The sequence below is a fragment of the Eulemur rufifrons genome, chromosome 15, assembly GCF_041146395.1.
Source record: "Eulemur rufifrons isolate Redbay chromosome 15, OSU_ERuf_1, whole genome shotgun sequence".
Taxonomy (NCBI): Eukaryota; Metazoa; Chordata; class Mammalia; order Primates; family Lemuridae; genus Eulemur; species Eulemur rufifrons.
Genome location: NC_090997.1, coordinates 52,039,285 through 52,111,373, shown reverse-complemented (window position 1 = coordinate 52,111,373; position 72,089 = coordinate 52,039,285). Strand labels below are relative to the sequence as shown.

The window sequence follows — 72,089 nt, the reverse complement described above, 5'->3', positions numbered from 1 at the left end:
ATAAGCAATGATATCAGCCATTTAGTCCATCCCTAAAGAAATGAAAGTCCTTGGAATTTAATCATGTCAATGCATGTCTTTTTTTACATAATTAGCTGAAGACAATTGGATGACCTTTAAAGATATTTTTAAGATTAGAAAACAATAAGAAGTCAGAAGGAGCCAAATCAAGACCGTAAGGGGGATGCCTACGGATTTCCCATTGAAACTGTCACAAAATCATCTTTGTTTGATTACAGGAATAAGCAGGAGTATTGTTGTGGTGGAGAAGGACTCTCTGGTGAAGCTTTCCCAGATATTTTTCTGCTAAAGCTTTTGCTAACTTTCTCAAAACACTCTCATGATGAGCAGATGTAATCATTCTTTGGCCCTGCAGAAGGTCAATAAGCAAAATATCTTGAGCATCCCAAAAAACTCTTGCCATGACCTTTGCTCTTGACAAATATGTTTTTGCTTTGGCTGGACTACTGCCACCACTTGGTACCCACTGCTTTGATTGTGCTTTGTCTTCAGGATTGCACTGTTAAGCCATGTTTCATCTTCTGTTACAATTCTCTGAAGAAATGCTTGAGGATCTTGATCTCACTTCTTTAAAATTTTCATTGAAAGCTCTGCTCTTGTCTGCAGCTGAGCTGGGTGGAACAGTTTGGGCATCCATTGAGTGGAACGTTTGCTTACCTTTAATTTTTCAGTCAGAATTGTGTAAACTGAACCAATTCAGATGTCTATGGTGTTGACTATTGTTTCTGCTATTAATTGTTGGTCCTATTTAATTAAAGCATGAACAAAATTAATTGTTTTCTCAAAAATTTATGTGGATGGTTTGCCATTAGAGGCTTCATCTAGAACATGATTTCATCCCTTCTTAAAACCAGTTATTCGTTTGTAAGCTGCTGATTTCTTTGGGACATTATCCCATTCTTCCCCTCAAGTTTCACTATAAATTTGATGGTTTGCTCTTGCTTCAATTTTAGCCCAATTCATGTTTCTCTGATAGGAGCTCTTTTCAAACTGATGTCTTCTCCTTCTTAGTGCCTCAAACTAGATCCTATTCAGATATGTTATAACAAGTTAGTACAAGTTTATTTTTGTTCAAAATTTTTTTGAAATCCTTGCAGATTTTTCATAATAAGCATTTTCCATGAACATTTTTAAAATCCCTTGTATATGTTTGGAAAATTTCTCTTCAATCCCTCAGAAATCGATAATCTTTTCCCCTCACATTTATTGCCTCTAATCAACTACACCTATATAAAGTAAATTAACCTATATGAAACTAGAGTTTGTCTTCCCTTTTTAATTCTTTTGAAATTGCTTTGAGAATTTGTGAAAATTATAATCTAGGATAAACATTATATTTTAATTTATATATAAAAACATTACATATGAAGTATGTTATTGAGGAGTTTTTCTCTCCCAATATCTAAAAGATTAAATTTTCTTGAATATTACTGAATACTTGAGGTACATTTGATAGCAGTTTCATGATAAGTAACCTGAAATTTAGATATACATTTAAATCATATTCCATCAGAAGCAACTCAGAATATTCAGCTAAAACAAAAAAAGAACTTTATCTAGAGATTGATTTCTAAAATAGGAACATAGGCATTTTCACTTGTCAATTCTATGTCTTTGGTTTGAGTGTTCATCATAAAACACCTATTTCTGATAAATCTATGATTAGCACATAAAACTAGAGATTTTCTAGCATACTCCTAACTTTATATAGGTCAAGAAAGAGATTATTGGATGTGGAGAGACAGGAACACTCATACACTGCTGGTGGGACTGCAAACTAGTGCAACCCCTGTGGAAAGCATTATGGAGGTATCTTAAACAGATTCAAGTAGACCTGCCATTCGATCCAGCAACCCCATTATTGGGCATATACCCAAAGGAAAAAAGATCATTCTGTAACAAAGACACATGTACCCGAATGTTTATAGCAGCACAATTCACAATAGCAAAGATGTGGAAACAACCCAAATGCCCATCAATACATGATTGGATTAGTAAGCTGTGGTATATGTATACCATGGAATATTACTCAGCTATAAGAAATAATGAAGATACGACATCTTTATGGTTCTCCTGGAGAGAGTTGGAACCCATTATATTAAGTGAAGTATCCCAAGAATGGAAAAACAAGCATCACATGTACTCACCAGAAAATTGGTTTCCCTGAACATCACCTAAATACACATCTGGGAACGACACCAATCGGATATCAGACTGAGGTGGGGGGTGGGGGAGAGGATGGGGGTATGCCTACACAATGAGTGCATTGTGCACCGTTTGGGGAATGGTAACGCTTGAAGGTGCTGACTCGGGAAGGGGGGTGTGGGGAAGGGAGGGATACATACCTACATGATGGGTGCAACGTGCACTATCTGGGGAACAGACATGCCTGGAGCTCTGACTTGGAGGGAAAGGCGGTACATGGGCAACATATGTAACCTGCAATTCTATATCCCCCATAACAATAAGATGAAATAAAAAAAAAAGAAAGAGATTATTCAATTTTATTGTGCTAAAAAATATGGATTTCTAGAAAATGTTCATTTAAAAAATAACAACAGTGTCAATTGAATATAAACTATTAAAAATAACTGTCTAAACTAGGACTGACTTTTTCCCTAGGAATTTCTGACATTCTGGCTTTCCCAGAATTCAGTAGAAGTCCCATTTCTGGGTTACCTCCTTGTGATGGACACTATTTCAGTAAACAACCTCTACAAGTATCTTGGCCATTTCTCTTAAAGTCCAGATCCAAAAGTGTGAAGCCCATAAATTAAATCCAGAGTATATTTATAAAATATATGGAGGAATTCAAAAATAACATACAGTGAGCATTCATAGACCTGTCTATTCCTTTGCACCCTGCTATCTCTCTGTATCCTTGCTCAGACCTATGTCTAGTCAAAGGCATTTTCACCCATAATAAATCTCTCCTTCCTGTTTCAGCATTAGCTCCCTCATGAGAATATGACTAAACGCCATTGCCTACTTCTGTACAAGCTTAGCAAACTAATGTGAATTGGACTCCAGTTTGAATATTAATTAATTTTAAGGCTTTCATTTATGAAAAAGTGAACCTGTGCTCCTCTCTGAGGCTTTGCCCTATCTAAGTCACCATATAACCACCATAATGAATTTTGGATTTATTATTCTCTTGTTTTTCTATATAGATTTTATGTTTATATCCTAAACAACATATTATTTAGATTAACAGTTTGTTGAATTATATATGATTGTATTGAATTGAAGAATACATATATTCTTCTACAATTATTTTGCTACTTAAAATTGTTTTCCTAAGATCCATTCATGTTGTACTCAGTTGCAATTCATCTATTTTTTCTGCAGATTTCCCTATCAGATTCCATTTGCAAACATTTGCAACCATTTATTTGCAAATTCAACTATTGATAGATGCATGGTATTTTGACAAGGTAATTTTGTTGTGTCCACTTTCATGCTTAGGACATTTTTTCATTTTCATTTATTTCATGTCTCCAAACATTAAGTCATTGAATTTTGAGCATTTTCAAAATTTCCATTTAATTGCTCTCTCTGATTTCACACCTTCCCTGATTCCCTTCTGTCTTGAGATTTTTTCTCTTCCAGGCATACACTTTTCCTCACCGTGCTATATATTGCTGAGAGCAATGATACATGAGAAAATTGAGGCTAACGAAAAGATTGCTAGTAGGGAATGAGTTTGGACAATCAGTTGATAATAACTTTTAAAAGAGGGAAATTTCATCTTTATCAAAATGCTCTGCTTTTTCAATTTTGCCACTTAGTATTTTTAAATAAATATATTGCCTTGGTGATAAGCCATTTCAACTCACTTAGGCTGATGTACTTTCCATATATAAACACACAAAGCTTAGATGTTACTATATAATTTACTATATAATTTCCTGTGGGTTGATTTGTCTGGCGAGCAGTACCTGAATTTTGTTCTTTGTATCACTCCTATTTAATGGGGAAAAATTGCTACTGCCACCAAAAGAGAAGGACAATCAACATCCTTTTTCTTCTCTATTTTCAATGATTTTCTGAGAGGAGAGTTAATTCCCTTGGGATGATAATACTTTATAAAATGTGTAAGAGCTTATTGTGGTTCAGGAAAATGTAATGCTGTCTTGGGGAGAAAGTGAAGGAAATTTATATGGCAGATTAGAAAAGGGGCTGAGATTTCAGCCCAAAAGCAAAGTAATTAACTTCACAGGAGAGAGAGCCTGGCTCATACCATGAAGCCTTACTGGGAATTTATTATTTCTCCTCATTGGTTAATTTAATGCATTTTTTAGGTCAGAAATAAAAACAACAAAGCTTAAAATGAAAATTTCTCACTCGATTACATGTGGAGTAATTTTAATTAACACGTATTTACTACTTACATTTTAAAAGCACAAGTAAATGCTATGATAGGGAGTTAAAGGCTGACAAATCCTACTATATGAATCTGCACCATGTAGGCTTCACTTTTGCAGATACTGACATCTCATTGTGTGAAAATGAGCAAGGCAGCATTCTGATGATTTTCAGGAGAAACACTAGCTTGCCTTCTCCACCCACTTCTGGTATCTTCCTATTATAGAATTGCCTCTGCTAAATTTTAACACCTTATAATGAAAAACAGGACTTTTCTTCCTATCCTTGTTCCTGACATACTGGCCAATTTCTCTCTTTGTAAATAAACTTAGAATGTGGTATTGAGAAAGTATAGACTTGAAAATATAGTTAATGTATCACTTTTTCATGAATGAAGGCCTTAAAATTGATGACTATTCAAACTGGAGTACAAGTCACATGAGTTTGCTAAGTTTGTACGGAAGTAGGCAATAGAGCTTAGTCACATTCTCAGAAGGGAGCTAATGCTGAAACAGAAAGGAGACATTTATTATGGGCGAAAATGTCTTTGACTGGACACAGGCCTGAGCAAGGATGCAGGGAGACAACAAGGCACATACCAGATTGATAAGACATGTGGCTATGGAAATGTCCCGACCCCACAGCTGTGCAACTCTACCAGCTCAGTTACGTTGACATTAGATTACTAACAACCTCTTTCTTTTGTTTCCTCACCTGAAAAATGCTGAAAGCAATACCTAACTTACCTACTTCACAGGATTATTATAATTATTGAATAGAAAAGTGTATATGAAAGATATGTGAACTTTTAAATGCTATCCTCATTTTAAAAATAATAATATTGTTTGTGTTCACTTGATCTGCACAATGGAAGAAAGTACGGTCCAGATGTTTTTAAAATGAAAGTGAAGCTCAGAAAGGCTATGACTTGTCAAATGTCACTGTACTAACACTATTAATATATTTGGGGTTTCATTCTAGCATCCTTTTTTGTGGCCTCTATTTTAAAGGTCTTTAAGAATAGAGCAGGTTTTTTTGTTTTGCTTTGTTTTGTTTTTTAGGTAGAAGCTTGGTTGGTGATTATATATTAAGTTAAACTTTATTTTGGCTTCCAGTGACAGAAACCCAAAACAAATTACCTTAGGAAAAGAAATAAAAAGGAATGTATATGTGTTCATTCAACTGTAATAGTCAGCTTCAACAATGGCCCCAACGGCCCCCACCTCCTGATATTCAAACACTTTGTGTAATCCCCTCGCACATAGTGTCAGGGTTGGTCTGTGTGAATAACAGATTACAGCAGAATAGCGGTATGTGACTTCTGAGGCTAAATAATAAAGGACATTGTAGCTTCTACCTTGCTGTCTCTTGGATTGGTCACTCTAGGGTGAGTGAGCTCTCTCCTGTGTCCTGAGGACACTCGAGCAGCTCTGTGGAGAAATCCATGTGATGAGAATGAGCCCTCCTGATAAAAGTCAGTGAGGAAATGAGGCATCCAGCTCACAGCCATATGAGCAAGTCATTATGGACAGGTCCTCCATCCCCAGTCAAGCCTTCAGATGATGGTCTCCCCAGCTGACATCTCTTCTTCAAACTCTTGAGAGATTCTAAGTCAGAGCTGTCCATCTGGTTCATTCCTGTATTCCTGATTCTCAAAAACTCTGAAAGATAATACATGGTTGTTATCTTAAGATGCATTGTTTTGGACTAATTTGTTATAGAGAAATAAATACCTAATACAACAACTGAGAAATCCCATGGTAAAACTTGTTGAGATATGTATGCATTCAGATATTCAAAGCTGTGGTCAGATCTATATTTTACATCATCTCTTGGCTCTGCATTTCTCCATGACTCTTTTTTTCCTTCTGTGTGGTAGAAATGATGACTGCCAGGAGATTCCAGTTCATATTAAATTTACAACACTCTGAATAGTGCTATTTGGGACACATGTCATCTTTCAGACCAATCACCTTGGGACAGAGATTCATTCTAGGCTGCTCTGTATGACCTTTATTTTACCATGGGTGCCATGCCAAGCCTATGTCATGGGTCAGATCTACTGTGATGGAGGAAAAGAGGTCTGTCATGGACAGTGCCATGAGAATCGTATTGAATGAGGATGGGACTATTCTCCAAAGAATGGGGTATTGAAGAGTCAAACAATACACATTCATCACAGTATGGGTATCGCCCACAGGAAAGAAAGAGTAGTTATTCTGCTGCCTGTTACACTTTCATTAAGATAAGGAAAATCTCAGATGGGATAGCAATCTGTGAGGCTGCAGAGACTGAGGGGTCGTATTGTTTTCTCTAAAGATTGGCCTAGGATGTGCTACTAGGGGGAAAAAGGTAATACAATTTTTATTTTGTTGAAGACATCTGAAATGTTTTCTTTGTTAGAGTGTGGAAAATTAGCTTTAAAACCAAAATTTAACAAGTTGGTAGACATTGAATTGACTCTATGTTGGAAACAAAACAGCAAAATATATTATTTGGATATAAAGGTGGCCCACGGAGCTCCTTAAACCTCTTGTACTACACCTCTCCCTTGGCCTCAATCCAACCCAGGGCAGAGTTTCAGAAATCCTGGAGCTTCGTGTACTCTGGGTGACATCAGCTCTGCCCCTGCCACAATGTTGTCGGAATTATTATGACACAATTGCTTAAGCAGATCAGTCTCTCAGAGAAGAGGCTGTCATTAGAACTCATTATCCCACCCCCACCCTATATATGCCCATTAAGTCAAGTGCATTGATAATGATTTTTTAAATCTTCTGAAGTCTTTTTTATTTTGTCTACTTACTCTATCAGTTATTGACAGAAATGTGCACATCTTTCTCACCTTGGCACATTCATCAATTTCTGCTTGAAGTTTATAAATATTTGCTTTACGCATTTTGAGTCATTGTTAGGTTCGCAAAGATTTAGAATTTTATCTTCATGTGAATTGAAACATTACAATATAACTCTATCTTTAATAAAGCCTTTTTGCCATGGTCAATTTTGTCCACAGGTTTCTGAGGTTAGTATGTACAGCATATACATGTTTTTTCCTTACATTTCATATTTATCTTCTTTTTTTCTTTTATTATTATTTCAAAATGTTACAGGGGTACAAATGTATTGGTTACAAGGTTTGCTTTTGTTATGCTTGAATCAGGGTTACAAGTGCACCCATCACCCAGCTAGTGTTCATTGTATCTGTTAGGTAGGTTTTCGCCCATCCCCTCTTCCTCTCTTCCCTCTACCTGATTTCCACTGAGTTTTAATTCCCTCTGTGCACATGTGTGCTCATTGGTTAGTTCCAATTTAATAGCAGGGACCTGTGGTGTTTGCTTTTCCATTCTTTAGATACTTCACTTAGGATAATGGTCTCCAGTTCCATCCAAATTGTTGCAAAAGGCATTAATTCATCCTTCTTCAAACTTTTATTTAAACGTTTAAAAAAATAGTTGCTGGTGTGGATGCAGAGGGAAAGGAACTCTTCTACACTATTGGTGGGACTGCAAATTAGTACAACCTCTATGGACAACAGTACAGAGATTCCTTAAAGAATTAAAAGCAGACCTACCATTCCATCCAGCAATCCCATTACTGGGTATTTACCCAAAGGAAAAGAAGTTGTTTTATGAAAAAGACACCTGTATTTGAATATTTATTGCAGCACAATTCACAATTGCAAAGATATGAAATCAACCCAAGTGCCCATCGATTCATGAGTGGATTAAGAAAATGTGGTATATGCATATCATGGAATATATTTATATTCTGTATAGCAACGGTATTATAACTTTTATAATGTCGTCAATACTTGTATAGCTTTATTACCCAATTTCCCATTTTTTTACTCATCATTTTTTAAAATCCCTGACATTTTCTCTTGATCCTTTTTATTATTTAAGTATATCCCTTAGAAATCATTTCTGTAAACCAATTGTAGTAAATTCCCTTTTTTGTAAGTCTGAAAATATTTATATTTTAAACTTGCTGTTGAGAGATTATTTGCTAGTGCAAAATTTTAGTTTGACAATTTATTTTTCTCATATCTGAAAACAGCATTCTTCCATTTTCTATTATAGATATTGAGAAATTGGTTTTCAGTATAATTCTATTTAGTTTGTATTAACTTTGTATCAATTAAAAAATTGATAGCTGCTTGTAATACCTTCTTTTTGTCTTTTGTGTTCTGTATTTTTACTATGATATTTCTTGGTATAGATTTCTTTTTAATTTCTCCTGCTGAGATTTCATTGGAGTGTCTGAATTTGCAAATTGCACTCTCTGTTTAATTCTGGAAAATTCTCAACCATTATCTCTTACTATTTTTTTCCTTCCAGTACTCCAGTTAGTCTTATATTAGACTTCTTGCTCTCCTTCCATAATTCCTGTCTTATCTTTGTCTTTGTGTTGCCTGCTTTGTAATATTGTTAGATGCATTTTCCAGTTTACTTCCAGAACTTTCTAGTTTGCTGTTAATCCATGACCGTGTTTGTATATTTTTGTCTTATATTTCTGTTTTGTTATGTTTTTCTCAAATCTACCTGTCAATTTTGATTCTCTTCTTCCTTCATCATGCTTGTACTTCTCTCCTTTATTTGTACATATTAAAATATTTATTTTACATTTACAACTGGATAATTCTAACATATTCTTTCTTCTTTCTCTCATATTTTTTGTTGATGATCGTAATATTGACTTATCTCTTTACCTCTTGGTAAATTTTTATTATGAGTTCACAGTCCTTGAAAACCTTATGGGGATTATTTTAATCCTGAGTTCTATGTATCTTCACTCATTTGCTTCTGCCTGGTACATGGAAAACTAGAAACATGGGTGATAAACTTTTCATTTGTACATTTTTTGGGGGCCATTTGTCTAGCATGGAACCAGAGTCAAACCTGGTGGATGTGAGCTTGTAATCTTAATGAGTAATTTTTTTTTGTTATTGTTGCTGCCACAATACCCAGAGTCAAATGCAAATGTTGGTCTTGCCTCAGTAGTCTCCTCTTCTGAGACTTTATTTTGTTTATTGAATGTGCTACACTCTTGGGCCTCCAATGTTCTTGTTTATCTTCAATCAGACTTGCCCAATTTTTTGTCCTGTCCTTAGTGCACTCAGCTTACTAAAACCCTGCTCTAACCTACCAGAGATGGGCAGACAATTACAGGGTAAGTGTAGCTCCAAAGTTCAAAGTATGGATCTTTATTATTTCTGACATTTGTGGATTTCCTTTACTTTGCATCTAGGTTAAAAATCATAGTTTGTTGTACCTAGAAACATTTCTCTTTATATCTCTTCTGCTATTGTGTTGGCAATGAAAGACATGGGTTATCCTTTAAAACATAAATCGGGTCATGTCACTCTCCTGCTGAAACAATCCATTGTGACTCATTGTACTTAGAATAAAATTTAAAATCTTTCCAGTGTCTGCACAACTTTACACAGATAGGCCTCTTGTTACTTCTCCGTCTCATTTCCTATGACTGTTTCTTTTGTTTTCTCTACTTCAGCTCTGCAGGACTCCTTGATTTTGCTCTAAACATACTAAACTCACCAGCCTTCAGGCATTTTTATGTGCTTTTTATCTTTAATTTGAATGCTTTCACCTAAACCATAACTTGCTTCCTTAATTCATTCAGACAGATATTTAGTGTGCAAATGTCACCACATGTAAGTTTTCCTTATCTATCTAATGTAACATAGCATCATCTACCACTGTCTCCTTAACCTGCTTGCTTTATTTTTTCTTCATTGTACTCATCACCACCTGCTCCCCCACACATAAAGTATATTTTCTGTTTCATATCAGCATGTAAGTTTTGTAGAGGCAATACTGAATCCCTACCACCAATTGCTGGCACAAAGTGTCATTTAATAAATATTTGTCTAATGAATGAATGAGTGCCTTCAATTCTATTAGTTTTATATTTTGTGGGTTCTTAGTGTCTCATGTCAAGTTTTTATAGTCTACTGTATTTTCTCCTTATTTTAGGATTTTATTTAGCTATCATTTATTGAATTCTTGCTATAAGTTAAACATGCATACACATATTATCTCATTAATCTGAACACCAACTCTGAGTTTTGGATTATCATCTTTACTTCACAGATGAGGAATCTAAAGTTCATGGGAGTTAATAAAGTCCCTAAGGTCACGCACAGCCACTGTAAGTTACAATAAGAATTAATTTTAGTTCAAATTACATTTGTCTGACTCCATGACTATACTCTTTACTAAAACAGTGCAGTTTGTTTATCCTCCCAATTGATCATTACAGTGATCTGCTGATTTTATTCTTTTTAGTTTCCCATGTCAATAGAGATAGGCAAGAAGATCAGTTGATTGTAATGGAAAAACTTATGAAATCCAAGTAAAGTCTAGACTTTTGCTAATTAAAAAATGAACTATTGATATAAGCAACAACATGAATGAATCTCAAAACATATCCTAGGTGAAAAGAGCTAGACAAGGAGTACATACCAAATGATTCTATTTATAGGAAACTCTGAAACGAGTAAAACTATTTTACAGTGGCAGAAGGCAAATGAGCAGTCACTTGGGCCCAGTATGTGGAGTGGGTAGTGAGGGCAAAGGGGCCTGAGGAAACGTTTCAGTGAGTGGGAAATACTCTAATCCTCTTTACAGTGGCTGTACATATGTCCACATTTTCAAAACTCATAGAAATGTATGATTAAAATAGATATAAGTTATGGCTCATAAACTATACCTCAATAAAGCTGATTTTAACAAAAAAAGTACTTAAAACAAATATCTCAGAATTGTGGAACTATCTTCTTGAGTTATTGACGCCAACATTTTATATTTTATAAATATCAGATCTTTGAGAGCAGCAAACTGGGAGTCAAAAGTCTGTCCTGACCTCGTCATTGAATAACTGTTTCCAAGTCTCTGAGTTCTTCTGGCTTCAATTTTATCATCTACAGGCCGGGCACGGTGGCTCATGCCTGTAATCCTAGCACTCTGGGAGGCCGAGGTGGGAGAATCACTTGAGATCAGGAGTTCCAGAGCAGCCTGAGCAAGAGAGACCCTGTCTCTACCAAAAATAGAAAAAATTAGCCAGGTATGGTGGGGTGCACTGTAGTCCCAGCTACTTGGGAGGCTGAGGCAGGGGGATCTCTTGAGCCCAGGAGTTTGAGGTTGCAGTGAGCTATGATAATGCCACTGCACTGTAGCCATGGTGACAGTGCAAGACTCTGTCTCAAAAAAAAAAAAAAAAAATTCAACGTCTATAAAGCAAAGACGATATCCCACCATTTCCAAGGTTTCTATCAGTTCTGAATTATTTGGATGCAACTTCATTAGAGATTATTTTGTTTTGTGTTCCAAGTGCTTCTGGAGAATTTTTAGTTTTCTGATTTTTTTAGCTCACAATTAGTCAAGCAACATTAGTCAGTCAACAGTTCAGAGAGAGGGATAAAAGAATTCACATGTGTGGGTGCCCATAATCTAGAGAGTAATCTAATGTGACTAGAGTTGAGTATTTTACATGCTTTGTGTGTGGATATATTCAGAATTTGGATGGGCTAAATGCATTATGGTAAGCACTATGTGAAGACAATAAAGAATTTGGCTATCATTAAGATAACTATTAACATGCTATAATTTTCATTTATAGGACATATCTCCAAAAGTCATCTACATAAGACAAAAGTTATAAACAAGAAAGTAAATGTGTGGCCAAAAGTATTAGATCCTTAAAATAAGGAGAGCCTACCAGTCAACAAATACAGTCTTAGCGCACTATCCTGTGTTGGGGGAGGGTAGGTAAAGTCCCTTTTGTGACCTTCTGGTATTTTCCATATAGTGAGTAGAGGAGATAGGGGACACATTTCTAATATGTCACATTGGAATAAGTATAATAGTTGAGGTAGAAAAAAGCCTCATGGGAATGTGGAGAGGAAAAAATAATTCTGACTAGAACATGTGGGAAGCTTCCTAAAATACTCATTATTTACACTGGACCTTGAGGAATGAGAAAGACTTTTAGAAATGACTATAGGAAAGGTCACTGCAGCAAAAGCACTAATCTGAAGGCTTAGAGGTCAGTAGAGGAATCTCCAGAGGGGTAAAACAAGGAGTCTGAAGCAGCTTAGGCCGTGATCCCAACAGTCCTGTGCTGTGCTTAGAAGATATTTTGCACAAAGAAACATAGGATTTCTGACAAGGAATTTTTACACAAGTTTAGGATGTGGGTCTCGTATAAACACTTTCATTTTAGTTTTGTGATATTTTGGAAATCTCCATGAAAGTGAGCCACATTTCCTAGCTCAAACTTCTTTCTTTTGCAAGCAGAAATGAATCTATTTCAGGAGCTGCACAGTGGCACTATCTCACCTGGAGACATTTGCAGCTATATTCATTCTTATGGACACAGTGACTTTGTATTTGTTTGAGTTCTAGTCTGCAGCAATTTGGGAGAATCCTGATGAAACTGTCAGCATTCCCTGGGACTGACTTGATTACAACGGATCCTTTCAAAGGTGTGTATTGAGTTGGAGTTGAGAATGAAAAAAAGCGGAGGTGAGGATTGATATGTTTCTTGTACTTTGTATTCAAGCATTATTTTGTGTCAGCGATCATTTTGAAAACATGATTTGCACTTTTGGTAGTCCTCTCCTCCTTTGGCTCCTGTCATTTCAAGAGGTTTTTCAATGGAGTCCTGTCACAAAGCAGTTCTTAATCGGCTTTGAATAGTCTTAGCTGATGGTCACCTGTGTGTGTTTTTCTAAAGCAGCCTGCCTAGTAGGCAAGTTCCCAGGCAGTGCAATGTGGTGACACCGTGCCAGCTTTCAGATGGGGCAGCCCTGAATTCCACTCTCAGCCCTTCTGTTACCTGGCGCTGGGCCCAGGTTGTCATTATAATTTCTATTTCCACATGGGTAAGATGAGGCTAATAATTTATCCTTCTAAACACAGTTGTGAGGGTTAAGTGGGCTGGTTAATGTCAGCAGCCTGAGAGCTTCTGATCCATAGCAGGACAGTTTCCTCCCTGTGGTTCTTCTCTTTACCTGCCCATACACGTGCCCACACACAGCCTCATCTCGTCCCAGCCTAGCCCTGGTCAGTGGGCCTTTTTCCATTCCTTAAAAATGGCTTTTTCCCCACTTCCCCCAGGGATGTTGCAAATACCTGTCTTCCTGAAAGATACCCACTCTTTCTTCACTGCACTTGTCACGGCTGGCAAGTTCCATTTATTTGCGTAATTATGGGTTTGTAAATTCTGTGAGAGTAGGAATCAGGTCTGTTTTCCTCTTGATTGTGTCACCAGTCTCTTCTCTAGCCTGGCACTTAGAAGTCTCAGAAAATACTTGTTGAATTTATAATGGGATGAAGTGGAAAAAAAAAAATAGAGCCCTTATATCCTAATATAAGATACTTCAAAAGTCTTGTGGATTGGGTAAGCATTGCTGATTAGGTAGAATGCTGTCTTTGGAGTTCGATAAATCTGGGTTTACATCTACATCTAAAATATGCACACAGGACTTTTTTTTTGAGTATTAAGTCGGATAACATAAATGAAAGGCCCATTATAGTGTAGGGATGTGGTATTCACATAATAAATGGTAGTTGTAAATACAAGCAGTAATAATCATAGTCATAGTAATAATACCATACTTTAAATAATATTCTATATTAAGTATAAAATCCCCATTCTGTATTAAAGCTAAATGAAATATGCTAATAATCACTAACATTTAACATAGGGCAACAGTATTTTTATCGGAATAATTCAAGAGAATGCAGTCCTAGAGTATCCTTTGAACAAGTTACTGGTAGAGCCAATAATTAAAACACTTCAGTGTTCACAGAATATGATATGTTGAGCATTTTGGAGTAAAGGTATTTGAAGAAAAGAATCAAGTTATTAATTTATGGTGACACACACAAGTATTAATTCCATTTTACTAAAGATGCCTGAGAGAAATGGAAAGGCAGATTGCAAATGCATTTGAGAGCTGAAGACCTGCTCTTTTTCCATATGACTCTACTTTTTGCAGGTTTATAAGGCTTCATGTGCTTAGAAAGGATTAATATACGGAATGCTTTTGCCAGTATATTGGTGTCTCTTGTACAAAGAGGAACCATTGATCAATTTTCGCCTTCTGCTGACTTCTATCATCATCTCTGTCAGGTGGACTGCTGAGTCTGACAAAGAAGTCCTTTGAGAGACAGCTTATAAATAAGTCCATGAGAATTTTAAATCACAGAACGGCTTATGGGCTAAGCAAGATGTCACTAGCAGAAGACATTAAAAGTTATGTGGGAAATCTTTGGTCATGTTGTGGCTTTGGGTTAGCCACGCGGTACGGGGAACATGCATGGAACACAAGTTAGTTATTAACACCCTAATGAAGAAAAATTACCCCTTGTGGAAAAGCTGTAGACCAGAGATCACTTTGCTACTACTTGGTATGCAGCATGCCTTACAGTCTTCCAATGGTGGAGGAGCCACTTTAGAATTATTATATACATTAATTTGATTGCACAGTGATATATTTGTTAGACAAATTACCACAGGTCTAATTAAAGAAGGTCTTAAAATCACCTGATTACTGATTTACATTACGTTTATTCGATTCCAATGTATTTGTGGAGATAAATTCGATGTAATTTCCAGGTAATAAAACTTAAGTGGCGTAAAATCTCAAGGTTACTAGATCAAAAATGAATGGAGAAACTCAACCCCGTTGCTGACTAATGTGAGCCGTTGAATGAAGTATTGTGTATCAGTACTTCCATGAGCAATGTAGGGGAGTCAGGAGACTTTTCCCCCCTTTTATTTTTAGTTGACATATAATAATTGTACATATTTATGGGATTTTTTATATATTTTCAAAATGCTAGAAAAGAGGATTTTGAATGTTCATAACACAAAGAGGACTGTTTTTAATTGCTTTTTTGTTGTTGATTTGTGGGATCCACACACATCCTCCAATTAGAGGCTTCAGTTGCTTCGCCTGAAAATGAGTTGTTTGTATTTATTCTTCATGGTCGTTTGTAAGAAAACTAATAATATGGGGAGACAATCTGAATTTATAGTGGTATACAATGATAGATGATGAAAGCTATTTCTTCTGATGATATGTACTGTAGGCCATCCTGAGCCAAAGAAGGTCTGTTTTCCTTATTCTAGAACAATCCATGACATCAGAACGTGGGTATGTCTGTATCGTTTGTCCTGTTGCCTGTATATGAAGACAATCTGTAAGTACATGAATTATAATTTTCCATAATATCAATGAACATCTGGCCCAAATACATATTTATTAATTTGAAGCAAATGATTAAACTTAGTATGAAAATAACCCACTATTTATGTATCTGAAAAATTAACTCTTTTCTAGTTATTCCAAATTTAGTAATCTTTGAATTCTGGTATTAACTTTTTTTTTTTTTAGGTTAGAAAGACAGCTTTGGTGGACAGATGGATATCTGTCAGAGTTTGATTCCTTTCCTTCATTCTGGCTCGTTATGAAGCTTACTGCTTTTAAGGCTGTGACACTGACAGGTTTTAAACTAGTCTACTGGAACATGGACAAATTTTTAGAGTCTTGAACCACTAGTCCGTGATGGGGTAGACTGAAATGGAATTGGGCAGGGACCTGAATTAGAAGAAGGTAGACTGCTGGAAGCTCTGTAACAAGAGACCATCCTAGGCAACTGCTTCTTTGTTAGGAAAGGGAATGTTTGCAATGTCTGTCTCTCCACTTACCTCCTCTGCCCCCTGAATCTGTGTGTGTTTATGTTTCTAATTTGGGGCACTTGTAGAGGACTTTTTTCCTCATCTTATTCTACCTAAGGTGCTTGGAGTCCTAGGTGTATGGGGAGCCCCATGCTTACTGATTTTTGCCATCTGGTATTTGAGCAAAAAGTGACATTCCGTATCTTTTATGAAAAATGTCATTTTATTCTCATTTCTCTTACCCACTAGAACCTTCAGGCTAATTACATGCATGAGAGAAGATTCTCTCTCTGCCTGTGGTTAAATATGCCTTGTTTTTTTTGTTTCTAGTAAATTATGCTCCTTGAGTTTCTCTTTAATCCACTGCAACTACCTACCTTCATAATATATTTATTTCTTTTCAAAAAATGGCACTTCTAATTTTTACACATCAAACCTTCTTATAAAAGATTTATTTCTATCTATTCTCCCATTTTTATTATTATTCTGTTTTATTTCAATCATCAGGTTTGTTGTATCTTCTAGAATAGGACCCTGCTTGTAACATATATTAGTAAATTCAATAAATGTAGTTGAAGGTGGGAAGATGAGATAAGCTCTAATGCAAGTATCTGACATCCTACTTTATTTATTATACTTTCTAAAATGAGATTAAAATGTTTTCCTTTGGAAAACATTATCAATATAATCATTCAAGGTTTATAGTTATGCAGTTATCAGCTTAAGAACCCAATCCTGGGGCTTTAAATTTTCAGATACATATGTTAAAATATATTCATCTCTGAAAAGAATAAGTAAGAATTGCATTTCTGTTCTTGCTGTAATATCCCTACTGTTGTGAATAATTTCTGGGTTGTAGTTTCTTCATTAATAAATTGATACTTAAACTCAATAATTTCTATTAATAAAACCTCTTCTAGCTCTTAAGAAAAAATATCAATAGTTGGATTAATGCTTTGGGCTTATCACTTTATTTTTTCCTTCCTACTGAAGGTGTTTTTGTGGTGAAGAATTAAATAAATATTTCCTATTAAATAAAAGTGTAATTTTACCAATACTCCCATATATTATATATATATAGTACAAATGGAAGACTTAATGCTAATTAATAACCAAAACATGAAAGAGTAATGAAGATAAATTATTTCATCATTTTGATTGAAGTCACAACATTTTAAAAATAATTATTTAAGGATTTTTCTAATCACAACTACATTTACATGGAAATTTTGACTGAAACTTTGGCTTGAAGGACAAAAAGAATAATGGTAGTCAACATGTAATACATGAGATATTTTAATTTGCCATTGGCTACTCATGAATATAATTGATTTTCTAACTAAGAAAGAAAAGAAAAACTGTACTGAACTATCTTTTGTGCTTTGGTTTACAAATAATATTTTAGTCTTGACTATTGCATATACATCAGTAGTGTGCTCCCTTTTGTGCTTTCTCTTATTTGACATGATACAGAAGATGAATGGGGCTGGGTGCAGTGGCTCACGTCTGTCATCCCAAAATTTGGGAGGCCAAGGTGGGAGGATGGTTTGGGGCCAGGAGTTTGAGACCAACCTGGGCAACACAGTGAGGTCCTTGTCTCTATAAAAAATAATTTTATTAAAAAAAAATTAGTCAGGTGTGGTGGCCAGTGCCTGTAGTCACAGCTACTTGGGAGGCTGAACCAGGGGATCACTTGAGCTTGGGAGTTGTAGGTTGCAGTGAGCTATGATGACACCACTGCACTCCAGTCTGGGTGGTCTAGGTGACAGAGCAAGACTATATTACACACACACACACACACACACACACACACACACGAAGGTGATGAATGGTCACAACACTAGGATTTAAATTATGCCAACCATGAAAGTGTAACTTTGAGAGTTATTTGACTTCCCTGAACTCCAGTTTATTTATGAAATGAAGGAATTAGGCCAAATGATGGCTGAAATTATTTCTAGCTTTGTGAAGCAGTGAGTCTATTTGTTTTAATGTAACCAATTGATATTTTATGTTATTTATTCACTTTTGTATCTGCTTGTATGTTTGTTCCATGATAACTTTTGAGGGAGATGACTTAGTGGACATCAAAATATTCCTTACGTGTGCCAAGAATTTTCCCAGATTCCGCTGTAGTATATACCCTATTCTTGACTCTAAATTGGAATTGATCAATGTTTTTTAAAGTTTTTTGTATTCTTAATTTAGCTTTTAGCTCATTTTAATAATGATTTTGAATGATAACTGTGTGAGGCATTAATAAATAGGTACTAATGTTATTATGAGTTTAGAATCAACACATTCCCTTCAAAAGTCAACTTCTTCCAAATACTGAAAAAAAAAAAGAAAACAATTTTGGGTTAATTGTATTTCTGACAAAGGCAGGTTTAATAATGTTAATAACCAAAATGTAAATTCACAATATGGTGTTTTCCATCATGTTTCCACATGCAACATGGTAGTGTTTAAAATAGCTACCTAGCTCTGATAGCTTTGGTTTATTAGAAATACATTTTCTACTACAGAAAATGATAAAGATAATAAATATTTTACTGTGCTAAATATTATAAACACATTCTCAGTTCTCATAGCAATTCTATTAGGTAGTTTCTAAAAGTTTTCTAAATTTACAAATGGTGCGATTTAAGAAATTTGTATAAAGTCTGCAAAAAAAAGCCATGGACCTACAATGCATTACAGTATAGTATGTTGAGATAAATAACCCAATAGAATAGCTGAAGTGATGTGAACATGTGTTCTGTAATGTAAATTAGGTTATAGGTAATGAGAATATAGGGAAATGATGCCAATATAAAAATAGGCAAGTAGAGTTGGTTCCTAAGTGATTTTCCTTAGTGTAGAAAAATATTTTGATGCATGCAGAAATAAGCTTTTATACAGTTAAAGAAAAAAGTTTAGCAATATGCAGAAGTACTGAATATTTTGTGGTTTCCAGAACCACTAAGTTTTCTCCAAAGTTAAGCTGTGCCATGAAGCTGCTGTAAGTGCAGATAAAGAAACATTGAAGATATTTCCTTCATTTTGAGAGAAATGGAAAAAAAAAAAAAGCTGCATCTTGAGACCTATTTTTACTTTTAGTAAAACAGGATTCTATCTGAAGCAAATACGTTCAAGGATCTGCACTGCCAGGAAGGATCAACTGACCAAGATGCAGGATGCAAATTTCTGTGGATATTTTTGCAAAGATTTTTATTAGTATTGTTATTGTTTTTGTTAGTTTTCTCATGAACATTACTATTCTTAGTGCACAACACAGAATGCAATCATCACAGCAGATTTCCTCATTCACAGTCTCTCTCTTGCTTTCTTGTTCATGGACTCTTAGCTGATAAATGTCATGTTAATGAGGTTATGGTCTGCTTTAGGGCTGCACACTGTTCTATGCTTGTAGTCCTTACTTCAGCTCTCTGATGATAGTAAGAGAAAAAAGAATATAGATAAAACTGAAAATTACTCAGCACTAATAGAAAATTATTTCAACAATTAATAACTTGAAATAGAGAAAATCTACATTGCAAGAAACATTTAGATCAAGTGCCCTTTTTTTCTATTCAAACAAATGTTAACAATGACATCAACATTTAAAATCACCAGTATTGTCCCCATCATAACAAAACTATTTTTGAAATGTTATATCCAGACTTTGTTGTCTCACTTATTCATAAATATAAACTTAAAAATAGTTGTAATTTTATCATATGCATAATATTGACATCTGTGTTTTCACTTGTTCAATCATTTACTTTTCTTTGACTTACAAGGAATTTCATAATGTATCAGCAGCATGATTTATAAAACCTCTCCTACTATTTAGTATTTAAAATGTTTTCATTTTTCCATTCTGCATAATAAAGTAAACATCTTGATCCAGTCAAAATCATTTTCTTAAGACATATGTTAAAAGAAATTTTATTGGAAAAATGAGTATTAAATTATTCATGACAGCTCACACACACACACACACACACACACACACATATATATCATGCATTACCATAATACAGTAAGTCTTCACTTAACATTGGTCCACAGGTTCTTGAAAACTGCAACTTTAGGAGAAACAATGTACAGCAGGTCCTTCTCAACATTGTTTCATTATAATAGAAATGAGAAAAAAATTGGTTTGGTTATATATCATTTCATTTAAAGTAGCAATTTCTAAGAACTATCGATGACACATATTACCATATTGTTTTCCATATGAGCAAAAAAGTTTATAATTCCCCCAGTTTATATGTAAATACACCAGTCTTACCACAGCTTTGTCAGCATTCATTTGATCTTTTTATTTTTAAAATTGATAAGAACCATACAATAATATTTCAATATTTTTTCTTGTCATTCTCTTATAAAATGTTGGACATATTCCTATGAAAATTGTTCATTGCCTATTTACTGTGAACATAATTTTTAAAACATTTTAAAATAAATTATTGATGTATAATTGACATATATTTACAGGGTACAATTTCACAAATTTTGACATATACATTTGTGAAACTATCACTACAGTCAAGACAATAAACATATCCTCTTGAATTTTTGAAAGAGTTTACGTAGAGTTTTCCAGTAAGCAATCTAGGTCTGAAAACTTTTGGGGGAAGGTTTTTAACTACAAATTCAAGTTTTCAAAATAGATATTGGGTTATTCAGATTATTTTTTTCTTATTGAATGAGCTTTGGTAGTTTGTGTCTTTCAACTACATCTAAGTTGTCAAATTTATTGGTAGAGTTGTTCATAATATTCCTTCACTAGCACTTTAATACTTCTAGAATCTGTTCTATTGTCCTGTGACTTCTCTCATTTCTGGTTTTGGCAATTTATGTCTTCTTTCTTTTTTTCCATGGTCAGTCCTGCCAGAGATTTATCAATTTTGTTAATCATCTCTAAGAATCAGTTTTTGGTTTCATTGATTTTCTTTATAAATCTTCCATTTTCTGTTTCTTTAATATCTGTTCTCATCTTTATTATTTACTTTCTCCTGCTTAATTTGGATTTAACTTTTGACTTGATGCCAGACATTATGTATTTTATCTGGTTAGATAATAGATATTTTCAATTCCTGTAAATATTCTTCAGCTTTGTTTTGGACACTTAATTAATTGGAAATGGTTTGACTCTGTTAAGACTTTCTTTTAAGCTTTGTCAGGCAGAATCATAGCAGCCTTTACTCTGAATTAATACTTTCTCCTACTGAGACAGTATGTCCTGAGCCCTCTACAGGAAGTCCTGTAAATTTCAAGGGTTTTCTTTCTCACTAGTAGGAACACAGGCTAGTCCCAGCCTTGCATTATTTCCAAGGATTGTACCCACTAATCCTTTCAGGTTGTTTTTTCCTGGCCTCAGGTAATTTCCTCACATATACATTTTGATCAGCACTCAGCAGATTACTCAGCTGAGCCCAGGGGATCCTCTGCGAATCCTCAGAACTGTCCCCTCTTTCTCTCTCTCCTACTATTTATTTATTTGGTACTCCGCCCTGCAAATACAGCTGGCTGCCTTTGGCTCTCAAGACTACCAACTGTGTTTCCTCACCTCAGTGATCTTTTCTATTTGTTTCTGTGGACTTTTTGGAAGTGATTTTGCTCGCTTTTCATTCATGATTAGTGTCCTCATTTGTTTGTGTGTAATTGACATTGTATCAGGAAGATAATTTATAGAAATAATTGATAGCTCAGGATGGTTTATCTTCCTTTAGAAAAGATCTTTATGGCTTCTCCTGGGTCTCTGGGGTCACAATTAGGCTGCATAACTTGAAACTGTGCTTTGGATAGGAAGTTTTCTGGTTTATTCAGATGATCTGGCTGCAGTCTGGCAAAGTTAGTTCCTTCTCTCTTACAACTGGCATTTGGTCCTTTGGTTCCCAGCTGAAAGCAGTCAGTGAAGTTCATTGGTCTTAGATGCTGATTTTTGTAACCCAAGACTTGTGATGATGTTCAAAATGCATCAAATAAAAAGCAGCTTAGCTTTTGGTGGTACCAATTTATGATTGGATAATGCCCCAGAGCAAAGTTTTCCCAGTTGTCTTGTTAAAATCACTGAATTCACATCCTTTCCAGTGTCTTGACCTTTTAATTCTTTATCAACCAGCTATTTGGTGATTTTCAGAAGATGATCTTTATAGTTCATCCAACTTCTTAGTCATGTTCAAAAGAAGTTTTTCTGAAACATTTAGTCCATTGATTTCAGAAATGAAAGTCATGATATTTTCCCCTTAAATGTCAATAAGCAGTGTGTTGAAGCTATTTAATATAATGTCACTGTTTTAAATGTTAAATGTAGTGTTAGTTTGAATCTTTTAAATTATTACAACACTAAATATTAAGTAGTACATTAAAATAATTATGACAACTAAAAATGTCTCCAGAATTTGCCAAATGTTCCCTGGGGAGAAAAATCACCCCTAGTGAGAACCATGGCTCCTGGAAGCAAGACGACACTTTTCAGTCTTCACAGCCGGTGCTCATGACCATCATGCTGTGCTGGCTACCTGGTCTCTTCTGCCCTAGAGAGCACACTAGTTTCCACTAGCCCTCTGTGTTTCACTACGTATTCCTCATTTCACAGACACAGGCTACGATTAAACTGAATTATTTTTTCTTCTTCTTCGTACTTCCCCTTTTCTACACTTAAGTCATGATGTTCCCTTTTCTTAGAATTCATTTCTTTCTTGTTCTAATACCTCTCCTGTCCACTTTAAATGCCTTGTCCTTTCTGTAGCCTTTTCTTATCTTGTCATGTGCATGTCTCCCTCCTCTGAATGTGGTTTCTCCCCTGATTGTTGCAGTTATCTGTCTGAGGATAAGTCAGGAAAGGTATGGAGACAGAATTTACACCTGATTTATCTATTGTCTTCTAAAAATACAGGACAGTTTTGTGCATCCAGTAGAGACTACATTAATGTTTGTTAAGTGAGCAAATTGTTGTTTCATGAGAAGGGATACTGATCACCTTTCATAAAAAGTACTTCTAGAATGGAACTGCTTCTTTAGATTTCATTTTGAATTTGTTATCAATTTATCACCCAAGAGTTTAACTAAATTATAAACCCCCTAGGTTACTATTTCTTTGTACTACAAATTCTTGAAGAATTATGTCACATATATGGATCAGTTAACATTTTGTTTCCAGTTATTTGTCTGAAAATGAGCTACTTTCTTTTTCTTTCTGTTGATTTTTAAAAATAATTTAAGAAGTTGGGTTGTTTGCACAAATTTGATTTTGTCTACCAATGTTGACACATTCATTAAATTTGAATCTACATGAAGAGAATCCTGTAACTAATTAAAATTAAAGCCAAAAATAAATATACTTAATTTTTGTTCAGTTTTACTTATGACTCAATAATTTGTATGTATTATTCTATTAACCAAGAAAGAAAAGAAAGTTATAGCAATATTTCCCAAAGAATGTTTCTAGAAATAAAAATGATTTTTAAAATGACTAAGTTTTAGAGAGTTTACAGTAAATCCTGCTCTAGGAAAGTCATAATTCACAATAACATATTAAAAATAGTAAGGAATTCTATAGCAAAAATCAATTCAGTCAATCATCAACCAATTAATTATTGGTTCAGCCTCATTTAACCCAATGATTTCAAACAGTAGAGTTTATTGGTTGAGCATTGAGGCCCTGGAGTTTGATGACCTGCTCTCAAATTGCGGCTCTACCACTTTCTAGCTGTATAAACTTAGATGAATTTCCTAACTTGTTGGTTGGGAAATATAGAGGTAATGGTAGAACTGTAGTGTTGTGAGCATTAAATGAAATAATATATACAAAGTACTTAGAATACTGCCTGGTTCATTGAAAACCCTCAGTGTACATTTACTATTATAATCATGTGCATTTGACCAGGATTTATTATTTATTTATTTTGGAGAAGAACTATTGGGATCACTGTGGGATACAAATTTTGGGAAGGCTGTCATAGAAATTTAGCTGCAGTAGTCATTAGAGGGAAGTCTGCCCAGATTAATTACGTCTTATCTCTGAGTACTCACCTAGAGGAAGGATAGCAGGAAACGTTCAGTGCCTGTGTGTGGCTGGATCCACGCTGTAACCTCAGGATTGAGGAGCTGTCAACTCCCTCCATCTATATTAAGAAGTATGATGATTTTATGTCCAGTGAGAAGAATAAAGCATGAAGCTGAGAAAAGAAAAGAACCCCTAATCCCCCACCCCCACACAACACAGATACATACATATACACATGAGCACACACACAAAAACAGACCCATGCATCAACACATGCACAGACATCCATGCTTACTTGAGTCTTACCCACATCCATAGAACACTACTAAGATACCTACAGGCTTTCCCGTTCCTAATCCAGAACTCTCAAGAGGACTGGCACCTTGAGTTCCCTAACCATTTAAGAATACTTTCATTAATTTTCATTTCCCTGATGATTAGAGATGATGAGCATTTTTTTCATGTGTTTTCTTTTGCTATTAGTCTATCTTCTTTTGAAAAGTTTCTGTTCATGTCCTTTGCCCATTTTTTAATGGAGTTGTTTGATTTTTTCTTGCTGATTTTTTTGAGTTCTATATAGATTCTAGTTATCAGCCCTTTATTAGATGTATAGCTTGCAAATATTTTCTCCCATTCTGTAGGTTATATATTCTAATGATAGTTTTCTTGGATGTGCAGAAGCTTTTTAATTTGATAATGTCTTATTTATTTATTTTTGTTCTTTCTGTGATTGCTTTTGGGGTCTTTTTCATAAATCCAGTGAGAATGGCTTTTATCGAAAAGTCCCAAAACAACAAATGTTGGCATGGATGCAGAGAGATAGGACCACTAATACACTGCTGGTAAGAGTGCAAGCTAGTACAACTTCTATAGAAAGTAGTATGGAGATACCTCAAAGAACTAAAAGTAGACCTGTCATTTGATTCAGCAATCCCAATACTGGGTATTTGCCCAAAGGAAAAAAAGAATTCTATAAAAAAGACATCTGCACTCAAATGTTTATAGCAGCACAATTCACAATTGCAAAGATGTGGAAACAACCCAAATGCCCATCAGTACATGAGTGGATTAATAAAATGTAGTATACGTATACCGTGGAGTACTACTTAGCCATAAAAAAATGGTGAACTACCTCTTGTAGTATTATCCTGGATAGAGCTGGGGCCCCTTCTTCTAAGTGAAGTATCACAAGAATGGAAATGTACTCATCATTAAATGTAATGGATATACTCATCATTAAATTGGTACTAATTGATCAACACTTATGTGTACATATGGAAATAATATTCATTGGGTGTTGGGCAGGTGGGAGGGGAGAGCAGAGGGTGAGTAAACTTATACCTAACGGGTGCAGTACACACTGTCTGGGGGATGGGTACACTTGTAGCTCTGACTTGGGTAGTGCAAAGGAAATTTATGTAACCAAAATGTTTGCATCCCTGTAATATTTTGGAAAAAAAGAGAATACATTCATTAAGTTCTCTTTTTGGCTTATTTTAGCTATGTTGTTTTATCTTATTAGCATTTTTTTTCTAGAAATACCTCAATCACAAATTTTATTGCAAGAAAAAACTTGGTAAAGCATCAAATTCTTCACAGATTTTGAAAGTGTAGATCAAAAAAATCAATATGAACTTGGGATTTATTTTAACTCAGTTGGACAAATGGTTATTACTTTTAAAAAATTTACCCTTTATCTAGAGGCTTAGATAGAAACATGATACACTTATGCACCACGTTTAAAAGTTGGAATTTAGAAAATAGCTTTAATAAGAAAACTAAAGATAGTGTCAACAGAAATTATTAACATACTTCTTTAACCTGCTTTAATGAAATGGTGAATTTTGTATTTTCCTTTAAAATTTTATTAATAAACAAGTTAATGATATGGCTCATGAGGACTTGATTAGAAAATTTTACTTGTTTGAAACTAATTAAGTGTGAGGAGGTGTCTATGGTAAAATTTTCTGAGTTAAGAAAATCACATGAATTAGGGCGAAACTGGAAATGACTTTGCCATCAAATTAAATGACTATAAAGAAAGTATCTTTTTGAAAGTATCTAGTATTTATGAATCCACAGTTGATTAATTACAAAAAACTATATAAAGTTTTCTGAATAATGCAGATAAAATACTGCAACATAAAATCAATATCTGCTCCTAGTTTTTAGATAGAATAAAGATTTTCATATGTATATATCCCACTATCAAGTAGCTATTGGGGATTTAGGGTGCCAAAATGGGAAGATTTTAAATATCAGATTTATTGAAAATTATCTCATTGCGACTTCATTCACTGGAAACTTTATACAGTGATTCTACAGTTTTCTAAAATGCTGGGTGAAAATTATATTAACATTCTAATTTCTAGATCTGATTGAAGATATAATTTGACTATTTTAGAAAGTAGATTTGGATGACCACCTTACATGCTGTAAAAATCCTTACAATTTACATGTGGAAATACAATTCTTAAAGGCTGAATTAAGAAATCAACATCCCCCTGTGTCAGTTTGGTTTCTGCACTGACACGCACACACACACAGACATGCAGAAAAGATAGTTTGATTTTATAGTTATGGTTGATTTTACATTAAAATTATCATTATTATTTTGATGCTGTTTACTTTTTCCTACTCATGAAATGAGGAAAACAATTATCTTCTGAATTTATCCTTCTTGCTTAGTTTGAAGAGAAAGGTCTTTTAAAAATACTAAATATCCTAACATTTATTTAGTGTAGAGCATAAAAATTTTATGTCCGTAGAATCCACGTCTGCTCTTGGCGATTCTTCTCTTGGGTGAATTGGATCCCAGCTACTGGGATCCTGCCTTCAATGCCACGTTCTGCCTCCCTCCGTTTCACGGATATAGATGTATTTGCTCCTCCTTTCTGCCTTATGCCAATCCCTTGCTTGTCCCTGGAATATCATTTATTGTCTATTGTCCTAACTTGGAGAAATTGTATAATGCAATACTTTCTGGAATAAACTTTCTTTAGGCATCTAAAATTTTCTTCTACCTCTCTGGTACCTGCTTTGCTTCAGTTGGTGGAACTAATTTTAGGTCTCAGGTTTTCCTAGTTTTCCCTGTATCACTACAGTGAACAAGACCATATCTAAAGGACATTTGAGGCCGTAGATGATTAGGGTGGGGACAGGGAGAAAGAAGTAGGATCAAGAGCTTTGTTCAGTAGAATTCACTATTATATGATATGTTTTGTACTGAATTCAGGATTAGTATATTTTTATTCCCAACAGCCACAAATGCCAAGATATAAGATGGGCTTTTAATTTCCTTGGTCGTTTGTATAGTGTGCCAGGGAAACAGTTCTGCTGTAGTCTAAGGAGGGAACTGGATGGTCTCGGGTGTTTTGGTGAATAACTAATGGAACTACTATTAAGATTTTTGGTTGATCCGAACTGAGAATCTAGACTAGAAATCCTGAAGCAGATCAGATGTCTATCCATATAGGCTGCTGGAGTTTCATCTCAAGAGGACTGTTGATTTCCAGGATGGGCATAGAATATGAATCTGAACAGTCATTTCGTTTTCTTAGGTCCAGGCCAGACTAGGGTGCATCACAATCCAATAGGAAAGCTGGCATCAGGAAGGACTGGTCAGGCTCAACTGTCTTATGATATTGAACCCAGGTTATATTGAATATTAAAGCAAAAAGCAACTGGTCTTACTTGGACCAATACTTGTCTGGGATGTAAATTAACATTACAGAAAAACAGAGCTTCCATGACAAAATATATTTGAGAAATGCCAGGTTAAATAAAAAGTAAACAAAGTCCTTTATTGAAGGACATCTCAGGGACTTTAATATATGAAAGGGCATTGTGAATCTCTTAGAAAGAAATATTTTGTGGAGCATTTTTCAAGTGTTTCTGACCAGTGATTCAATTTTCATTCAGTTAGCACTGCGAAGAATGAATGTTTGGCACTAGCATAATTTGGGACTTAGATTTAAGGGACACCATTTGATGCAGTGTTCAGTCTGAATGATCATTTGCAAACATGGTCATTTACTAAAATAAATAACATATGTTCACAAATTTAAAAAATGGCCAAATGTCCATACAAATGTTTTCTTATGATTCTAAACTCATGGACTAAAAATAGCATTTCTGCTGAAGTAATTATGCTTCGAATAATTAAAATTCTGAGATTTAGGTCTGCCTATAGCTTTTGGGCTTAATATTTAATGTCACGGTAGACTCTGGCAATCATAGAGGGACACTGAACCTTCAGGGATAATCTATTTGGTCTCTTTTACTAGATTGTGTGTTGTCGGTATTTGCGTCCTTGTTGGCTTCTGGGAATTGGGCTTATTTTCTTGCTGACTTGTGGCAACATATCTATTATTAAAGGAATTTTTTTTAAATGTCCTTTTTACAATGTAAGAGAGAGAGGAAATAAAAGACAAGGAGGACAAAACACTAAAACTCTCTGGAAAGGGTTTTCAATTTTTACCAAGCCGGTTCTATGCTGAAAAATGCTATCGGACTGCTTGCAATATGATAAATTCGGAGTTACCACTATCACCAGCTCACTTCAGATATAATAATTCCCAGAGTAGAGTCTGCTCTTTATGGAATTTTTTGTTTCAGGCTACATGACCACTGAATATAGCTTATCAAAAATGCAATATTCTTCCTGTTTCTAGGAGACATCCAGTTATGCTCTTAGATTCTTCTCTGTGTTGAAAACCGCTTTCTCTATCTACCCAAACATAGAGCAGTAATTTGGAGATCTAAGTTTTTAAGGAAACAATGTATGTTTAGATGGTTTAAGAATGACTGGAGAAACTGAAGGAAAGATGCATTGTGAAAATACCTTTTTAAATTAGAGCTGATATTGAGTGCTTACTGTGTCAGATACTTTTGTAAATCATTTATGTGTATTAACTCATTTAATCTTTACAACGATTTTATATAAGGAAAGTGTCATTATTATTCCTGCTTTCCATACAAGAAAACTGAGGTGAAGAGAGGTGAACTAACCTTTCCAAGGCCACACAATTGTAAATAAAGGAGCTGAGAGTTGAATGTGAGCAGTCCAGCCTCAGAACCTAGACAATTTGAGAATCACACTGCTTCTCTCAGCAAAGGAGAGATACTGTTCATTAAAACACACTGGAATGGACCACAAGGGTGACTAAGATATTATGATGCTAGTTTACATTTTTTAATGATTTGGAGTTTTAACAAGATGTGTTTTGTGGCTTTGCACACACTGTACATCTGCTCATAAATTTTCAATAATTTTATGTCATGCTGCAGTATAAATCAAATCAAACTGAATTGAAATGAACCAACCTAGTCTAAATTTATCAATTAGTGTGTCAAACTCCCCATATTTTGACCTTTTTTATTAAACTAACTTATGCATTATGTAATGCTATTTTTCATGAATGTACCACTAAAATCAGCCAGATTTATTCAATGTAACCTGTTTCCATGACTTTGTTCATATCCCCATTGGAAAGTCTGCTCACAATGTTTTGTCTGCTTGTCTAACTAAATTCTTCCTTGCAGGACTATTCCACAACTTCCTTCTTCCATGAAAATTCTAATCACCTTACATGTTTTCTTAGCCTTTGAACACCTCTGAAATGTTTTACATTTGGAATATATTTTGCATCATACTGAATATGACCCTTGAGTGTAATCTTAAGGAAGTTGAGAGTTCATTGGGCAGAAAAGCTGCCTGAGCTCTGGGTGATGTGGGAGGTATCATGGGTGAGTAAATACAATAGGGTAATACGAGGAAGGAGCAAAGTAGGCTTAGAAAATGTGATAGAATTCAAATGTTAAAGAACACTATATAACCTGCTACCAAATAAAGAATTGATGCTAAAAATAAGAACCAATGAAAGATCCTCATAAATGTGTGACTTTTTGGAAAAATTACTGGCTAATCAACACTACAGCTGTTGACTGAATGGAGCAATGGCAGTGGACTAGAAGAAAAGGGACATGTTTAAGAAACATTTTATGGTCGATTCAATGTGGGAAAAAAGAAAAGAGAGAATCAAGAATGATTTCTAAGTTTTTTACTTAGGCAACATAATTTATAATAGTGCCATTAAGTGAATGAAAGATTATGGGGCAGTAGGTGTTGGAATCCCCTCACGGAGGGATATCCTAGTCAATGTATCTGCAGGAAGTTAGATGACAATAGGCAATTGTAAGATAGAAGTATATGGCTGAAGGGAGAAGTCTGTAATGGATATACATACTTGGGATCTTAACTTATTCATGATTATTGATTCTAGAGGCCTGAATAAAAACAACCAGAAGAATATGTAGAATAGCAGAGAATTGGATATTTTCTCCTATTCCCCAAATCATTAATGGATACAAGCCCAAGTCACTAATGGATTTAATTGTAGCCTTGAATCCATTAAAACAATGCAAGAGTAAGAAAACAAACTTGTGTAGAACAGTTTACATACGTACATTGGCTGTCCTTTTTGATTTGCTATTTGTAAGAAGTGTGTAAGCTGGAAAATACATTTATTTAGTTTTAAAATCTTAATTCAATATGTACAGTGGATCTAGATTTGCATGTAATTAAAATGAATCTTCTCAAGTGAATTATTTTGAACATAAGGATAATAAACAACCAGCACTAACTAATGTACATTCGAATTGAATTCTTTTATTTTAAATATTCACATTACGGGAATTCATTAGGCCTGAATAGAACATCATTATTTACATATCCAAGGAATAACTTCAGTGCTAAATCAGTGAGGTACTTACACTGAATATAAGAAATATGACTGACGAAAGAGTTTCTTTTTATACATACAGGCTCAAATCTTTTATACATTTATTTCTGCCTTGGAATCTTAGCACAGATTGCTTAAGTCATTATTAATTGATGAACAAAATTTCACAAAATAATAGCAATAACACCATATATTTATAAGCCCCGAAAGACATCCATGAGCAGGGATCAATATTGTGATAGCATTTTTTCAGGGAAGGAAATTTCAAGTGACATCTCCAGTTTAATTTGTGGAAAATACAAGTTCTCCAAATAGCTGAATATACAGATCTCCTATGGCATCTTGCCTTTCATGGCTTATTAAAATATTTGCTTAGCTGCCATAAAGTGTTATGTTATTTACAGGTTGAATCAATGAAGGGAACAATATGGTAGGAAACGAAGAGCCCAGCTCAACATTAGCTGAATATCACATACTTGGTAGGTGAAGTTGGCCTCTACATTTCTAGGACTGGCTGCTTGTCATTTGAGTTAATGCTTTACTTTCAGGATGAAGCAAGACTCAGTTGCATGATTTTCACTTGGAATAGTAGCTAGAGTCAACCTTTCTTATCATTATATTAACTTCACTGAAGCTGTTAAAATTGAACTAATAGGAACCAATCTATTTCTGTAAATAAATAAATAAATAAATGTATAAATAGGATTCCTGCTGTTTTAATAACATAGCAATGAAATTACCTTCCAACAGTGTAAATGCTTATATTGGTGTTTTAAGTCACCATGATCTATGTTCTATCCTTAATATATTATGATGAATGACTAATTTCACTGGCGGAGGGGGTGATTGGTCCACACATATTATGTTTGGAATTAAGCCCTTTCAAAAGCACAAGTATATTTTCTGAAAAACAAAAAACAAAAAACAAAAACAAAAACAAAAACCCTTCACTTAATGGAATACTTTTTGTTATTTGCAAAGACTGCTGTAAATTATCAGCATGTAAAGTCTCTTCTGCAGCCAAAATTTGTATTTTGTATATATTTTTAAATTTACTTAAGTTACTAAATAAAAAGTCTAGGTTCACCTTTTTTCTCCTACCAACATTGATTGACTGTCTACACTGCCTGGATGTTCTACATTATTGCCCAATTTAGTGTTGTGCAGACCTGACCTCAAGTGTTTTTTTCCCCCTGGCAGTAGTACTGATTTTGGCAGTGTACAAAAAGTATACCACTGTTGGTTATAGAAAAAGCTGCCAGAATACTGTGTCATGGAATGGAACTAGTTAAGATGATTTTTTCACATCTTCATGCCTTGTAATATTAAGTTGTTGTTACAGTAAATTGTATCATTTGCCAACAAATAATTTTATTGCCAACAATAAACTCCAAGAAGAAAATTTTGGGGGGGGCGGAATTTACCACAGTATGCTGCAAAGTTAGAAAAAAAGCAAAGCAGCTTTGTCTATTGGCTCATTAGCACTAAGAATAACATTTTCAATTTACCAAATGTTTAAAAAGGACTTTTGAAAGGACGTGAATCATGCACGTGAATTGAGACAAAGTCTCTGTGTGAGCTGGCAGTGTGAGTCCCCCCAAAGCGGCATGATTCACCAAGTGCATGCATTTTTTTCACCTAATATAAACACAACCTTAATATTGTCATATAATTTCTAACACATCTTATTTCAAACATGCATTAGCTACTAAAATAAAATTTTAAAGAAAAGCTGATGTTTGATATAAAATAATCATGTTTCTTTAAGTGTGGAAAAATATTCTACAAAAAAATAAGTATAAAAGTGATTTCTGATCAATGTGTGATTTTTATCTATAAAAATCCAGATGACTAATTAGTGTGCTTAAAACAACCCTATAGGGTCTGCATTGCAGTAATACACACACGGAAAGTTAATAGCATTAAACAACTATTAGCACAATGCAATTAAATCCTTATCAGAAATAACATGAACCTATAAACTGTACATTTGGCATTAGGTTTCAGGGTATTTTTAAGAGTTTCCTTAAATATGACAATACAATAGTGCAAAATTACATTACATTAACAAAACTTAAAATTATCATCCAAATAGTTTATGGATTACTGACCCTTACAATTCACATATTGGCTAGAATTGGCACATTTTATTTCAGTGTGATAGTTTTCACCTTCTTTGAGTGTAAGTCATTTTATTCAAGGTTACACTTGAACCGTGTAGAAAAGGTATTGGAATATATGTGTCCATATGTGCGCTCTGGAGGGAATGAGTCAAGAGGAAGCATGTAAAGTCCCCATTCTTCATTTGTTGAACTTCCTTGCAGCTGTCTTCCTCAGCGACCCTTTAATCAGGGCTCCCAAAGAAATTACCTGTTAACTTCTTTCCTTCCCCTTTGTCATGGCTTGAGGAGCAGTGACATGTCCACATGGAAGGGAGCAGGAAAAAAGAAGAAAAATTCTAGAAGAATATGTGGCAGCTCGTGTCCTATGCTAGGCTACTTAAATCAGAATTTATAATCAATAAATCAAGATTTATTAGGAGCTTCTCAGGTAATTCTAATGTACAATCCATCACACTCGTTTACAGATGAGAAATCTGTGGCCCAGAAATGCCAGTGAATTACACAGGACATCGTGAAAACTAGATCTCGGTCTCCAATCCTTAGTTTACTGCTCCTTCTCTTGTTTCTTGTCAACATTTTTCTTCTTTCTGCAGCATTGTGAACTTGAATCTAGATTCAAACTTGTTACAGCTCTTTACTTTTTCCACTTAAAACCCTCTACTATAGGCACATGTTGTTCTGGAATCAGGACAAGTCACATTTATTACAGTGAAGAAGATTAATCTCAATAGTTACATTCAAGTAACTTTGACCAGTTACATTTCTGCAGGCAAACATTACTTATTATCTTCGTCTCATACATGATTTAATTATTAGGGACTCTAAAGCAATGCTATTTTTCATATTGTCACAATTACTCCATTAACCCTGACTCCTACCAAACCCAATCTTTGAGGGGGGAAAAAGCATCTGAAAAAATACATTGTTTTAAAGGCTGCCATCATGATGATAGCTCCAAAGATTTGTATTTTTATTTAAGGGTAAAAAGGGAATCGTTATTTCCACTATTTTTTGTTCCCATCTCCATTTCCAATGACACATAGCCTGTTAATCTTCCAGAGCAAGAGATTTCTTTGATTTGAATGTAGTGCATCTACAAGCTGAAAGTGTTATTTTTTCCCTTCTAAGTAAAATCCTGGTCTGAAAATACTGGTATGATAGTCTTTATTCTTTGATTAATTATTTTAAAATAGTATATAAAATATTCTAGCTAGGTCATCTGTTACCTAAAAAGCAGACTGCTTCCAGTTTTACATAGACAATCAGATAATCTCCCTTTGCTCAAGGGCTCTTGAAGAAGAAAACAATTATAAGAAAGTCCTGATCTCATTACAGTCTCTGGAGACATGTATCCACCCTAGATGAGCTCTTCTCCAGCAAGCTCACCTTGGACAAGGATGGCATCTTCAGGATTATCTCATTTGAAGGACTGAAGGTGGCTAATGAGGCCAATCCAAGATTGGAAGATGCGCTGTTGTAACTCTGGCACATATTTCTCACATAATAAGTAGTCCTGGGTTGTTAATTTAGTCTTTGGATACTGTTTCTGCAGAGCCTGCTTTTCTATCTCTGCACCCTCATTAATCAAAATGGAATGCAGCTGTGTGTAAAAAGCTAACACAGTTAACATACCTTTCTGTAGAAATGGCCCTTAAGATTTTTCACATTAAACTTATATTTGTTTTTCACATTGAAATTCCAGCAAGCTCTAATTTAACATACTTTATATACGCAACTAATTCCAAATTATTTGGTTGCCAGAGAACTCAGAAAAATAACTTAATTCAATTTTTAAAGTTTTCTAATGTTGTCATTGAAATAATAAACAATCTTTATGTTCTTTAAAGGAACATGATTAGAAACTACTTTAAAATACTATTTTGGATATTATTCGTTTTTTCACACATAAAAATATAAATTTTCCTTAAGTCTATTTTTTTGTTCTAACACAGTACAGCTTAAAAATTGTGCACATAAACGGTTGAGATTATTCATGTCAAAACTTTATATATTATGCAATGAGCAATTAGAATAGTCTTAATCACAATCTGGCTAAGAATTATTTTATTTCTGCACCACTAAACAGATACATTCCTGTTTATTGAATTTATATCCTAACCTTTAAAAGTAACTATTAGCAGGTTTTTTTTTTTTTTTCTTTTTTAGTTTTGGGAAAAGTAGACGAAGACTTGATTCTTTTCCTAACAAATCATTAGTTCTGTGTCTAAGCTAGCGGACGAATGGAAGTGATGGATTAAGTCAAGTTGTTGTATATTTCTAGGCCTCTTGCCTTCCCAGAAAATGATCTCTAAGTATCTTCCTTCTACGACTTGAGCTATACCAACTGATAATAAGCTAAATTGACTATTAATTTACTGATTGCTCATAACAGGGAGGGAAAATTAGGCCCACGTGGGCTCCAGTTATTTTAAGAAATGGTGTATGTGTTTAGTAACACAAACAATGCCTAGTCACCACTGCTGCCTGCTCCTCACACCCCTTCCACTACTCAGTAATTACAGAAGACGTAAATACGTGCTTCCATACTAAATTTATTCATTTCTCTTCTCCTGAAGATTATTCCTTTGGCTTGCCTAAATTTTCTATGATTCTTACAAGCTGCCTGCTTAACACCTTCAGAGTTTTAGAACTGAAATTGTGGAAATACTTCTGGCTTCCTCACAGTGTCTTTTATAAAACTAAAAGATAGTAACTGAACATTTATTATCTAGTCACCTGAATATAGTTTCATTTGTCCTCACCAAAAAACACATCAGGAATATGTTACCTCTATATTACGGATGTAAAATCTGAGGCTAAGAGAAGTCGAGTAACTTGAATACAGCTAGTGAATGGAAGAGCTCGGACTGAATTCTAAACTTGTGGCCCTCAAAAATCCATGGGCTACAACTGATTGCCATATCTCAACTGCAAATTACTTTTCTACCTATCAGGCAAGGATTTTGGAACCCAGGAAAGTGGTCTTATAAACACACACAATAGGTAAGCGGATCACAGAAGCATAGATCCTAGTAATTGTCTAGTCCAGTCTTTCATGTTGCAAAATACAAATATGCACTTAGAACCTAGGAAAAGAATGAGAGATAATTCTTTCAAGTTATATAACCTTTCTTTTTTCTAATAGTTCCTCTAGGCCAAGAACTGCTCATGTCTTTTTTTGTGTACTGGTGATTCCTAGAGGTGGCCTCATACTAGTATTACCTGAGGAGGCTTTACAACTGTTTTCTGTCTGGATTCTTCCTCAAACCAAATGGGTCAGATCTCTGGAAGTGGGACATGGACATCCACAATTTTAAAGCCTATCCAGATGATTCTAATGTGTATTCAGAGTTGAGAATTAATGCTACAAGCCATTCACAATTTAAAAGAATGTCTGTAGACTATAGATAACCTGCTCCAAATCACAAAATTGATTAGTGAGTTCCATGCTCATGCATAAAATAATTTGGCTTAAAGTAGAGGAACACTTCAAGAAAGGCAATACCTTATATTATTTGAGTAATAGAATACTTCCCATTTAACAACTGGGGTGAAAACCTCAAAACTGGTGGCCCATCAGAACCATCTGGGGAGATTTTTAAAATAAAGATATCAGGTCCCATCTCAGACCCAGAGACTCAGAGGTTGTCTATTATTAACAATCTTTCAAATGATTCTTACGCACTAATCTAGGATGTCCCAAAGATATATGCGTGTTTGAGAACCACTGATTTAAGATAGAGTGGTTCGCCAAGTATAGCGGGAACAGAATAATATAGCAAATATATTATGAAAGACATGCTTTTTTATTGAACCAATTTAAAGAGATTCCAATTGTATGGGGCAGGGCCCAGGAATCAGTTAATTACTGATTAATAAATACTTCCGGTAAGTTTAGGTGAGGTGAGCTAGGAACCATGCTTTGAGTAATACTGACAAAGGTGACTGGTGTTGGAGAATTTATTTTTAAATCAAAATATTTTCAAAGTAAACCAAGTGCATGAACATATATTAACCTTAAGTTTAAAAATAACTAAATTTTCTAAACGTATTCAATCTAGCTTACTCAAGCTATGCTTTTTATTATCAGTTAGGGATTGCCTTGTATGTTTCCACTGCCTTCCTGAACTTTTTGCATCAATAAATATTTTGGATTATTATAATGACTTTGGATAGTACAGAAAAATCTAAAATATTTCAAAATAATGCCCAATATATTGTTGATTTTCTGCAGGCAGTTAAGTTTTTAGTAAGTAGTGAGTTCAAAAAACATAGGTAGACAACTAAGGGCAGAGAGGAAATAAAGGAGAAAGATTAGTTAATTGAACATTTGTTATACTGCAACTCTGCATTAGGTTCTTTCCACATATTAATTTAAATAATTAGTTCTATACTTTAAATGTCTACATAGAGAAATAAAAGGGAAATCTGTTTGGAGTATTTACCTTCAAAAAATTATTTTGAGATGGTAACTGAAATTTTATTTGCAAATTTATGCATATATCAATTTAGATCTTAGACAAGAAAGTAATAGTGATAGAAGGAACCTTACAAACAACAAGGTCCAGAGAAGTTAAGTGGCTTTGCCAGAACCACAGTTTGTAATAACCCAGGATAGCATTCACATTTCCAGTTTAGCAGGCTATCCCTCATTTATGTTATGTTAACTGTTTTATAAAATAAGTATGAATATGGATGCATTCAATATGAATTACTAAGAGGGAAAACACTTTGGATAATAGTGAAGCTTACCCATGTGCAAAATGCTACAAAATCTCTAGATGAGAGATACCTAGAAAAAAAAATTGACTGATGTTTACCATACAATGGAATGAAGTTAGGGAGGAAAGAAACCATATTTCTATCCATGCATAGTTTGGTATCAAATATCTGCCCTTCACAGTGCTTATTCTCCTTAAGTACAAATTTTCTTTCCTATTAGAGACAGTTAATATGTTGTTAATATTTGAATATAATGTTAACATGTTCCAAATCCTTTTTAATTTTTCTTGCAATGTTGTTTCTTTTGGGGCTTTAGCATGTGGTAAGATAAGTATGACTTCCTGCTGCATCCAGGCAGCAAGCTGACTAATAAAATAAATATAAAATACCATCTCCAATTTGTACCAATAAGCTGGTACTGTCACCACTTTTTTTTTTTTTTTCAAGACAGAGTCTCACTCTGTTGCCCTGGCTAGAGTGCCGTGGCGTCAGCCTAGCTCACAGCAACCTCAAACTCCTGGGCTCAAGCAATCCTTCTGCCTCAGCCTCCCAAGTAGCTGGGACTACAGGTATGTGCCACCATGCCCGGCTAAGTTTTTTCTATATATTTTTTAGTTGTCCAGCTAATTTCTTTCTGTTTTTTTAGTAGAGACGGGGTCTCGCTCTTGCTTAGGCTGGTCTCGAACTCCTGAGCTCAAACAATCTGCCGGCCTTGACCTCCCAAGTGCTAGGATTACAGGCGTGAGCCACTGTGCCTGGCCTCTGTCACCACTTTTAAAAAATGTTTTGCATACCACTAATGACATTCATTTATTTTTCACAAGCATTTGTTGAGACCCTCTTCTGCATTAGGAACTGTGCTTATCCTTTAGGTTCTGAATTTTGTTATATTTAACAGCTTGATTGTAATTTGTTAAAAAGTTCCCCTAAATGTGATCAGAGTTAAGGGAGCTCAAAAATATGATCAAGTACAAAGTCATAATGTGAGGATGTAAAACTTGTTTCAGTAACATTAATTCATGCAAAAAACATTTTCTAGGTGATTACCTTAAGACTCACGGAATCTAGTTTGAAAATAGGCAGGCAAAAAAATATCAGTAGCATAGTTTCCTATTCTTTTCCTATTTAACCTCCAATTGGAGGCAAGAATTTAAAGGCTCAGCAAATAATTCCTAAATATTCTGTTGCTTTACACATTAAATGCTCTGAGCTTTCTACATCCTCGCAATAGAAAACATTTCTGCACATTCAACAATTATTATGTTTTTACAGTAAATATAAAAATTTTAAATGTATTCTGCTTTCTCACTAGGATTTTTTTCAATTCTATTTCATAGTGTCAAATATATACCTGTCATAATACACATGACTGTCATGTCTTTCTTTTTCAGACTGTAATACTGATGGGCGTGGACAATTCAGTATATATTCTTATTAGTAAGGCCTAAAATGAGTAATAAATATGTAACTATTCTTACTGAGGCCTACAATAATTAATATTTAAACATTCAGACAACTGAAAGTAATAGGTTTTGATGTTTTGAAATAAAACATTTTAAATGGTCTGCTCTATTTTTATATCCACACTTAACCCCAGGCATAATTATAAGTTTTTATAATCAGTAAAAAGCCGATTTTGTCAAATCAATATAACTTTTGCATGAAATATTCTTCAAAGAATTGTAATCCACAGGATTTATTGAAGGAGTGGCTGAGAACCATACACTTTCTTGAGGGTTGCATTTCACTTAAATGTAGTGAAAGCCCATTTCCTTCTGCTAAAGCTCAACTCCTAAAATATTTAAACCAGGAAGAATGCTAATAAGTTTGGGTTTTCTTAATGTATACCTTCAAAAGTAAAAGTTCTGCACAGAGTATACCATTCTACAGTCCTCAATAATGCCAATAAGACTTTCACATTCATAGGAATTGAGCTATATTTCTATGATAAGCGGGGAATGTGATAAAAAAAAATGGGATTAAGAGAGATAGGACCCTTAAATTCGAATCCTAATTACTTTCACTAGCTGTTGTGCATGTGTGTGTATGTATGTGTGTGACCATCTGTCTTGAATAAGTAATAGCTCTGGATCTAGTTAACTGATAAATAGAAAGAAGAGAGTAGTTTGTAAACATTGTTATAACTTCTTCTAGCCCTAAAACTCACAAATCAATGGATGCAGAACTGAAAGTTTCATTTGAGTCATTCATTTTTGCACTTCAAATTCAGAAAACTTATTCTTCTGGGACTTGGTAATGGGTTTTCAATGTACCTGTTAGTCAGTTAGTAGTATTGTCTTGGCTTGGATCTTGTTATCAGCATTTGATTACAGTCAGAGTATGAGAGAGTGTAAATTCATAGTCAACAATACAGGCAACTGCCCTCAGGTCTTTCGGTTCTTTGAAATCATGAGTTGAACTCCTATCGAATGCTTCTCTGCTTTCAAAGAAAGCAGGTGCTTTCTTAACTTGTTTACCAGTGCATCCTCTTAAGATCCTTATACTTTTTATAGGTCAAAAATGACAAAGTAAATGTTAATGTATGAATTTGACTATTTTAGCAATAAAATAAATGTGAGAAGAGATCTTTTCATATCTAGGAGGGCATCGTATTATTTCTTAATGAAGCATAATTAGAAGGGGTAATATGGAGGGAATCTATGCTGGATCAAATGAGTAGACTAAGTTTGCAGTTCAGGAACATGTAAAGTTGCTAAGCAATTGGGGAAATTTGCTGCTTGTTTTTCATTAAATCAGTAGCGACCCAAATATACTCCATTGAGAGCAGTATGTGAATAAACATACACTTGGGCTGGAATCGAAGCTTTCATATGTCTGTCCACTTAATCGTAAGCTCCTTAAGGCAGTGATGGTACCTTGTCATCTTATCTCTGTGGTAGTTAGGGCACTGCCCGATGCTGCATACCTGTTCAATTATGGCTAAAGAAATGAACCTGAGGATGAAACAACCCTATATCCAATGCGTGAGTATTCCTCTGCTCAAATCCTTCCAGTGCTAGGATAAGTTCATTCTCTCACAAGGCAGTGTGAATTGTTGAACATACCTGTTTCTTACGGAATTGAAATTTATTCCTCTCTAATTTCTATATGGTATAACAGATTGTGGATTTGAGTTCTGCTGAGTCAAAATATAATAGAACTGTTAGAATAAGTCAAAAATAGACCTAAATGGATAAAGATTCTAATTACTTTGAGGGATTTTTGGCCTTTGGAATAAAGCCACTAAAGATTCTTTTGGGGGATGTTTTCCTTGACCAATCATTAGCATTCCATCTTTTCTCACCTACTATCTCTGCTTATATCCAGTTCTTCCCTTCTCTAACCTTATGGAAGAAAATGCTGTAGGCAACTGCAAGTTAAGGGATAAATTCTGCAAGAATTTAGTGTAACCATAGGTTTATTTTGGTTTTCTAAAGCCCTGAAGACAGTGGTCATATGTGCTATGTATGAATAATTACTAAAATGGAACATAAAACGTCATCTCCAATTAATACCTCTAAGCTAGAACTGTCACTTCTTTGAAACAAAAATTTTCCCATGACTTTCAATGCCATTTATTTATTCATTCAATAAATCTGCATTGAGATCCAACTCTGTCATAGCATTGTTATAGATCCCCACTTTATTATATTTAATATCTTATATTTAATACCATGATGATAATTTTATTTAGGTTCTTTTAAATGATAGGACCTAAATCAAATGATAATGATGACTTAAATGCTATGTCTATTTATTTGTCCATATGATAAAATAAAACCGTTTTAGATATTGGAGCTTCAGGAAAAATATTTTAAATTGATAATTAAAAATTATTCATAAGTGGTGTGATTTATAAATATATTTATATTTATACATATCTTTTCTCTTTGTTATTTGAGGAAATTATTTGTTTTATTATAACAATAAGTGTTATCAGTGTCAGGAAGAGAACTGTAGAACTTAGATTTTCTTAAGTGTTATTAGGATTATTTTCCACGTACTGAAAATTAAAACAAATTGGATATTTAAAAATACTTAAATAATTTAACTGGAGATCATGAGAATAAATAGCCACATTTGCGAGTCAGCTTAATGAAAATAAATGGGAAGTCTAATAGATTCCTAAATAGAACAGTTCTGCTTCACATCTTATTCACTACATGAATAATTCTGCCTTCACAAGTGTGGTAAACAGGTGAAAAATAGATCAAACAGAGACAGTTATACACTTTGTTCAACTTTGAAGTCAGAGAGGTTAGAACTCAATTGCAATATGTTCTTTCTTTGTTACAGTATGCAAACTTGGAACTAAAGATTATAATAGTGAAAATCTTTTATATTTTAAGATAAGCATCTTTGTCTCTGAAATAGATTAAATAGCTGATCAATGTTGAAGCAATAATCAAATCACAAACTTACATTATGGACAAATACAAAACTGTGAATAAACAAGGTTTACAAATGATAGTGAAGAATAAATTATTTTTCAGTGCACATAATTAGGTATATCCAGGATAATTTAAAACCAAATGGAATGATTGCTAATGCTGAGCTTTTAAAAATCACCACCAAAATGTACATGTTACCCAAGAGAAGGTGATAAAAATAAATTGTGACCCAAAGGTAGAGTATTATTATATTTCTTTTCTTATCCTCAAAACTTGGAAGATATCTCCTCAAAATATTTTGTCAAGTGTGCAAATGATGAAAAATTTTAATTCCAAAACCATTTCTCTAAATTACCAACAGACTTATATTCTTGATGCCTTTTCACATGATCGCAAGCCAAGCACGCATGTGATTCCCAAAATCGTGGAAGATTTACAGTGAAATCCTTCCTCCAGTTAAAGTAACTAAGGTATAACTTATTGTTTTTGTCGACTTCCTTCAGATACTTTGCTAGCTCACTAGGAGAGTTATAATCTTCCACATGAATGAATGAATCTGCTGGAATATAATTCTCATAGTTTTCCCTAGATGGCCCCAGAACAACAGGTACAGAGCCAGCCAGAAAAGCATTGTAAAGCTTTTCTGTGATGTAATCTTTGTGGATTGAGTTTTCAAAGGAAAGATAAAATTTACAAGTGGATATGGTAGGAATCAAATTTTTATCATTGACATATTCTCCAAACGCTTGCCCATAGGTATGGATTTCAATGCTTTTGCTTAGCTCATTGTAATACTTGACCCTGGCATGCTCAGGGTTCCAGTTACTTACAACCCAGCACACCAACTTCTCTTTGCTTGGCACTTCAAACACGAAGGGGTTGGTGCTCACTGTCAAGAAGCCATAAGGCACTTGGATATCTGAGTCACGGCGATAAGTCAGAGTCAGGTTGAATAAGTGCTCAATACCACTCTTTTGAGGCGTGTGAGTTGGTGATTCCAAATTCATCCAAATCCATTTCTGGAAGGGTGGCCTAGCCTGCTGAGGTAAATTAGTCAGATCCCAACTGATGTCTCGGTGATGGATCAAAACTGCATGAGACTTGTTGTACAGTGAACGGTCTGTTGTGAGATGGCATCCTTGGATATTGAACATTGCTTGGCAGGATGTAAGGTCAAAGGTCTGCCCAAATGGCCACACCCACACCAGAATAGTAGTTTCATTAAAATAATCAGTTTTGGTGGAGAAGAAATTTTTCATTTTCAGCACAGAGCTGGCTGACTCCATCGGACTGAAGATCCAGCTGTTGGTGGGCTTGATGTAAATGAGCAGACATGCCATGAAGCAGCCTAGGATAATGCAGACGATTAAAAATGGGCGGAGAATTCCTTTGGATGTTGATGTCATAGTTTTTTTCTGTGAAACAGAGAAAGACAGAGAGGTAGGTAGGGGCAGGGATGAAGAGATAATCATACATATAATTTGATATAAACGTGATATATTCTAAAATGTACTTAATCACAAAATTAGCTGCAATTTCCTTTTCAGTGTTTTCAAACCATAGAGAGAAAAAGAACTTTCACTGAAGCCAAGAAACTGCTTTTTAAAGGAGTTTCCCATAAACTCTTTCTTACAAATAATGATTCAGAATTTGTTGTAAATGTATCAGCATATCTTCAAGCCAAGGAACATTTTTTTTCAATACCATTCCTACCTTTTCTATTTTTATTTCCTTTGTAGAACTGGGACAACAGATTGTCATCACCAAACCCATGACTAAGATTGCTAGTATTCTAAAAGCACATCAGATTAGTGAACATTTCCCAGGTGACACAATCGTTTATCTACTAGTGTATTGAGACTCTAATATAACTTTGGAGTTCAGATGGAATTCAATAGAAAACCAAACTTTTCAAAGGAAAAATGTTTTTGTTGTTTGGTAAAAGTTTATGTTCATTGTTTATAAATATATCAGGCTAGTCATCTGGTAAAAAATGGCAACTCTTGATTTGATACCTTTTTTAGAAATAAGTACAATGATGTAAATTTTGGTAAATTTAAAAACCTCATTGTTTTATTTTTTATTCACATATTTTTTTCTTACCATTCTCTTTACTTTTACTAATCTGCTAGTACAGTCAATCTACCAAGATGTAAAAATCAAATGTTCTATTGGTGTTACAACATTCTTCCTTATGTGGCTTTAAAAAAAAGTTTATCTTTGTATTAAAATGATATCAGGGTGTTCGCAGCTGCTGCTGCAGCCAGGGTCGCTCTCAAATGCCATCGCCGCCTCTCGCTCCCCGAGCTCCAGCAGAACGAGAAGGGGGTAAGTAAGGAGGTCTTTATACCATTGCTCCTACAAAGCAGACCGCCCCCAAACCCACAGGTGGTAAAGCACCCAGGAAGCAACTCGCTACAAAAGCCGCTTGCAAGAGTGCGCCCTCTACTGGAGGGGTGAAAAAACCTCATTGCTACAGGCTGGTACAGTGGCACTCCGTGAAATTACACGTTATCAGAAGTCCACTGAACTTCTGATTTGCAAACTTCCTTTCCAGCGTCTGGTGCGAGAAATTGCTCAGGACTTCAAAATAGATCTGTGCTTCTAGAGCGCAGCTATTGGTGCTTTGCAGGAGGCAAGTGAGGCCTATCTGGTTGGCCTTTTTGAAGACACCAATCTGTGTGCGATCCATGCCAAACCGTGTAACAATTATGCCAAAAGACATCCAGCTAGCACGCGGCATACATGGAGAATGTGCTTAAGAATCCACTATGATGGGGAAACATTTCATTCTTTAAAAAAAAAAAAAAAATTGTCTTCTTCCTGTTATTGGTAGTTCTGAACGTTAGATTTTTTTTTTTCCCCTCCATGGAGTCAAAAGGTACCTAAGTATATGATTGCGAGTGGAAAAATAGAGGACAGAAATCAGGTATTGTGAGTTTTTCCATTTTCATTTGTGTGTGAATTTTTAATATAGATGCAGGGATGTGAAGCATTAATGCAAGTCAAATGTTTCAGTGAACAAGTTTCAGCAGTTCAACTTTTTAACAATTATAAATAAACCTGTTAAATTTTTCTGGACAATGCTAGCATTTGGATTTTTTTTAAAACAAGTAAATTTCTTATTGACGGCAACTAAATGGTGTTTGTAACATTTTTATCATATGGTAGATTCCATTCATTCACTATACTTTTTTAACTGAGTTGTCCTACATGCACGTACATGTTTTTAATGTTGTCTGTCTTCTGTACTATTCCTGTAAGTTTGCTATTAAAATACATTAAACTATAAAAAAAATAAAATGATAATATTATAAAATTAAAATAAATGAATTCTCAAAAGAGTTATATTTCATGGAGAACAATTTTGATCTCATGAATTTTAGCAGATTATAGATAAAAAGGTGAGTCAAGGCTTTTATTTTTAAAGCACCATCCAGGTTTTCTTCTTTGACATTCATGCCTCTTTACGAATATGAATACAAAGATATAGTATGCAATATTTTTGTGGAACTGTTTCTCGATCAAATTCCTACGGATCCTCTCAAACTGACACTTCTTCTCACCAAAACAATATGGTCTATCAATTTCAAATTCATTGAAGTATTTCAAAATCTTGATAAAACTAGGATAGAAACATTAGATGTTTCCTCCCAGAAAAAGGGAGAAATTGTCCTTCATTTAATTACCTAAATTTATGTGAAGGTTTAGAAAATCATATTCTTTTGCTATGTAGTTTTTCTCAAAGCGTATGATATTCTCTGAGTAGTAAAGCTTGACTGTGAGTCCCAAGATTTGGGACATTGCATTCCAGAGCACTCCCAGAACAGAAATATTGGAATCAAAGACTGCAGCTTACTGTAGCTATTCAGTCCTGCAGTCAATAACAAAAGAAAAACAAACCAAAAAAAAGTGTATATCAAACATATCCAGAAATTAAACTATAAATTAATCCTTGGGCTACAGAGAAAATCAGGAAGGAATTAAGAAGGGATCTCAATTATTTAGAATTAAATGATATTGAAGGCACTACATGCCAGATTTTATGGTATGTTAAAAAAGTACTTAGAAGGAAATTTATAGGCTTGCACATTCTTTAGGAAATTAATTGACCAATTGGTCAATTCAAGAAGCTAGACAAAGAACAATGGCACAAAGCTAAAGAAATAAGGAGAAAAAAATTAAGGAACAGAAATCTGAGATGATTAATAATGTCACAAGCTTTGAAAATATTAAGACAAACTCAAGCAAGGTAATAAAGTAAAAATATAAATTCAAATTTAATATAAAAAGTGGAAAATAATTATTGATTTAACATAGATAAAAATTAAAAACAACTATTGAGTAATTTTATGCTAATCAATTTGAAAGACGATTAAATAAATGGTTGTATTTCTATACAAATAGAGAAATACCATTATTGGCACAAGAAGAAACAAATTTAAAAAATGGAATTCATAACAACAACAACTCAAAATGAACACTGGGCCTAGATGGGTTTGCAGGAGTGATATCAATAAGTCAATCAATAGGGAATACTACCCCACCTTTTTTTTTTTTTATAAACAAATCATTCTAGAAAATAGGAAAGAAGGAAAGAAGCTTACCTCATTTTATGAGGCCAATTATAATCTTGTTGCCAATACAATATACAGAAAGTTTTTAAAAAAGTCAATTGCACTTATGAACACAGATGAAAAAGTACAAAAATTTAGCAATAAAGAGTATTGGAAATATATGATGATGCAATTCAAGAGTAAGTTTTGGGAGTTTAGTTACATTTGATTCCACCTTATAAATTTAACTAATTGGACAATCTTTCAATTCTGTCTAGACCCTGGGATTTACTGACTTCCAAATCTTATTGGAAGAGTTTCCTTTTCATTGGAACAATATTAACCTTTAATATACATGGGTATTAAAGGTTGTCTGAGTAATGCAGTGTTTTCTTTCTATGAGACCAATGTTTAATGGTTTTTCGAAATGCTCTAATTGAAAGTTTCCTTAAATTCTTTTAAAATTGAAGTGCAATGGCAAAATCTCTCTAAATAAATGATGTCAGTTCAATATAATCAGGTTGCAACTGTAATAGCCACCATTTAATAAACACTCACTCTCTGCCAGGCTTTGTGCCAAACACTTTACACACATCATTTCCTTTAATCTTCCTAGAACCCCTATGAAGGAAATCTTTTCCCACTCCTTCACAGATGAGAAAGTTGAAGACCAGAGATACAAGTAACTAGCTTAACCATTGGGTTGTGCTCTCTCTTGCCTTCTACAATCTTCTTTGAATAAATAATACAAATATCAACAATCCATTTGCATTTGGTACCTCCAGTTTTGTTGTTTTGATTTTCGTGGTCTCTACCCTTTACTCTATCACTAAGGACTATTTACACATGAGTTAAATTTAGATCAATTTCTCTTAACAGGGACAATACCTGACACTTACATGGCACTTACTGGTGCTAAACACTGATCGGAACACTTATATTAACTCACACACGCTCTCTCATATTCCCAAAGAAATGGAGGCCCAAAATAGTAAGTGGCAGAGCACACTTTTAAACCCAGGCCATCTGGCTCCAGAGTCTGTGCATTTGATAGTGTTTTAGATCATTGATTCCCCAGGTAGCAGCCACATTATGCAATTATCTTGGTGATACCAGAATGTAAACTCCACAGGGAGCTTTGTTTTCTTCACTGATGTAGCCTCATCACCAGAATATAGCAGGTGCTTAATAAATGCTATCTGTTATGCAAATGAATGGGTGAATGCTGAGTCTCATCTATGTACAGGTTACTATTCTTGATAGGTAACCAGATATACAAAAATGAACAAAATGTGAATGAATATGTACTTTGTTGCCTTCTCTGTGCATTTAACACATAACCTGATATGGAATAACTGCCATTAAAATGGATATAGGGGTAATCCTACCACTAGATGAGCAAAATCTTCCAGTTTTACCATGCTATTGGGTCTCAAATTTGGCATTTACCCAAAACATTTGAGTTCCATGACTCTTTTTTTAGCCAAATGAGGAAAAAATCGGTGACGAGGCAGAAACAATGTTTCTTCTATTGTGTGGTTTTCAGTTTTCCTGCTTCCTGGACATTTTGTATTACTTGAGGTTCTTCTTGTTAACTCTTCGCACGCCCTCTCCCCTCAATTTTTCACAGCTGTCAAGGTCAATTACTAAATAATAGGGGCAGTTACTCAGTAAACCCCTGCTTTGTACAGAACTGTCAGAAAAGTTTGCCTCTTAGGGCCACATTGACACCCCTTGACAGGAACCTTTTCACCTATTCCTCATAACTAAAATTTGGATGGATACTCAACATGTCTTGAATCAATACAACTTATTTTTAATACACCTGCAGCAGTGTTACTATAGCTCCCACCAGAGACAGCAATAAATTTACAGCAAAAGCAAGTTTTAACAGTAAATAGGATAATTAAACCTTTTCAATTTTTTTAGTAGTTTCAAGTACTATGAGAGAATGTAATTTAAAGACTTTTCTATTAAGAATAACAGAATCTTACTGCTTGATAAGACTTGGTATGCATATGATTCAGTTTTTCATTAAGAGATTACCTCTCGTTGTTCTTTAAGAATGCTCTACTGAATGTTAAACAAAGGAAGAGAACTTGACATAGAAAAAGGTTGGAGTTGTGATTCTCAAACCACAGATACATGTCAAGGTATTAGGGAGAAAAATGTGAAACTAAGGAGAGCAGGAGCCTTCTTCAAGGAGTAGTAATTCTACTCTAAGTTTTGTTTTTTAGGGGAGGAGGGTATTTAATCCTTTAAATGGAAAGAACAGGAGCATACTATAGAATAGAATTCATTGCTTGCCTAAAACTTGAATATAAAGCTTGCCACTTAGGGCATGACTCTACTTTGCAGCCACTACCTATCTCTTCTACTGACCTCTCCCGCGTCACCCTGGGAGGGCAGAGGGGTTGGAAGAGATTTTCCCTCATGTCATTAGGAGTACTTGGGTCAACATATTTGACAATCACTGTGTAGTACACTTACTCTCTATTTCTTTCTTTTTAGGTGAAAGATCAAAGCATTCCTAATAAGACTTTTGATCACCAGTGAAGACGTGTAAAAGACACAGACTATTTGAACAGAACTTTGGATCAAGTTGAGGATCATCAGATCAGCTCATATCGACTCCAAAGACCCGAAATGAATCGCTGACAAATTGAAGGGTTTTATTTTAAAGTTAGTGAAGGCGTCAGAAGCTTCCTTGGAAGCAAAGTTTCTCTCTGACCATCTCCCGTCCTCCTAACTTTTGCCCTCATTTTTTTTCCTGAGGCAAGCCATAGAAACTAGAATTCCTCTTCCCCAAGGCAGTCATAACCACAAGAACTCCTTTTCCCCAAACCCAGCCATAAAACTCAAATATATTACTCCAATTTTCCCCTGCCTTTCTGTATGAGAACTTGTAAAGAAATTTTCTGACCTACCTTGTTTGACTGTAGATCATAAGACCTCCATTCCAGAGAGGATCCTGCCTCATACAGGAAGGAAGGAATGCTACGGAGAGGCCAAGAAGAATCTAAACAGACAGGTCTTGCTGGGTTTCCCCACTCAGGCTAATAGCATTAGATTATTCCCTTTTTGTCTAGTCATATTTCTACGTGGCTGTCAATTCTTCATTGAATCGGAGCATGAAAATGGATAGTTTTTCCTGTATTTTTGGGTCTTCATTCGGGTAATTCCTGTGTCACGTGAAACTATGATCGAATAAATGTGTTAGGGTTTTCTCTTATTAACCTGTCTTTGTTTTAGGGATGTTTCCTCCCCCTTATGAGGTGGAAGAAACGAATCACCCCCTTTCCATTCCTTTACTGGCAGTCACTCTCCATTATTCTGATAATAGCACACCCATTTCCTATTGAAATATTACTTCTCCTCTCTGTGCAATCTTTGTGTTTGTGAAGTATCTCCCCCTTCCCTAACCAGTGTTGAGTAGGGAATCCAGGTCATTCAAACTCTCTCTGGGACTGTAAAACTTCAGTGGAAGGGACAAGGGTGAAAAATGTTTGAGCTAATTAATCACAGTGGGTTCTCGGAGAAGATAATGATGTAAACTCTGCTACCCGGGTCTATGGAGCTGCATTGCATCCCACCTTTCTGGGCTGGGTTCTTTAGGTATTCCGTCAGTTTCAAGAGCTACTTCGTAACCTTCCAATAACTAATTATATTAGTTATAATTGGTTTTATTGTTTAAAACAAACACAAAAAAACACAAACTCCAACCAAAATAAGCAGAAAATCCAACTGATACTCTCCTCTTCTTTTTCTCCCCTCTTCCCAAGAACTAAAGTATGTAGCTTGAATCCTTCAAAATATATTCGTATTTATTTGGATTTTAAAAAACCAACCAAACAAAGAAATACTGCATATAAACTCTCAAAACCTTAAACAAATCTTTTCATGTTATGCAAGCCATTGACTCCATTCAGAGTTTAGGTGTTTGATGGTGTTGTCTCTGTACTGTTAGTGATCTGTTTAGGCAGGTTCAAAGAGTGATATACTCCTCATATAATCATTCTGATCTACAGTATGACATTACTACGAGACTCTGCAAAAGTCTTCTGAATACTACATTGAATGTTCATAATTTAAATTTGCCTAGCTTATTTTTTATTTTTTGATTGTCTTTGTTGTTTTATTTTGCTTTCACTCTTCTCTGTGATTTTTATGCTAAGAACAGTTATAAGATTAAAAACAAAGCTTTATACGTCCACTATTATTATATATACCAAATTATATTTTGCTTATAAAATTTTATATATTCATCACCTCACTTTCAAAGATTCCTTTGAAACATCAAATTCCATTTAACTTCTCTCATGGGCATTCCTGCTCTGAGTTCCCACAATTTTCCCCATTAGGTTCTGAGCCAAATGGCTCCTGCCTTTGGGAGAAATGCCATTTACTTTTTGGCAAGAAGACACTGGTTAGTCTCTGGAATGCTATTAAGTTTGTGTTTCTAAACCTTTCTCAAAGATCCTTAGATATAATCTCTGGTATTTCCAAGGATAAGCCTGTTGTATTTCTTCAGACCCTGAGGAAGCTGCCACCAAATGATACCGATTTTGGTCACCAATGCTTTTTCTGAATATTTCTTGGAACATTCTCTAGCACATACTAACAATTCCCCGACTTATTCTGCAGTGGTTTTATCTTTGGACAGCCTAATGAATGTCTTTTTTTTTCTTCTTCTTTTGCTTTCATTTGTGTCTCAGACATTTGTTTCCACTGGTGAGAGAGCTGCCAACTGCTACTTTTCCTGCACCGAAAATTCCTTTATTTTGGACACTTTCTACATTCACTCTCTTTGAAATTTTCTTTTCTGTTGAGGGATTAACTGGTTGTAGTTTGATCTTTCATCTGCTCTCTCTCCTCTCTATTCAATCACTAGTTTTTAATTGCTGTCTTTATTCACGTTAGAATCTCTATTTACTGGCTGTAGCCGCAACTAGAGCCATCAGATCTGACTCTGAGCCCAGGTGTAATCCGGCTCATGTTCCACCCACCCATAGGGAATGCCACAGATAGGTCCAGGAGGTGCCTTTCTGGCATTTTCCCTGAACATATTTTCTGGCACTCTTTGAGGCCAGTAGTTTTTCATACCTTGGCTGTCGGCACCAGCACTTTCTATGATTATTGTCAAGTTTCAGCCCATAGCACATAGGCAATGAAGGGCAACGGAACCTTTAAAATAAAAGCCCCCAACTCTCATTTTGGGCTGATGTACTACTGTCTTTTCTGACCGTGAAGATGAGAATGCTTTCCTTCCAGATGATAAGAAAGAACAATTAACCCAGTGGATTCGCCTTGATGTCTCCCTGTCCTTCATATCCATACCCAACCTAGCACTGAATCCTGACAATTTTATCTCCTAAATATTCCTTAACTGTTAGTTGACTTCTCTCCATTTCCCCAGATCAATGGAATGGAATACTGGAATTGCTTTCAGTATTTCAATGTCAGTATTGAAATTTCACTGACATTTCAATGTCAGTATTACATGGAATACTGACATTGCTTTCTAAGTGGCCCACCTGGCACTCTCTTTCAGTCCTTACAATTTGTTCACAGTACACTAGACCAGAGATCCTCAAAGCGTGGCCGCAGACCAGCAGCATCACATTAGCGTCACCTGGGATTCTGTTAGAAATGCAAATCATCTTACCCTAACCCAGAAATATGGAATCAGAAACTTTGGAGTGAGGCCCAGCAATGTGTTTAAAGAGCCCTCAAAGTGATTCTGATGTACACTAAAATTCAAGAATCCTTGCAATAGTGTGATGTTTCAAACCACAGATCACGTATTACCCTTTTGTTTAAGGCCCACCATTGAATTCCACGTTGCTTTTAAAATAAAATTTAAAAAAAATTCTTAGGTGGCTTTCACAGTCCTGGATGATGGGGACACTGCCTGTTTCCAGCTTCAGTGCATGCGCTTTTGCATTTCCTATACCATTATGCTTGTCCTTGCACGGGGTCACTGCACAGGCTCTTGCCTCTCCCTGGGACAGTTCCCTCTTCTCCTCACTGATTTACTCCTTTTCACTTTTCAGCTCTCAGCTCTGCTGGCAGTTGCTTATGGCAGGAATCCTGACAACCTCTCAACCTCCCCACAACACACTAAATCAAAGCCCCCAAGTACATGTTTCATAGTACCATGTGTCATTTTGCACAGAATTTGCCACAGTAGCAAGTTTACTTAGATTTGTGTGCGTATATGATTAATGTTGTCGCCTCTGTCCAACTGTAACTAGGCTCATAAGGCAGAGATTGGGTACTTTTACTTAGATTTCAACCCTTAGTGCCTAAATCATACCTGGCATATTCTTGCTTTCAAGATATGTTTCATAAGTGACCAAAGACCGAACAATGACTGAACATTTACAATGTTCAAGGCACCAGGTTAAGACTCTCATATAAATTTCACCATTTAATCTTCAGGAAAAATATATTTCTTTTTGTTCATTTACCAAATGTGTGTGTGTGTCTGTGTGTGTGTGTGTGTATCCCTCCTACATGCCAAGCAGAGTTCTTAGTACTTTTACTAATACTAAAAACTTTAAATCTCACAACAACCAGGTGAACTATACAATTATATCTATTTTTACAGATGAAGAAACTGATGTGCATTTATTTGCCTAAAGTCATACAGTAAGTGGTCACTCAAGATTTGGACACTGGTGGTTTGACTCCAAAATGTGTTGCTTTAAAAATATATGTTGACAATTGAGACCCCAGCTTCCAATTGCGAAGACTTCTGTGAATTACATGAGTGAAAATTTATTTTATGACATATTACTCTGGAGTCACTCATTGTTCATTAGAGCATACTAGATTTACCAATGCTTTCCTCTCTGCTCTCATTCTGGAAAACAATGGCCAGGAACAGTGGCTCCTGCCTGCCAGCGAGCACGGAAAGGGGAATCAGAGCAGTAAAGGAGTCTAGCTTTGCTTTATTATTGGGATGTTTATTAAGCAACTCAAGGAACACCAAGGATTAATGACGCATTAATTGCTGATCCAAGGGCCAGATGACAGTGGTACCCCTTGCTAGCCACATTCTTTTTCAGATGAATTCCTTGTGTGGGATCCTTTGTTGGGTCAGCTTTGAAAATTAGCTAACCTCAAGGAGCCAGGAGCCAGGTTGCCTAAAAACAATAAGGGTGGATAAAAGGATGCCTTTTGGGGGATGGACATGCTTGAAGCTCTGACTCAGGTGGGGCAAGGACAATATACATAACCTAAACATTTGTACCCCCATAATATGCTGAAATAAAAAATTAAAAAATTAAAAAAAAATAAAAGGATGCCTTTAAGTAAAAATTACAGTTAAGTTCCAGAGTTTTCCACACAATATCATCAGTTAATATTTTTAAAGAATTTACTATACTAGTACTTAAAACAGAGAAAAGAATTCCCTCACTAAAAATTTTTATATTCAAAATTCTCTGGATCTCAGTAGACTACAATAGAAGGTCACATACTTTTAAAGACCATATCATGATAGTTTGATCCTTCGTTGGTCTAAATACCAGGAATTTCTCTTCTTCAAAGTGTCTGCCGGTTGTTTCTGTGAAAGACCAAGAAAGTACCCCAAACCCCTCTAGCAGTTACAGTCCCCACCCACACTGTTTGTCCTTCATAATTTGTCTATCACCAGTCTGCAAATCCACTTGGTACAACCTCACTTTACTCCTACCCACTAAATGTGTGGGCCTAGAATCCGAAATGCAGCTGTTCCCTGACCTCTAAACCCTGGTAGCCAGGGTTTCTGGGTTCATGTTGCAGCTGAAAAACTGGCTAGTTGAATCAAACTTTGTTGCTGACTCTAGCAGCTTTGAATTCACTGAGACATTAATAACATCTCCCTCAGAACATTTCCCCTAATTTCTGGCCCGCTAACACTAGAGGCTTTAATCCAGCTTACGGGACAAGGCAGTGAATCAATGGGAAATCAACTGCTTTATCCGCCTCAGCTCTTTCCTATATGCTTTTCTCTAACATAATAATCTTGCTCTTCTAGTTTGTAGTTTGTGATAGTTAATTGTATGTGTTAACTCGATCGGGCCACTGGATACCCAGATACATGGTTAAAACATTATTTCTGGGTATGTCTGTGAGGGTGTTTCTAAAAGAGATTAGCATTGAAATTGGTGGACTACGAAAAGCAGGTGGCCCTCCCTAACACGGGTAGACATCATCCGATCCCTTGAGGGCCTGAATAGAGGTAAAAGGAAGAGTAAGGATGAATTTGCTCTCTGCCTGGCTGGCTGAGCTGGAACATGGATCTTCAGTCCTTAGTGCTCCTTGTTCTCAAGCCTTCAGACCTAGACTGAAATCCACATCATTGGCTCTCTGGCACTCAGACCTTCAAATCACACCACCAACTTTCCCGGGTCTCCAGCTTGCAGATGGCAGAGTGTGAGACTTTTCAGTCTCCATAATCATGTAAGCCAATACCTTATAATATAATAAATTTCTTTCTATGTATATACCTCATAATAAATCTCTTTTATATACATAAAATTGCTTTTATATGTTCTGCGTATATCATCTCTTTCCTACTGGTTCTGTTTCTCTGGAGAACTCTAATACACTGTTATAAAACAAACACCGTCATGCATATCAAAGGTTGTTAACAGATACTAAGAAGGCTGCGGGAGTAAAAGAGAGAACATCCTACCTATAGAGGTAAACAACTGTGTTAGATGGGGCATTGCCATGGCAACAGTTTCTGGATCAGACCAAATTTTGTAGGCGGATCATCTTTTGAACTCATGTGAAACTAATTAGCACCAGCTTTACTAGGATTAAATAAAAACACATCACTGTAGTTAATAAGGAGCTTCTGAAACTTCAAGTTCAATTTACAATAAGCGAATAAACTAGTAAGAACAAAAATAGAAAGAATGAACCACAAAGAAGTAAACAGCCTAAGAGATAATATGGTAAAAATGTAGCTAAAGAGATTTTAGGAAAAAGGCAAGTTTAATCAATTTGGAGCTGAGGAATCCAAAACTGAACTAATTAACATACTTAAAAGAAGACGATGTTATTAGGAGAAAGGTGGAAAACTGGAGTTATAGAAGTACAAAATCTCAGGTCTGAAACAGTTAATCTTAGAGAGACAAATATCTCAACCCGTGGAGGAAAGGGCTTTTCTTGCATCAGGAAATGCATTTGGCTCCATTGTCTTCTCTCTCCATAGCCTGAATGAAACATCCTCAAGGACCATCCAATCTTTGCACCCTGACTTCATTCCTAATAAACAATCTTTTGAATATGCAGTTTACCAAGGAGTTAAATACTCAGAAGAAAGTGCCATATTTTGTGACTATAACAGAGAAAATGGAGGCCACCAAAAGAAAACCCATCAAAAGAGAACTTTCTTGTTTCCCTCCCTCCCACCACAGTGGAGAAGACATCTGTCCTCACATCTAAGGCTGATCCCTCATTAAATTCTGGAATGTAATTGAGTAACGTGACCTCATTCCATAGATCATCCTTCGTTTTTCCTACATCTTCCATTTCTATGTTTCTACTAGTTTTTTTCTATAAGAATTTAAATAAAATCACAATTCTCTTATTTTCTATTTAAGAACTTCCATCCTCCCAAGCAGTGCTCCTAGGTTTTCTTTATCTCCATAAATGGCTACATTTCGCATATACCTGCCTAAGGCACCAATAGGAAACCATTATTTCTTCATCTCCCTTAACCCACTATCTAGTCAATTACTACATTTAGTCAGTTGAAATGCTGTAGCATTTATTAAATCTCACTCCCTTTCTCCATCATATTGTCACTTCATTGTTTAAACCTTTACTACTTATTTCCTGGATTACTGTAATGAATCACTCACAGTTCTAACTGATGTTGGTGTTGTCTTACTCTCCTCCAATCATGTTATGCACTGTGGCTTGAGTGTTCTTTTCTTTTTCCTTTCATTGCTTCTCTTTAAAAATAAATTATTGTAAAAGTAACGTTGGGGAGGACAGAGTTAAAGCAGCTCCCTGACTATCAGGGAGATAGATGCTCCCGGGGAGTCAGAGGGAAGGGTGGTGACCTGGTGTAACCTTCTTGTAAACACAATAACTGGATCCCCAGGACAACAGAGGAAGAATATTTGCTGGAAGGAGAATTCTTATCTATGAAAAACTTTGAAAAAGATGTTCTAGGGTTAAGGTTGCTTACTGTAAACAAACCTAAGCTTTGACAGATTTCTGAGGCATGGCTTCCTAGAGAATGTCACATTAGCTACACAACTATCCTAAGTATAAAATGGAGATGCTTTATGACTTAAACGCTCCCCACTGTATGAAGTGATATTGGGGACTTCTATTGTTCTGAACCAGAGACTGTGTGTCAGATGCGAAAAGGAGGGTGGCAGAGGCTAGTAGGATGTTTCAGACCTCTCCCTGCCTCTTCATTGATTCATCTTTAAACTATTGAGAAAGCTCAATACTGGATACAATCTCTTACTGAAGTGAGTCTGATATGACAATCTGATCTTTTCTAGTACATTAATGTTTATTGTATACAATTCTGAACACATAACACACATAAGTAAATGAAAGCAGTCTATAACAAAACTCACAGAATTAATAGCAGTATTTTGTGTCATTCTTTCTAGTCTTTACAGTATAAATCTATTTAGTTCTCTTAACTATTTACCGATCTAGTTTCCTTTTTTTTTTTTTTTTTTTTGGAGACAGAGTCTTGGTCTATCACCCCAGGCTAGAGTACAGTGTCATCATTAAAGCTCACTGCAATCTCAAACTCCTGGGCTCAAGTCATCCTCCTGCCTCAGCCTCCTGAGTAGCTGTGACTACAGGTATGCGCCACCAAGTCTGGCTAATTTTTTTCTATTTTTGATAGAGACTGGGATCTCACTCTTGCTCAGGCTGGTCTCGACCTCCTGACCTCAAGGAATCCTCCTACCTGGGCCTCCCAGAGTGCTAGGATTACAGGTGTGAGCCACCACGTCTGGCCTCTTTCTAGTTTAAATTACCATTTATGTAGTTTTACACACGTTTCCAGAAGTATTTTTGTTATGGGGGCCCTCTTAATTAAGTTTTAGTATCAGTGCTAGGATATCTACACAAAGAGTTAGATGAACTAACACAGGCATTGCACTGTAGTAGCAAATTGGAAGTGCAAAATAATTACTAACCATTGTTATTAATATTTACTTTATGTATGAGATAATATTATTGAGAAGCTTTTGTAGCATGAGGATTCTTTCCTTGAGAGTTTGAAACCAACTCTGGCCTGATTCCCTCTTCTCTCACCCCACCCTTTTCAGTTATTTGATTTCATTTCTGATTTCTTTTATCTATGTATTTGACTTATTTTTTATGAGTTGAGTTACTTTTGATCATTTATCTTTTCTCAGAATTGTCCATGGCATCAATATTTTCAAATATATTAATATTTCATTGCATACAGTATTTTTTAAAAATAACAACAGCAAAAGCAACAATAATAAACTCCTCTGATTTTGTTCTTATGTCACTTTCCCTGGGCCTAATTTTGTTTATTTCTCCTTAAAGAAGTCAGTTGCGGCATTATCTCCTATTATGGACTGAATCTGTGTGTTTCCCCCAAAATTCATTCTGTTGAAACTCAGTGTGGCTGTATTTGGGGATGGGGCCTCTAAGGAAATAATTAAGGTTAAATGAGGTCATAAGAGTGGGGCCCTGATCCAATGGAGTTAGTGTTTTTATCAGAAGAAACATCAGAGAGCTCTTGCTTTCTCTTTCTCTCCCTCGTGTACAAATAAGAGGTTATGTGAAGACTCAGTGTTAAAGGTGGACTTCTCCAACCCAAGGGGAGAGCCCTCACCAGACACCAACCTTGCTGGAGCCTTGATCTTAAACGTCCAGTCTCCAGAACTGTGAGAAAATAAATTTCTGTTGTTTAAGCCACCTGGTCTGTGGTATTTTGTTATGGCAGTCCAAGCAATCCAATATATTTCCTCATTGAAGTCTTCAAATATCCTTACCCTTGTCATTGGGAACATTTATCAAAGCACTCACTTTATTATATTGTTCAATAAATATTTGTTATATTAATAATATCAATATAAAGTCATATCCCTCATTCTGAACTTACCACTCAGTTACCTGTGTGACATTATTTTCAGGTGCAATGAAAAAGTCTATTTCCTGAGGCTGGAAAACAGAAGCAAATCCTGAATGTCTTCCCTTTGGTGTCTGGTACACCAGTAGGTTTTCTCCATCTTTTTGTCTCCCTCTAACTTTAAAAGCAATTAGTCTACACCAGGTGCTGTGGTGTGAGTGTATAATCCCAGCTACTCGAGAGGCTGAGGTGGGAGGATGCCTTGAGTCTAGGAATTGGAATCTGGCTTGGGCAACATATCAAGTCCTCATCTCTCAAACAAACAAACAAACAAAAAAAGCAGTAAAAGTAATAGTCTAAATGTAGTAGATAAAAAGGTAGTTGAACAGATGCACTCACTATGCGGTTATCTATGACTAAAATAATAACTTGTCTTTACATTCATACTATGTGAAATAATTGCTAGATTGTATCTTTTAAAAATATAAACAGGAAGACCATCCACTGGTGTCTGGACTATGTAGGGTACGTGGCACATTGTTCTGTCACTGACAACACTCACTCTGGACACAGTGTACCTGGTTTCAAATCATGGAGCTACATCTGGCTCTCCGTGAAACTTTTGGGCAACATCCTCAACTTTTCCGAGTCTCAATTATTCATCTAAAAAATAAGAAAAATAACTCCCTGCTGGATTTGTGTATGTAAAATGAATTGAACATGTAAATTACCTGGGACAGTCCCTGGCACATGGCAAACTCTCAGTAAATATGATCAGTAATAATTGTTAAACATACACATGCACGGCTTAAGATGTACACCTTTTTCATTATTGAATATGAAATTGCCACCTATGGCAGTAGCAATAATAAACTTTGCATTTCCTCTGAAAACAGGGTTGCAGAAGATTTTACATGGAGTAAACTAGTCACTTAACTATCATACAATAGGTCACCTCACAAAAAGAAAGTGGTATTTTGTAGCATGAATGTGTCACTACTTGTCATTGGCCATAATGCAAAAAGCAATTTGTTTCATTTTAATTTGATTTTGTTCCATTTTTTAGAGTGATTACTGGACAAATATTTTGTCATAAGCTGTATGCTCCGTAGGCAAATCTGGCTCCATAAGACTAAGAAATTCATTTTCGCTGATGTACTTTGCCTCTCTTTGACCTTCAATTTCTGAAAACATATTTTTCAGGTATTCTCTTTGGGAGCAATGATTTTTCACTCATTGTCATTTTCTCAATTTTTATTGTTCTTGTGTACTGAAATTCCACGGTTTCATTTATCCAGCAAAATAACTTACCCAAAGCTTTGCATATAACAAATGCTCATTAAATATTTTTTAAGTTCATGTGTTTACGTGACATAGTGCTATGAATGGAAGCTCCCTTAAAGAACACATAAGCAAAAAAGAAGTGGTAAAGTAAGATACAAATCTTTTGAATAATAGATACCTCTAAGAGATTTTACCTTGATAAAATAAGAAAGATGTTCCCCCTCTGTGCTCCCACAGCTGCTGTTCATCTCTCTGACATAGCACTGGCATTACAATGCCACCATATTGATGTGCCTGTGTTCCTCCCTCATTAGACCATAAGCTCCATGGAGGCATGAACCCAAGTTATTTTGACTTTCTATTTTTTGTACTTAGCACAATTTATGCTACATGAGGGGCATAGATATCTATTGAATGAGTAAATTTTTTATAAATAATGGTTGCATGACAATTCGAGCAAACAATTTAATCTTATTGTTCTTTCTTTCTTTGTCTTGAGTAGGGAGGGAAAAATCTTCTATGGTTATATGCAATATGGGACAACAATACTTAAGTTCTCAATAACTGAAAATTTCCAGCTATAACAATTTCAATTCATTGAGAGAGTGAGGTTTCTGTTCCTTGTGGTATGAAATAAAACCCAGATCCCTTAGAAATTCCAAAATGAAGGAAACTGCAAAAGAATTTTTTTTAAGATGGTGACTCTGTGAAATCCAAATATTAATGAGATCCTTAATGTAAAAGAATATAATTATTTTACCATGTGATTCTATGAATTGCTAATAGTAGATGCTGATGTAAAGCAAATATAGGCACAATTCAAAAGCCAAATCATATGCAGCAGTGAGAAGGAAAATTGATTTTTTTCACTATGTTTATTATATTAAGTAATTAACATATTGATTGATATGAGACCCTTAGATATTATACTTCATATTCTTTCCGTTTGTATTTCAATTAAATAGTATATCTAATGAGGAATTGAGACCCATAAATAATTCTAAAAATGATGACATTATTCAAAGTCTAGAGCTAGCATTAACTTATAATGATAACTAATAATTATCAGGTAGTTAACAATGGAAACATTTTCAAGTCTTATGTTGACTAAAGATGAAGACATTCATGAACATTTGTGTTGGTGACAATATAAAATAATCAAAAAACAATTTTTCTTTGGGAGGTATCTTTGCAATCATCTAATCTTAGAGCTATGTTATACAGCTTGATAGTGTTATGAAATAGATATAGAAAAGTTAAATTAGCATTAATATCACATATTTAGTGATACAATAGAAACTATAAACCACGTATTTTAGCTTCTGGTCCAAGAATCTTGCCATAATACAATGTTTCCTCTCTTCATGGAATGAGGATATATAGTTGCAATGTTAAGAACTCAAAATGGGAAAAAGTCCAGATTCAATTCATGAAGTGGGTTAGGATTAAAACTCAAACAGAAATGTAAATTGAAAAGAGAAAAGTCTCTCCTGGTTGTTGAACTGACCTAGTGGCTTATCTTGGCCATCCTGGTATCACCCTTTTATATCTTTCTGGACTCTGCCACTGTGTCCTAGCCCCCTGAACCCAGCGAGGTCTGGCAGCAATGGGATCTGAGGGTAGTGGCAATGTAGGTGGACACCAGAATTTGTTCCTAAGTTTGATACTTTTAGTCCTTTTAGAAATGCGAGCACCTCACACTGTGAGCAAAGAAAGGTTACGTATCAAAGATTGCTTCTGCTCTGGGGAAATAGATATCTATATAAATATTCTTCGTGGGTACAATTCTAATGGAAGAGTAATAATTTAAAAAAATAACTAGTATTATTGAGCATTTACTCTGTGGCAGATTCCATGCTAAGGACCTTAGTACACATTGTGTAAAAAATGAGAATAATTTTAATACCTTATAGGGTTGTTTTAAGAATTAAATGAGATAATATTTAATGAGGTAAAGTGTTTAGAAACTGTCTGGCTCATAAAGAGGGCTGGATGAAAGATATCTGTTATCCCATTTAATAGCAATGATTCTACGCAAAGGCTGAAAGGAGTTCCTTAATTTGGTCAAGTGGTCAGAAGTAATATTTGGTGGCTTTGGGACTGGAACCCAGATCATGCACCTGACCACTGGTTAGCTTCCTGAGTCTTCCAGGAACTGTGGTGGTGTGGGAGCTAGGAGTGGAGTCAGAAACTGAGGTGTATTTCCTGCTTTCTTCTGTAGTAACCAGGCAAGCTTTAGCATGTTCTGTTAGTCTCAGTTTTTTGTTTCTAAATGAGGGTAATAATATCTACCTAGGAGGTTTGCTGTAGGGGAAATATAACATAATAGAGTAATAGTTTGAAAACTATTTCCTTTTTGAACTTTCTCAAAGTGTGCCTTTTATCCTAGCTGGCCTGTCACTTAATCTATCTTGGAGGTGGGGTGGGATACATAAATTAAGGTTTATTAGAGAAAGAATAAAAAGAGAAAGGAGAATGTAATTTTCTGCTTCTGACATATATTAATATTAATAATACAAGATGAAAATTTGGTTATTATTTTGAGAAAAGATTTTTTTCAAATACCTTTATTCCCTTTCTAATATTTCAAGGTTTAAGACTGAGGGAAGCTGTGTGGGCTTTGGCCTAAGCGGGGAGTGTCAGATGATTTTGGGTAATATTAACAACAGAGGGAAGCAGGGAGGCCTTTTACAAACCACAGGAATAGTCAAAGTAAAATTGGCCAGTATAGTCAGACACCTGAAATCCTGAAGGACAGTTCCCCAAATTGCCCTTGGTTTACATGCGGTGCAGCTGGGATGCAGATGTGGCTGGGAAGCTTGCCGGGGGGGGGTCACTATTAGATGATGAAGTGGCCCGGGGGCTGCAGAGCTGCCTGCCTGGCCTGAGACTGGGGGGCAGCCACAGCTGGACCCCTGAAAGGTCACAGCACCAAAGGAGCTGAGGGGAATAAGGCAGCCAGGCTGCCCCACTCAGTGTCCTTCCTGGGAAGTCACAGCTGACAAATCATCCTGGCCTCAGGACCTAAACAAGCAGGGCAAGCCAGAGGCAGGTAGCCGGGGAGCATGGCCGTGAGGTTGGCAGGTGACAGACAGGAAGATGTCTTCACTCATTCTCTTGAACTTCCTCTGAAGAAGAAAAGCAGGTGAAAGGAGAGAGTATCTGAGAGAATAAAAAATTCAAAATTACCCGAAGGGACTGTTTAAAGCAATGGTCAGCAAACTATATGTCTGGTGGTCAAATCCAGCCACTGCCTGATTTTAAATAATGTTTTATTGGAAAACAGCCAAACCTAATCTATCTATGTATTGTTTATGACTGCTTTTTGTGCTACAATGACAATGAATTATATATTCATATATTATATATATTTTACTTATATATGAAGATAAATCGATACATGAGAGGTAATTTATTAGGGGAATTGGCCCATACAACTTTGTAGGATAAGAATCCCATATTTGTGCTGCAAGCTGGAGAACCAAGGAAGCAAATAGCGTGGCTTAGTCACATCCAAAGCCTGAGAACCAGGGGAGTGGATGGTATCACTGTCAACCCAAGGCTGAGAATCTGGGGGCAGGACTGGTGCAGGTCCCAGAGTCTGAAGGCTGGAGATCCTAAAGTTCTGATGTCTATGAGCAGGAGAAGATGGATATCTCGGCTACAGAAAAGTGAGAGAGACAGTAAGGAATTCTTTCTTTGTCTTTTGATCTATCTGCACTCTCAGTTGATTGGATGCTGTCTGCACACGTTGGTGAGGGCAGATCTTCCATACACAGTCCACTAATTCAAATGCCAATCTCTTCTGGAAACACCCTCATAGACATACCCAGAAATAATGCTGTACCAGGTATCTGAGTATCCCTTAAACCCATCAAGTTGGCACCTAAAATTAACCATTACAGATAGTATGGCCCAGAAGGCCCAAAATATTTGCTATCTAGATCTCTGTAGAAAAAGTTTCCAACCCCTGGTTTATGGTATCAGGTAGAACTTATTTTAAAATATAATGTGAATTTATTTGTTTATTTTCTTGATATTTGATGGCTCAGATAGAAGGCCTAAATAGTTTTAAACAAAAAAACTCGACATTTCAATTTGCATGTCAGTTAAATCTACATCAAACTAGGTGCCCCATGACTTCTGTACATAAATATCACAGCTAGCCACAGAGTAGGTGAAGTAATTGATGACTGATTTATATATTTAGCATCTGAAGCATCAATTTTTCTCCCTCTTTCAAAGCGATCATCTTTTTAACACTTTCATTAGCAGGCACTATAGTATTAGGGATGTACTTAGTTGAGAAAAAGGTGGGAATGAGGCAGAGAGGAAACAAAAATGCAATGCCTTGCCTCTGCTCACTAAAGACAGAGCTGAATGTGCTACCTGAGAAGGAGAAACAGGTGATGGGGCCATGGACTTGGAAAGACACTGTTTCTTTCTCTTTCATGAGTTCTGAGATTTATCTCCTAAACTGTAGTGTCCGGGAAGTAGGAGCCAAAGGAGCATTCCTACAGCTTTCAACAGTCCCTGAAAGACACCTGATAACCTGTCAAGAATATTTTCTCAGTTCACCTCCAGGAAAGAAGTCCCCAGTCTAGCTAGCTCCTAATTTTTAAGGCAAAGTCATGATCAGAATAGCAACACCATTAGTCCACAGGAATGTTTAATCTAAGATACTGAAACTTTTTGAAGTCAACCTTTGGAATAAATGAATGCTCTAGACCCTGATTATTTTTTAAAAATGCACATATATGAAAGAGTTTGCATTAAATTTCAAGGAACTTTTGTTTGCTATGTTTTCTAGGTCATTTGTTTTGGACTTTAGAATTAGCACGTATAGAAAATATTTTTGGGCTTGCTATTATCCACAGATCACTTTCTAAGGGTGAATTCTTGTTTTCCCCCATTTATTTTCATCTTCTTCAACCATTCTAACCCAGTCACACTTGCTGTGTTCACTTTATATTTTTTTATTATTTTTTTTCCTGAGTTCCAAATAAAAATATAATGATGAAAGGGGAAAAGAAAGATCATAATGAGTTTATCTTGTTATTGTGGCAATGGTCAGTTTATTTAGAGACCTCTGAGTCTATTTCTGCCAGAAGAAAAATCCTGGCAGACACTGTCTCCTCATCTTCTGCTTCCAAGTAGTGCTATACTTAACTGGTGAAGGGTGACTGTTCCATTTCAGTAACCTCCAGTGGAGAAGCTTTTTTAGGTATAATTTACATCTTTCTTGTAATTTGCAACCATTTAATTTGATTGTGTCTTCATGTAGATGGAAAACATCTGGTCAACCTTTTTATAGAGCTTTTTATATGCTTGAAAACAGTTATTAACAACCCTCAGCTCTCCTTTCTTTAATAGCAATCCAAGTTTCTTTAACATCTCTTTTTAATAATGTGCTGCCCTTTAAATACAAAGCTGGGATTATTAGGACATTAATTTTGAGTTGTTTTATGAGAGTGACGAAGAGTTTGTTCTTACTCAATCACGTCTATTCCACTTTTATCTCCAATGTGTTGCTTGTGATTTTTAAGGTGGCACATGGAGTGGTCTGTGACTTCAAAATTGAGTGAGGGAATTACTGGGACATAGGATTCCATATTTCCTGTCTCAACGAGTCGAGGAAATTCCCCATTTTAGAAGTCCTAATAAATACTTCTTGTATTTCTTTTAATCGTAATTTACAGAATAAAATTTCACATTTCCTTTTAGAAAAACTAAACAATCAATACAAATAAATCATTAATTACTATGTTATGCCAAAGAATTGTTTAAATGAAATTTTTAATGACAATATAGCTATCACATTTATTTAAAAACTCAAAACTCAGCAATGCTATAAGATAGCAGATCGTATAAATAGTATCAGAGAAAACAAAAGAGAGTCTGTATGAATTTTCTTTTCAATGTCCATAATACGTGTTGAATTATCACTTTATAAATATAAAAGACCAGGTGTTCCATCTTGCCAGATTCATATCTTTATAAGATAGATGCAAGAATATTTTATCTCATAAAATATTCATCAATTTTTTTCTTTTGTTTTAGTTGAATAGACTTTCAATGAAGCAAGAACATGAATCAAGGAGACGTCTAGAGAATATGAAGACTGAGAGAAGAACATGCTTAATTCTTAGCTCCTTGCCAACAAAGAGGCAAGGTCATATGATTATATGTGGCATATAATCATATTTATTGAATACATATGATTAGTTATGAACTTCATGTTGAACACTGTTCAAGTTGCTATTGAAACAGCAGGTAAAGAAGATAGACAAACCCCCTTTTCTTGTGTAGCTGACATTTTAGTGAGGGATGGCAGAAATAGTTCAAGGGAGTGACTAGTGCCTACATAAATAAGATGATGTAGGAATATTTAAGGCGAAAGTTAAATGACAAATGGGAGCCAGCCCCTCAGATATCTGGAGGACAAAGCAGCAAAGCGGAACTGAAGGAAATGGAAGAATACCCTCATGACTAGGCAGAATAATGTGTGCCTTGTGACTATTCACGTGTTGCTCCTCACAAAAAAATGAATTTCCTGCTCCTCTCCACTAGTTCAAATTCAAACCTCCCATTTTCTACAAGTCCCCCCCAACCCCAAATCCATAAAACTATTCATTTTGACTTAGGACTTTTAAAAAATGTTCTCCTTTTAATTTTTTTATATTTCAATGGTACTGGAAAACTTCCCACCTAATCATTATATATATCGTGTAAATGTTTGAACATAGATCTCTTGTGTTTTCAGAGCATATAGTACTCTCTTCAAAAATGAGAATTGTGTCTCTTTATTTATTTTGTTCTCCATAGTGTCAATTCTTTTGGACAAATGGTATTGATAAAATAAGAATCTTAGGGCTGGTTGAAAATCTACCAGGACTTGCCACTTGACCTTGGAATTGTGACTTGCTTTTTAGATTTTTCACCTCTAAAGGTTTTTATACAAAGAAAAGAAGGATGCCTCTGGGGGTAATAACTGCAGTACCTTGAAAAATAGTAACAAGTTAAGAGTGAACCAGTTGAAGCTGCTCAGATCGAGCTTGTTTAACAATGTATCATAGAGACTCAATCTTGGTTTTGATGAAGAAACAGCTTTTTTTTTTTTTTTTCCAACAACAGTGTTTCTTTCCTCCTTGTCTTGACGTTTGGCAGCAATCTCTAAACATTGTTGGTATGATGCAGAAACTAATTACCACACGACTAAGACTCTAAGAAAGGGGGAAAAATTACAGGAGTCAAGTAGCTAATAAACTAAACACGTTTCAGTGTTGTAGTGTTGCTTTCCAAAAAGAGAGAACTGAATTACCTGAAATTGTATTCAGACACATATCCAATCACCTAAATTAGTATACCTTCCTAAATTGAGGGTTGGAAGAAACCAACAATAAAAATTTCTCAAGTTGATGGGATTCCTTGAATAAAATAGAGAGACTCAAAGTTTTGGGCATGGGCCCACTTTAAGGCTACTGTTCAGAATTGCTAAGAATGTTAAAGATATCTCTATTTTTTTTTTTTATTTCAGCTTATCATGGGGGTACAAAAGTTCAGGTTATAAATATTGGGACACGCTTCAAGCGTGTCCATTCCCCAGACAGTGCGCATCGCACTCATCATGTAGCTATACTCCCCTAGTATATATTCATGGGATACAAGTGCAATTTTGCTACCATTTTATTTTTAAATTTCAGAATATTATGGGGGCACATTTTGGTTACATATATTGCCTTTGCACCACCCAAGCCGGAGCTACAAGCATGCCCATCCCCCAGACAGTGTGCTCTCTGCATCCATTAGTTGTGAATTTACAAATAACCTCCACCCCTCTACCACCTGCCCAGCACCTGATGAATATTACTTCCATCTTGCATGGTGGTGAAATCAGAGTCTTCAATGTACCCATCATTAGAACAATTCACATTGTACCCACCAAGCACTCCCGTCATCCACCCCTCCCACCTTTTTATTGGGCTCCGGAAAAATAAGGGTCATGCATCTGAGATAAAATCACCTTGGTATGTGGAGAGTGGCAATGGTACCAAGATGTCTGGGAACCCTAAGTGGGGCAGGTTGAAAGGGTTTAGACTGCATGAGGAAGAAGAGTGTATCAGACCATTATTGTGCCCTACTTCACCATGTTCTGAGCCCTGTCTGGAACTCTAACCTCTGCTTCAGTGAGGTGACTATCTCTATTCCACCTTCCATCATCTGTGGCAGATGCAGCCTAACAGTGCCTTTCCTTGGGCTGTATACCAACTGCTTATTGCCTTACAGCTTCTTTGACACAGTGAATGTGGGATAGTCTTCAGATCCTGCAAAGTACTCATGCATGAGCAACCCAGAAGCTCTGGACAGTAAATATCTGATGAGTCAGCCTTGTCCAAATGGGAGTAGGAACAAACAGATAAATGCTTTTGTATTTCATATTCCAGGCAAACAGCTTTCATTCATTTCTTAAGACTCCTCAGAATGTGGTCCCAGTCACCTGTTTGGCAGCCAACTAGAAGACGTGTCCTGGCATCAGCTTTCACTCCTTTCCCTCTTTACTTGCCTTGCTCTGCACTTCGTTCCTTAAGATCATATGCCCTGCCCTGACTCCCAAACCAAATTATCAGCAATATGTATATGTCTCAGGCCCTGCTTTCAGAAGTACTGCAGATAAAACAGTGGGGATTTAGAGGAAGAAAGAAAGAAAAATGCAGGAAGAGTGAACCACACATTGTTCCTAAAACAGTAGATAGTCACTTCCTTTATGTCTTAAATCAATGCTATGAGTAACTTAGAGAAAGTGAGAGAGGTTTTTAGATCATTGGAATTTTCTTTGAGTTTCTACTTGACTCAGAGCACAACACCCAAATGTCCCATTTTCCGTGGTTTAAAGTGTGTTGCCTGAATGGAAAGACAGAAAAATGTATTTCCTTCTAATTCCAGGACAGTGGGTCTTTTGTCATGATTATATACTTTATTGACATTTATTAACTTATAACAGTATATCATAGGAAAACCATTATCTTCAACCTATAAGCAAATGATTCTAAGTGACAGTAATATTATTATCTTATTTTATTACTGTTCAACTATGTGCATGTGTACGTGTGTATGAGAGAAATTTTATTCTAATTTTACTAGTTTTAGCTAGTTCATTGGCTATTCTTTTGAAAGAAAATAAAAAAGAGGACAGTTTGATTTTGATATAGTGTGATTCATGATTCTAACATATTAATGTGAGTTTTTTTTTTTTTTTTCAGTTTATGGTTAGTATAAATCCCTGCTGTTAACATTAAATCTTGTTTATAACTTATTTTAAACTTCTGTCAGAATCAATCTTGGCTTTCTGCATTTATCAAATAAAGCATTTAACTCATAAAGATCACAGTATCAATTTGACCTAGTGTGTACGCTGTAAACTACTTATACTCAATTCCCATACAATTTAGCAACCTCATGAGATTTGGGTGAAACTCAATTTTCCTGCATCATTTCACATCATTGACTTATACATAAGAGAAGCTTCAATGGCAAAGTGAGTTCGAATTTCTTGTTATGTTATCAGTGCACATATGTTTCCTTCTTTGAAATATTATATTTATAATTTCATTAGACATTTCAAAACATATCAGAATGTGAGCATTTTTCAGTATTTAATTTAGTTGGAACTGCAAATGAGTCCTGTTTGTTTTCAGGGTTCGTTTTATTTCATTAAGTCAGAATTACTTGTTTTATAATTACATGTGGAAATAAATAGCCTTTTTGCAGGCTAATGAAAAAAAATCACTCAAGTTTGTTTCAAATTTATTTGGTTGGGAGAAAGCGATCTCTCACTCATCTTTGCCATAAGAAATTAATTTCCCTTTCTCAACATGAGAAAAATTGTTGATTTATATTTCAACAAGTGAGCCAAAATCATAAACAATTTTAAATTGCAAAATATAAAAATTTAGTAAGCACATAGCATTTCAAAAGACATCTGAATATGAGAGAAACAAAGTTTTGTTTATAATGCCTATGTACTTTAGAACAGTTTTTCAATTAAATAAAACCTAAAGAGAGAATTAGATTGTTTAAATTCAAAATGATTATGAACATCCTCAATAAATTAAACTTCTTCCTAAGAGGTAAAAGCCTAATTCTAACTTTGAATAGAACCTCCTCAATACAAAAACAAAACACATGCAACAACAAAACCACCCCCTATGCCTAGCAATAATAAAAAAGAAGTTATGATTTTCTAAGAGTTATTTAGTTTCATTTAACTTATACCTAATATTCACTGAGTACTTACTATGTGCCCATAACTATGGTAAGTTCTTTATTTGCACTATTTCATTGAATTCCCAAGTAACCCTATCCAGCATGGTAACAGCATTATTTTACTATATTTAATTGGAGATGAATTTAAAATACTACTGAAATCATCAACACAGTTTAATTTGAAGTTAAACTTGAAATTGGCATATTTTCTTCCTATCCATCAGAATTTTTCTGGGCGATATTAAATTGTTCATGAGTAGATTCGTTATGCACCACTTGGTGAGTCACTGTAATGGACCCTGCAGGGCATCACCCAGCTCCCTGCCTGAGGACCTTGGCACTCATTTGTTTCCTTAGTTGCTGGGCATGTTGGTTGCTGGCAGTATGTGTAAAGAAAAGTCAATGGGCTTCCACTGCCTTCTATTCAGATCTAGCAGCATCCATGCCACTATACCCTGCTTTCCTGCATGTTGTCATAGATAAGCTTTATTCCTATGTGAGTCAATCCCTTGTTTTTTTATTATTATTTCAAAATATTACGGAGGTACAAATGGTTTTGTTTACATGGATCTTTTTTGTTATGCTTGAGTCAGGGTTACAAGTCACCCAGGTAGTGTTCATTGTACCTGTTAGGCAGGTTTTTGTCCATCCCCTCCTCCTCCTCCTCCCTCCTCCCCTATGCTTAATTTCCACTGAGTTTTACTTCCCTCTGTGCACGTGTGTGCTCATCAGTTAGTTCCAATTTAATAGTGAGTACATGTGATGTTTGTTTTTCCATTCTTTAGATACTTCACTTAGGATAATGGTCCCCATTTCCATCCAGATTGTTGTAAAAGGCCTTAATTCATTCTTCTCCATGGCTGAGTAGTATTCCACAGTATACACATACCAAATTTTGTGAATCCACTCATGAATTGATGGGTACTTGGGTTGATTCAACATCTTTGCAATTGTGAATTGTGCTGCAATAAATATTTGAGTGCAGGTGTTTTTGATAAAATGACTTCTTTTCATTTGTGTAAATACCCAGTAGTAGGATTGCTGGATCAAATGGTAGGTCTACTTTTAGTTATTTGAGGAAAACAGTCTATACTGTTTTCCATAGAGGTTGTACTAATTTGCAGTCCCACCAACAGTGTATGAGCTTTCCTTTCTCTCTGCATCTATACCAGCATCTATTGTTTTTGGAGTATTTAATGAGAGACATTCTAACTGGGGCAATGTGATATCTCACTGTGGTTTTAATTTGCATTTCCCTGATGATTAGTGATGTTGAGCATGTTTTCATATGTCTATTAGACATTTGTCTGTCTCCTTTTAAAAAGCTTTTGTTCATGTCTTTTGTGCCCTTTTTTAATGGTGTTGTTTGTTTTTCTTCTTGCTGCTTTGCTTGAGTTCTTTGTAGATTCTGGTTAGTCCTTTACTGGATGTATAGCTAGTGAATGTTTTCTCCCATTCTATAGGTTGCTCTGTTGATTATTTCCTTGGCTATACAGAAGCTTCCTACATACCAATAACAGTCAAGGTGAAAGTCAAATCAAAGACTCAATACCATTCACAATAGCTACAAAGAAAATAAAATACCTAGGAATACACTTAAGCAAGGAGGTGAAAGATCTCTACAAAGAGAACTACAAAACAGAGGAAAGAAGTCACAGATGACACAAACAAATGGATAAAAATATCATGCTTATGGATTGGTAGAATCAACATTGTTAAAATGTTCATATGTCCATACTACCCTAAGTGATTTATAGATTCAATGCAATCTCCATCAAAATACCAACATCATATTTCATAGATCTAGAAAAAATAATTCTACGCTTTGTTTTCA

The 72,089-nt window shown here is 35.4% G+C and overlaps 1 protein-coding gene and 1 pseudogene across 1 annotated transcript; one reads left to right on the top strand and one right to left on the bottom strand.

Annotated features, from left to right (window-relative positions):
- Window positions 1-42,399: 42,399 nt before the first annotated feature.
- Window positions 42,400-43,479, bottom strand: FUT9 (fucosyltransferase 9). Its single transcript, XM_069488841.1, has one exon. It carries the CDS (start codon window positions 43,477-43,479, stop codon window positions 42,400-42,402), a length of 1,080 nt encoding a protein of 359 aa, XP_069344942.1.
- A 365-nt stretch (window positions 43,480-43,844) lies between these two features.
- LOC138395968 (histone H3.3A-like) lies at window positions 43,845-44,835 on the top strand (annotated as a pseudogene).
- The last annotated feature ends 27,254 nt before the right edge of the window (window positions 44,836-72,089 follow it).

Bases quoted from the DNA above. Each gene is read 5' to 3' on its own strand.
- FUT9 (XM_069488841.1), bottom strand. From the start codon at position 43,479: ATGACATCAACATCCAAAGGAATTCTCCGCCCATTTTTAATCGTCTGC.